At 45.4% G+C, this 69,278-nt stretch overlaps 7 protein-coding genes across 8 annotated transcripts; 3 read left to right on the plus strand and 4 right to left on the minus strand.

Moving 5' to 3' along the window:
* The first annotated feature begins 18,267 nt into the window (after positions 1-18,267).
* Positions 18,268-23,048, plus strand: LOC123407753 (protein FREE1-like). The gene is made up of 10 exons (XM_045100954.1): positions 18,268-19,108; positions 19,630-19,716; positions 19,807-19,938; positions 20,055-20,198; positions 20,988-21,053; positions 21,144-21,254; positions 22,182-22,271; positions 22,409-22,442; positions 22,543-22,619; positions 22,701-23,048. The coding sequence occupies exons 1-10, from the start codon at positions 18,389-18,391 to the stop codon at positions 22,776-22,778; spliced, it is 1,539 nt and encodes a 512-aa protein (XP_044956889.1). The 5' UTR covers positions 18,268-18,388; the 3' UTR covers positions 22,779-23,048.
* A 527-nt stretch (positions 23,049-23,575) lies between these two features.
* On the plus strand, positions 23,576-25,977 carry LOC123407752. The gene is made up of 3 exons (XM_045100953.1): positions 23,576-23,844; positions 24,670-25,125; positions 25,210-25,977. Exons 1-3 carry the CDS (start codon positions 23,731-23,733, stop codon positions 25,789-25,791), a joined length of 1,152 nt encoding a protein of 383 aa, XP_044956888.1. The 5' UTR covers positions 23,576-23,730; the 3' UTR covers positions 25,792-25,977.
* A 66-nt stretch (positions 25,978-26,043) lies between these two features.
* On the minus strand, positions 26,044-29,388 carry LOC123407754 (probable hexosyltransferase MUCI70). The gene is made up of 6 exons (XM_045100955.1): positions 29,070-29,388; positions 28,604-28,675; positions 28,327-28,514; positions 27,090-27,505; positions 26,820-27,004; positions 26,044-26,631 (listed from the first exon to the last, which is right to left on the minus strand). Exons 1-6 carry the CDS (start codon positions 29,230-29,232, stop codon positions 26,264-26,266), a joined length of 1,392 nt encoding a protein of 463 aa, XP_044956890.1. The 5' UTR covers positions 29,233-29,388; the 3' UTR covers positions 26,044-26,263.
* A 1,378-nt stretch (positions 29,389-30,766) lies between these two features.
* LOC123407755 lies at positions 30,767-33,080 on the minus strand. The gene is made up of 4 exons (XM_045100956.1): positions 32,810-33,080; positions 32,607-32,725; positions 31,990-32,238; positions 30,767-31,135 (listed from the first exon to the last, which is right to left on the minus strand). The coding sequence occupies exons 1-4, from the start codon at positions 33,039-33,041 to the stop codon at positions 30,971-30,973; spliced, it is 765 nt and encodes a 254-aa protein (XP_044956891.1). The 5' UTR covers positions 33,042-33,080; the 3' UTR covers positions 30,767-30,970.
* Positions 33,081-38,840: 5,760 nt separating this feature from the next.
* LOC123410580 (DDB1- and CUL4-associated factor 8-like) lies at positions 38,841-41,437 on the minus strand. Of its 2 annotated transcripts, none has more exons than XM_045103525.1 (5): positions 41,261-41,437; positions 40,784-41,035; positions 40,519-40,662; positions 39,719-40,429; positions 38,841-39,373 (listed from the first exon to the last, which is right to left on the minus strand). In XM_045103525.1, exons 1-5 carry the CDS (start codon positions 41,354-41,356, stop codon positions 39,089-39,091), a joined length of 1,488 nt encoding a protein of 495 aa, XP_044959460.1. In that variant the 5' UTR covers positions 41,357-41,437; the 3' UTR covers positions 38,841-39,088. The 2 variants fall into 2 exon arrangements, with proteins under 2 accessions (XP_044959460.1, XP_044959459.1); XM_045103524.1 differs by having other exon boundaries at positions 38,841-39,382; positions 41,261-41,432.
* Positions 41,438-47,882: 6,445 nt separating this feature from the next.
* Positions 47,883-50,891, minus strand: LOC123409579 (serine/arginine-rich SC35-like splicing factor SCL30). The gene is made up of 7 exons (XM_045102443.1): positions 50,668-50,891; positions 50,000-50,152; positions 49,804-49,881; positions 48,665-48,829; positions 48,551-48,591; positions 48,175-48,241; positions 47,883-48,057 (listed from the first exon to the last, which is right to left on the minus strand). The coding sequence occupies exons 1-7, from the start codon at positions 50,889-50,891 to the stop codon at positions 47,883-47,885; spliced, it is 903 nt and encodes a 300-aa protein (XP_044958378.1).
* A 404-nt stretch (positions 50,892-51,295) lies between these two features.
* LOC123407403 (serine/arginine-rich splicing factor SR45a-like) lies at positions 51,296-55,234 on the plus strand. Its single transcript, XM_045100524.1, has 7 exons — positions 51,296-51,459; positions 51,553-51,572; positions 52,671-52,820; positions 53,489-53,597; positions 53,678-53,827; positions 54,365-54,410; positions 54,581-55,234. Exons 1-7 carry the CDS (start codon positions 51,457-51,459, stop codon positions 54,940-54,942), a joined length of 840 nt encoding a protein of 279 aa, XP_044956459.1. The 5' UTR covers positions 51,296-51,456; the 3' UTR covers positions 54,943-55,234.
* Positions 55,235-69,278: the final 14,044 nt, after the last annotated feature.

Consider the following 69,278-nt stretch of genomic DNA (forward strand, 5'->3'; position numbering starts at 1 on the left):
GGAAGGAGAAGAAAGAAGAAGAAGAATAAGAAGGAAAAGGAAGGGAAGGAGAAGAAGAAGAAGAACAACAAGAAGAAAAAGAAGAAGGAAAAGGAAGGGAAGGAGAAGAAAGAAGAAGGAGAAGAAGAAGGACAAAGAATAAGAAGAAGAATGAGAAAGGAGAAGAAAAAAAATAAGAAGAAGAAGGAAAAGAAGAGAAGAAGGAGAAGGAGGAGGAGGAGAAGGCCAAGGACCTTCTAGTCCTTCTCCTCCTCCTCCTTCTCCTCCTTCTCCTCCTTCTTGATTTCTTCTTCTTCTCCTCCTCCTCCTCTTTCATATTATCCTTGCTTTAAATAACCCAACAATGACATAATTAGCCCATTTAGCTCCAAAATACCATAATAAGCTCAAAAAGGCATAAGAACCTTGGTTAGCTCATGAATATTATATACTTAGCTTGTTTTCCTCTAAAATGGGATAATTAGCCCATCTAGCTCCAAAAATACATAATTAGGTAATTTAGCTCCAAAAAGAGGAGAAGACGAGAAGAAATAGGCAAAATGAAAAGAAAGAAGAAGAAGAAGAGAAGAAGGAGAAGGAGGAGGAGGAGGAGGAGGAGGAGGAGGAGAAGGCCAAGGACCTTCTAGTCCTTCTCCTCCTCCTCCTTCTCCTCCTTCTTCTTGATTTCTTCTTCTCCTCCTCCTCCTCTTTCTTCTCCTCTTTCATATTATCCTTGCTTTAATTTCCCCAACAATGACATAATTAGCCCATTTAGCTCCAAAATACCATAATAAGCTCAAAATGGCATAAGAACCTTGGTTAGCTCATGAATATTATATACTTAGCTTGTTTTCCTCTAAAATGGGATAATTAACCCATTTAGCTCCAAAAAGACATAATTAGGTAATTTAGCTCCAACAAGAGGAGAAGAGGAGAAGAAATAGGCAAAATGAAAAGAAAGAAGAAGAAGAAGAAGAAGAAGAGAAGAAGGAGAAGGAGGAGGAGGAGGAGGAGAAGGCCAAGGACCTTCTAGTCCTTCTCCTCCTCCTCCTTCTCCTCCTTCTTCTTGATTTCTTCTTCTCCTCCTCCTACTCCTCCTCTTTCTTCTCCTCTTTCATATTATCCTTGCTTTAATTAACCCAACAATGACATAATTAGCCCATTTAGCTCCAAACTGCCATAATAAGCTCAAAATGGCATAAGAACCTTGGTTAGCTCATGAATATTATATACTTAGCTTGTTTTACTCTAAAATGGGATAATTAGCCCATATAGCTCCAAAAAAGACATAATTAGATAATTTAGCTCCAACAAGAGGAGAAGAGGAGAATAAATGGGAAAAATGAAAAGAAAGAAAATAGAAGAAGAAGAGAAGAAGAGAAGAAAATACCTTCTCCTCCTTCTACTTCTTCTCCTCCTCCTCCTTCTCCTCCTTCTCCTCCTTTTTGATTTCTTCTTCTTATCCTCCTCCTCCTCTTTCTTCTCCTCTTTCATATTATCCTTGCTTTAATTTCCCCAACAATGACATAATTAGCCCATTTAGATCCAAAATGCCATAATAACCTCAAAATGGCATAAGAACCTTGGTTAGCTCATGAATATTATATACTTAGCTTGTTTTCCTCTAAAATGACATAATTGGAATATTTTTGTTGATCGGGTGGATTTACATGTGATAGTTGTCTCGTCGCTGTGAGGTCTGCTGTGCGAAGACCTGTCCGTGCGTTGTACGAGCTCCGCCCCTGCATTCGTGGGTGAGTACAAATTTCATCTCCTCCCCGCCCCTTCATTTACTGTGGCTCGGTTTCCGGATGAAACTTTCTAGATTTAGGTAATTCAATTAATTTATCAGTATGCGTGACCAGTATGCGTCTCCCGTTCGAAAGGGCGACATCTACAAATATGCATGTCTTTGCATATTTATAACCGTCATCCTTTCGAATTGTCCAACATTATCCATGGAGAGGCCGATTATGTGTAGATTGGGTTCGTTTTCCCGTATGTTGTGCTCTGAATCTGATGCGGAATTTCGACAGTGCCTCCCTGTTGTTCTCGGATGCACATCCTCTCTGTTTATTGCGGAGATGTGTATTAGGAGAACAACGGGGAGGTGCTGCCGAAATTTTGCGTTGGATCCGGAGCAGAGCATGGGAAAACGAACCCAATCTACACATACTCGGGTGAGATTAGGACCTATCTTTACCTATTAGCGTGTAGGTTGACTGGACGTAATAAAAATGGCGAACCTGATTAACCGATGAATATAAATGCTAAATTATATATAAATCCTTCTGTTTTTAGTAGCTACGCAAGATGAGTGATCGTGCGTGGATGTATACCGGTCACCCTAGTCAGAAAGAGATGACGAAAGAATGGTTTGTAAAAACAAAGGAATTTGTGAAAGCCGCATTCGCAAATGGCCAGGAAAGAAACTATTGCCCCTGTCCTGGATGTGACAACTATAAAAAGACGACAGAGGCTGTAATGATTAAACACCTGCAGAGGAGGGGTTTTAAGCCTAATTATACGGTGTGGACATTTCATGGTGAGTCTATACAACGCACAAGAGCTGAGGTGGTCCGTCGTCGCACGGACGAGCATGGTACCGGGATCGAAGACATGGTGCAAGACTTTGATGATGCTCGGGATTCGGAAGATGAGATGGAGGAATCTGCAAAGGCCTTTTATGAAATGTTGGAGTCTTCAAAACGTCCTCTCCATGAGCACACTGAGCTCTGTCAGCTGGATGCAATTGCACAAGTAATGGCTCTGAAGGCTCAGTTCAACTTGGGAAGAGAATGCTACGACGCGATGATGACACTATTTGAACGTTTCCTACCCAAAGGCTATGTCATGCCTGCAAACCTGTACCAGTCGGACAAAATACTTCGTGTACTTAAGATGCCCTATGAGAAGATAGATGCATGTGAGAAAGGATGTGTCTTATTTAGGAAGGACTATGTACACTTGGACTATTGTCCCAATTGTGAGTCTTGCAGGTATCTTGTGGTAGACAATGGTATGGGTGAGAAGAGGCAGACCAAAATCACAGTTAGTGTTCTTCGGTATATGCCAATCGTATCAAGACTTCAACGTATTTTCATGGTCGAAGAGACAGCCAGACAGATGACATGGCACAGATTGGGCAAAAGAACCGAACTAGATGCGGATGGGAATAAGATGATGGTACACACATCGGATGGGGAAGCGTGGAAACATTTCGATGGATTGCATTAGGATAAAGCGGCAGATCCAAGGAATCCTTGAGTCTGCGCCACCACGGATGGTTTTAATCCATTCGGCATGACGGCAACCCAATACAGTTGTTGGCCTGTATTTGTCATTCCACTCAATCTCTCCCCCCCCGGGGGGGCAGATTATGCAAAGAAAGAACATATTTCTGATGTTGATAATTCCAGGGCCCAATTATCCGGGGAAGAATATGAATGTGTACCTGCAACCGCTTAAGGATGAATTGGAAGAAGCTTGGGAAAATGGGGTCAAGACATACGATGCCGCTAGAAAAGAAAACTTCAAAATGCATGTGTGGTACATGTACTCTATGCATGACTTGCCAGCGTATGCACTATTCTCTGGATGGTGTGTGCATGGAAGGTTCCGTGCCCCCAATGCAAGGCAGCTCTTCAGTTTCATTGGTTCCAGGAGGGTTGGAAGTATTCTTGTTTTGACTTGCATAGACAGTTCCTGGATCCTGACCATCAGTTCAGAAAAGACAAGAAGAACTTTACCAAAGGTAAAGTTGTCAAAAACTTGGCACCACCTGCATTCACAGGCCAACAGATCCTGGATCAGTTAAACGCCCTCGAGCCTGATCCAGAGCGTCCAGGGTATTTCAAGGGGTATAATTCAAAACACGCCTGGACTCACAAGCCATGCTTCTGGGATTTGCCTTACTTCAAAGACCTCCTTCTTCCACACAATATCGACATGATGCACACTGAAAAGAATATCGGAGAGGCTATTTTTGGTACATTGTTCGACATAGATGGGAATACAAAGGATAATATTAAGGCTAGAGTCGATCAAGAGACACTATGTCATAGACCGTTACAAACCATGCGAGAAGGCAAAGGAAAGCAGAAGTGGTCAAAGCCAAAGGCCTGGTTCAATCTTGGAAGGCCAGCTATGAGGGAAATTATCTTATGGGTCAAAATGCACTTGATGTTCCCCGATGGGTATGCAGCGAATCTAAAGAGGGGAGCGAGTCTTGAAAAATTAAAAATCTTTGGTCTCAAGAGTCATGATTGGCACATATGGCTAGAGCGGGTAATGTCGGTGATGTTACGTGGCTTTATTCCTCAGGATGAATGGCTAGTACTGGCGGAGCTGAGCTATTTCTTCCGTGTTCTTTGTGCGAAAGAATTGTCGCCTGGCGTGGTAGAAGACATGGAGGAGTTTGCACCGGAGTTGTTGTGCAAGTTAGAGAAGATCTTTCCATCGGGCTTCTTTAATCCAATGCAGCATTTGATTTTACATCTACTGACCGAGGCAAGATTGGGTGGACCCGTGCAAGATCGTTGGTGCTATGCAACTGAGAGGATGCAGAAGACCCTTCGAGCTAAATGTAAAAATAAGCGTAGAATTGAAGCATCGATGGCTGAGGCATTCATTACTGAGGAGGTGGCAAACTTCGTGACAGCACACTACGAAGCCAAAAATCATCATTTGCATAATCCGAAGCCTCGGCACAATGATGCAGACCCTAAAAAAGGTGGGTCCAACCTCAGCCTATTCAGAGGGAAGCTTGCACCAGCCGGTGCTTCGAAACCAATAACGTTGGATGTCGAAGAATGGCGGAACATTTTGTTGTATGTCTTCAACAACCTAACAGAAGTGCGGCCGTACATCGAGTGAGTTCTCGGCACATTTTCCCGTAACTTCTAATTCATTTGAACTGCTCTTATTCCCAGATATTTCAAACAGCCGTTACGTCGTCAAATTCTCGGATGGAGCGGTGATCAAAAATGATTCCGTCGAAGAGTATGAGCTTTTGTCAAAGACAGGAGGCGGCTATCCCGGTTTCATCTCTTGGTTCAAACAAACGGTAATTATCAATAATTAATGGACCATTTCATTCTTGGTCTAACTTGCGGCTAATGCAACAACCATTTCGTATTAAACTTGTAGGCTAATTCAGAGTCTATGGACGCCGAATTGAGACAAGTCGCTAATGGTTTTGACTATAAGGTCCGTTCATTTGAGAAATACAACATCAACGGGTATCTCTTTCGTACCTTTGGCAAAGAGCTATCTATGCCCGACCGGAAATCTACAAATTGTGGTGTCTCTGCTACCGGCGAAGGTGTTATCGAGTATTATGGAAGAGTTGAAGCAATTTATGAACTTCAATTCTATGGTGAAAACCCATCGAACGTCGTAGTCTTCAAATGTTATTGGTTCCAGCCGAAAAAGACTAGAAGGACTCATGAACATATAGGACTAGTCGAAATCAATCCAAACACCCATTTAGATGTTCCCGATGTCTATATTACGGCTCAACAGGCGACCCAAGTTTTCTATCTACCGTGGGCATGCCAAACGGATAAGAATCTGGAAGGTTGGTATGTTGTTTATGAAGTGCCGCCACATGTCAGACCACCTCTCCCAAATGAATAGGATTATGAACCTCGCATTAACCCAGACACATATGATGGAGAATTCTTCCAAGAAACACGTCTTTCCAAGAAACGTTTCAAGAACTGCCGTGCTTCACCCAAGAACATGGAAGTAGACAGCGACAATGAATCCAACTCCAGCCCTGAGCCGGAACCAGAAGACATGGAACTCGTAGAGGTTACTGATGCGGATGACCTGTCAATGCTTCAACGATTAAAGGAAGGCCTTTCACAACTTCACGCCGTTGAACCCGACGAGCACGTCATTCATGAAGACATGTGTGATAGTGATGATGATGATGCATTTATTGATGATGATTATTAGTTTGTAAGATTCACAACTTAAATTATATATATTTTGATATTTATTATTCATGTACATATTATTATTCATGTCAGTTATTCAATTTTTTTATGTTGTACTAATTTCTTTTAATCTTTATCATCGCAGGTCACCAGGTGTGGAAAGATGGTGGGCGCTGGTCCAGAGCGCTCGACGGGTTCTTCCCAGGCGCCCCGCAAGAGGGGTGGTACTTCCCTTCCACCCCTATCTCTCCGTAGAGCTTTGGCAGACAGTCTGTCGACACCACCCATGGGTTCTTCTTCGTCGGCGGCATTGCCCACTAGGAGAGGTGTTGGTCGGGTAGGGAAGAAGGGGAAGGGTACAGGGAGAGGTGGTGGCCGCGAAAGATCCAGGAGGACTGTTGATCCGTCCTCGCCACCACCACCAGCTCATTCACCCGAGCATAGGACTAGTATGGTCGACCCGTTTGCGAAGGAGGCTACGGGGACTCCGGTCCAGGAGCCTGGTGTTGACGGGCATTCATCCCATGAGACTCCAGTCCAGGAGCAGCCTCAGGTCGAGGTGCATTCGGCCCAGGAGCAGCCGGAGGAGACTACGGTTCCGGAGGCTTCACCCGACGTGGAGAGGCCCGGATGGGAGACCTGGCCGGATTGTACCGAGTTGTCGGATTGGACCGAGGGTCCGGGTGGCTCAGGGGGCGGGGATGGCGGGGATGAGCTTACGGATAGTGAGGGCGATGTGCAGGTGGACGGGGCCACCGTGTACAAGCGTGGTAGTGCACGTCTCCCGGTCGCCCCGGCTACCCGCGAGCAGAGGCCAGTGATTAAACCTGAAGGAGATAGGTAAGTACATTTACCCTTTTTTAGCTTTTGCCTTCAAGTTTGTTCAAATATCTAATGCGTTGACCTTATCATACTGCAGGGGATGGGTACACCCTCTTGGAGTCCGCAGGCCGAACTCCGTCCTTGGTGTGCTTTGCCGGACAAATTTCCCGGGGTTTGTCACGTTGCCTGGTGAGGGTCAGGTTCCTACACTAGGATTTACCTGGGAGCACTACCAGGCTGCACAGGCCCCGCCGGAGGAGATTATAGATGGTGTCTTGTGCCACACAAGGGCCGAGATGGTGATCAAGAGCTTTTGGGTAAATTATCCTTTTACAGAATCTAAAATTAACAATATAGCTAATTATTGTACTAATCGGTGTTTCCACGTTTGATTGCAGACCTTCTATAGGTGTGAGGATGGATATGAGGAGGAGGTGGCCAGGGTTCTCGAGGCCGAGTGTAGGCGGTTACTACAGAACTTGCGCCACGAGGCTCGGCCGCAGGCTATTCAAGATTACTACGCCACACGTGGTATTAAGAAGCAGAAGAAGGATTGCCGCGGAAAGTTTCTGAAGAAGGAGCAATACATGAAGGTAATTACCTATTCTTAAGTCCTTCTACGTAGTTTTCTTGATTTCATTCATAGGCGTGCGGATAAGATGGATTGTTGGGAGGCGTTGGTTGATGAGTGGTGCACAGGCAGCTGGCGAGCCGTCCACGAGAATGCGAAGGATCGGCGTAGCCAAATGGTTGGTGTGCCACACCATCAAGGCAGCGCCAACTTACTTCAGTTTGGACGAAACTGGGTATGTGATTTGCTTCATGATTCATGCAATTCATTCTTGATGTATTTTGTTCCTCTCTTTTAGGCGCATCACAATAAGACTGAGATGCCACACTTGTACGACCTTTATGGCATGGCCCATACTGCCTCGTACAAGAAGGCGAAGGCATTCTCTGAGTCTGACCTGGATGATCCCAATAACTTCACCAACATATCATCCCACCAGAAGCTTGTGGCATATAGGGACGCGGGGAAGGCTACGAAAGGGGATGACTTTAACCCTAGCCAGGAACCTTTGGATCCAGAGCTGATGATGATATCTGTTAGCGGGAGGCCCCATGGCTCGATAGCCATTGGAGATGGGATAATACGTTGTCCACTCACTCTTCCGGAGATCAAGGCGCGCCAGTCGAGCAGCTGTCTTGAGATAACGCGTCGTCCACGGCCAGTCGAACTTGCCATCGAGGTTAGTTGTACGGACTAAGAACACTTTCATCCATTTCATTATGTGTGTCACCATAGATCATTACTGTGGTACCGAGGAATGGTGTTTCGGGCTGATATTCAGAAAGAGAGAGCGGCAAACCAGGCTGCTCTTGAGAAAGAGAGATTGGCAAGCCTGGCTGCTCTTCAGGCTGCTCTTGATGAGAGGGACCAGACCACGGCACGATTGCTTGAGGAGGAGAGGGCCCGGAATGAGGCGGGTCAACGGGCCCTGTACGAGCTTTTTGTGGTATGTTTTTTTTTCACATTAGCCAAATCATGTGTGTAATGTCTGTTTCAATACTGACTAATATGACCCACTCTTCAGGGTCTGTGCGAGAAGAGCGGTCAAGTCCCTCCGCCGATGCCCGTCTTCTCTTCGATTGGCACGGTGAGTTTCATTATAAACTAGTATTAATAATTGAGTGTCATCATGCTAACTGAGACATTGCAAAATATCTTTTCTGCAGAATAACTCCCGAGCGGCATCGCACGACCCTTCTCCAGGGCAACCATCTCCAAAGGAAGCCGCCGCAAGCAACTGTGGTGTTTCTCCTCCTTGATGACCACTACGGTAAGTTTCTCCTCCAAACTTAGCTTGTTTTCCTCTAAAATGAGATAATTAGCCCATTTAGCTCCAAGAAGACATAATTAGGTAATTTAGCTCCAACAAGAGGAGAAGAAATAGGAAAAATGAAAAGAAAAAAGAAGAAGAAGAAGAGAAGAAGGAGAAGGAGGAGAAGGAGGAGGAGGAGGAGAACGAGGAGAAGGCCAAGGACCTTCTAGTCCTTCTCCTCCTCCTCCTCCTTCTCCTCCTTCTTGATTTCTTCTTCTTCTCCTCCTCCTCCTCTTTCTTCTCTTCTTTCATATTATCCTTGCTTTAATTTCCCCAACAATGACATAATTAGCCCGTTTAGCTCCAAAATACCATAATAAGCTCAAAATGGCATAAGAACCTTGGTTAGCTCATTAATATTATATACTTAGCTTGTTTTCCTCTAAAATGGGATAATTAACCCATTTAGCTCCAAAAAGACATAATTAGGTAATTTAGCTCCAACAAGAGGAGAAGAGGAGAAGAAATAGGCAAAATTAAAAGAAAGAAGTAGAAGAAGAAGAAGAGAAGAAGGAGAAGGAGGAGAAGGAGGAGTAGGAGGAGGAGGAGGAGGAGGAGGAGAAGGAGAAGGCCAAGGACCTTCTAGTCCTTCTCCTCCTTCTCCTCCTTCTTCTTGATTTATTATTCTTCTCCTCCTCCTCCTCTTTATTCTCCTCTTTCATATTATCCTTGCTTTAATTAACACAACAATGACATAATTAGCCCATTTAGCTCCAAAATACCATAATAAGCTCAAAATGGCATAAGAACCTTGGTTAGCTCATTAATTTTATATACTTAGCTTGTTTTCCTCTAAAATGGGATAATTAGCCCATTTAGCTCAAAAAAGACATAATTAGGTAATTTAGCTCCAACAAGAGGAGAAGAGGAGAAGAAATAGGCAAAATGAAAAGAAAGAAGAAGAAGAAGAAGAAGAAGAAGAAGAGAAGGAGGAGAAGGAGGAGGAGGAGGAAGAGAAGGCCAAGGACCTTCTTGGCCTTCTCCTCCTCCTCCTCCTTCTCCTCCTTCTCCTCCTTCTTCTTGATTTCTTCTTCTTCGCCTCCTCCTCCTCTTTCTTCTCCTCTTTCATATTATCCTTGCTTTAATTAACCCAACAATGACATAATTAGCCCATTTAGCTGCAAAATACCATAATAAGCTCAAAATGGCATAAGAACCTTGGTTAGCTCATTAATATTATATACTTAGCTTGTTTTCCTATAAAATGGGATAATTAGCCCATTTAGCTCGAAAAATACATAATTAGGTAATTTAGCTCCAACAAGAGAAGAAGAGGAGAAGAAATAGGAAAAATGAAAAGAAAGAAAAGAAGAAGAAGATAAGAAGGAGAAGGAGGAGAAGGAGGAGGAGAAGGCCAAGGACCTTCTAGTCCTTCTTCTCCCCCTCCTTCTCCTCCTTCTCCTCCTTCTTCTTGATTTCTTCTTCTTCTCCTCCTCCTCCTCTTTCTTCTCCTCTTTCATATTATCCTTGCTTTAATTTCCCCAACAATGACATAATTAGCCCATTTAGCTCCAAAATACCATAATAAGCTCAAAATGGCATAAGAACCTTGGTTAGCTCATGAATATTATATACTTAGCTTGTTTTCCTCTAAAATGGGATAATTAGCCCATTTAGCTCAAAAAAGACATAATTAGGTAATTTAGCTCCAACAAGAGGAGAAGAGGAGAAGAAATAGGAAAAATGAAAAGAAAGAAGAAGAAGAAGAAGAAGAAGAAGAAGAGAAGAAGGAGAAGGAGGAGGAGGAGGAGGAGGAGAAGGCCAAGGACCTTCCAGTCCTTCTCCTACTCCTCCTTCTCCTCCTTCTTCTTGATTTCTTCTTCTTCTCCTCCTCCTCCTCTTTCTTCTCCTCTTTCATATTATCCTTGCTTTAATTTCCCCAACAATGATATAATTAGCCCATTTAGCTCCAAAATACCATAATAAGCTCAAAATGACATAAGAACCTTAGTTAGCTCATGAATATTATATACTTAGCTTGTTTTCCTCTAAAACAGGATAATTAGCCCGTTTATCTTAAAAAGATATAATTAGGTAATTTAGCTCCAACAAGAGGATAAGAGGAGAAGAAATAGGCAAAATGAAAAGAAAGAAGAAGAAGAAGAAGAAGAGAAGGAGGAGCAGGAGGAAGAGGAGGAGAAGGCCGAGACCTTCTCCTCCTCCTCCTCCTCCTTCTCCTCCTTCTTCTTGATTTCTTCTTCTCCTCCTCCTCCTCTTTCTTCTCCTGTTTCATATTATCCTTGCTTTAATTAACCCAACAATGACATAATTAGCCCATTTAGCTCCAAAATACCATAATAAGCTCAAAATGGCATAAGAACCTTGGTTAGCTCATGAATATTATATACTTAGCTTGTTTTCCTCTAAAATGGGATAATTAGCCCATTTAGCTCAAAAAAGACATAATTAGGTAATTTAGCTCCAACAAGAGGAGAAGAGGAGAAGAAATAGGCAAAATGAAAAGAAAGAAGAAGAAGAAGAAGAAGAAGAGAAGAAGGAGAAGGAGGAGGAGGAGGAGGAGGAGGAGAAGGCCAAGGACCTTCTATTCCTTCTCCTCCTTCTTCTTGATTTCTTCTTCTTCTCCTCCTCCTCCTCTTTCATATTATCCTTGCTTTAATTAACCCAACAATGACATAATTAGCCCATTTAGCTCCAAAATACCATAATAAGCTCAAAATGGCATAAGAACCTTGGTTAGCTCATGAATATTATATACTTAGCCTGTTTTCCTCTAAAATGGGATAATTAGCCCATTTATCTCCAAAAAGACATAATTAGGTAATTTAGCTCCAACTAGAGGAGAAGATGAGAAGAAATAGGCAAAATGAAAAGAAAGAAGAAGAAGAAGAAGAAGAAGAAGAGAAGAAGGAGAAGGAGGAGGAGGAGGAGGAGAAGGAGAAGGCCAAGGACCTTGTAGTCCTTCTCCTCCTCCTCCTTCTCATCCTTCTTCTTGATTTCTTCTTCTTCTCCTCCTCCTCCTCTTTCTTCTCCTCTTTCATATTATCCTTGCTCTAATTTCCCCAAAATGACATAATTAGCCCATTTAGCTCCAAAATACCATAATAAGCTCAAAATGGCATAAGAACCTTGGTTAGCTCATGAATATTATATACTTAGCTTGTTTTCCTCTAAAATGGGATAATTAACCCATTTAGCTCCAAAAAAGACATAATTAGGTAATTTAGCTCCAACAAGAGGAGAAGAGGAGAAGAAATAGGCAAAATGAAAAGAAAGAAGAAGAAGAAGAAGAAGAAGAAGAAGAAGAGAGAAGGAGAAGGAGGAGGAGAAGGCCAATGACCTTCTAGTCCTTCTCCTCCTCCTCCTTCTCCTCCTTCTCCTCCTTCTTCTTGATTTCTTCTTCTTCTCCTCCTCCTCCTCTTTCTTCTCCTCTTTCATATTATCCTTGTTTTAATTATCCCATTTAGCTCCAAAATGCCATAATAAGCTAAAAATGGCATAAGAACCTTGGTTAGCTCATGGATATTATATTATTAGCTTGTTTTCCACTAAAAATGACATAATTAGCTGAAAACATCATATTTTGTTCTTCTTCTGACTTTCTTATTCACATTTTTGCACATTGGATATACTACATGCATGTAAGCTGGCATTCATGGAGTTGAACAATGTCGATGGATGAACTTTATATGTATATCATCTAGTTTTCATTTGAGTTGATGAACAATGTCGAACTATATGTATATGTATATATGGATAAACAGTGCAATACTTTGTATGTTGGTTCTTTGGATATATGGGGATGTACATTGATTTATATGTATATCATATATGTGTGGTGAATTATATATATTTGTTGGCAAGTATATGTGTGGTGAACTATATATCATATATGTGTGGTGAATTATATAAATGTGTTGTCAAATATATATGTGTGTGTGTGTGTGTGTGTGTGTGCTGTGAAATAATATAAAACAAAAAAACAGGTACTATATGGGCTCTTTGCCGTCTGCCAGCTGATGGCAAAGACCTGTGCCATCAGCTGGCAGATGGCAAAGGTGCCACATGGCACCAAGCTGTGCATCCTGGGGTGTCTATATAGTCTCTTTGCCGTCAGCCTCTAGGGTGGGCAGACGGCAAAGAAGAGGGCACAGAGGAGGGGGGAGGAGGAGGCAGACGACAAAGAGTGGAGGGGGGGAGAGGCAGACGGCAAAGAGTGGAGGGGGAGGGGAGGAGTAGGCAGACGGCAAAGATGGAGGGGGGAGGCAGACGACAAAGATGGAGGGGGGGAGGGGAGGAGTAGGCAGACGGCAAAGATGGAGGGGGAGGCAGACGGCAAAGATGGAGGGGGAGGCAGACGGCAAAGATGGAGGGGGAGGCAGACGGCAAAGCCTCCGTTAACCCCTAACGGAGGCAACGCCTGTCTGCTGCCGTCTCGAGCACTTTGCCGACTGCTCCTAAGGAAAGCTGACGGCAAAGAGTTCTGTCGTCCGCTTTGGGGGGCAGACGGCAAAGAAGGTCCTATGCCGTCGTAGGCTGATGCAGAAATTTTGGCGGTCGTGAGAATCTTTGCCGTCTGTGATTTTGTCTTTGCCGTCCGGGATTTTGTCTTTGCTGTTTGTGATGGCAGACGACAAAGAAGTTGATTCCTGTAGTGTACTCAACTATTAATGTTACTACTATTACCAAATTGCTATTGTCACTGTTACTCTTACTACCATCATTTATTGTGCTACTAAATCTTGCTGTAAGTATATATCACATGTGCGGTTGAATTGACAACTCAACTATCAAGGTCAATAAATTTTTTGGCCTACCCTTGTGTCGAATCAATAAATTAAGGTGAAATACTACCCTTGAAGACTGACGTGATCCCTATACTTGTGGGTTATCAGCCAACGACACCGAGTCGTGTGTGTAGTGGTGGGCCCTCCCGGGTAGTCGCTGTCATGAGAGGAGATGTTGAGACGACGAAAGTGCACTGGGCGCATGTGGGCGGCGATCGGACAGAAAAGCTCCTGCTTCGCGATCGCGCGTGCGGGGGTGATCAGACGACTCAAAGGGCATGCACTCGAACGTGCCAATCAGTATCCAAGCACTTTTTAGTATTTGGAAAAATAATATTGAACAGAGGTGTTGCCTTGATTACTTGGCTTTCAATCCGTGTACACCGAAAAACAAAATAGGACATGCATAACAAGGTTAAAAATATACAAATAAATATAGCTTTTGCACTCATAGTGCTAAGAATAGGACCGGATTACCGTTAGATTCACTATAAGTTGCTTGTGAGTGATAAATCGGCCCAACCAATAAACGGTGATGATATGGTAACATCTTATCGGTCACCCTATGAGCATGGATAAATCAGATGATAAGTCGTTGCATCGGGTGATTATTTAAATAGTGTTTGTCATGATGCTCCAGTTGTTTTTACAACTTTGATGCATTTGAAAATATTTATATGAAGTTGGCATTCGAAAACGGGGCATCATGATAGGTCTTCGTGTGCGTAGGAAATTTTTTATTTCCCATGTAACGTTCCCCAACACATCAGAACACCATATTCTTTTCCAATTATCACATCCTTCTAAGGCTGCACTAAATCTTTGTTTACCTTAAAAAGCCTTGTAGGTGATGCCCTATTTCTCTGACCCTATAAGCTAGAGATCGTGTTTCAATTAAACTATGTGTGGCACGCAACAACAAAACCATGCAACAAAAAAAAATAGAAAGCAATCATTCAAAATGTTTATGTACTGTAAAAAATGCTCCTATGAAGTGGATTGCATTTAACTTATAACTTTCAGCATCTACACATGTGTAACTACAAGATTCGCCAACATCTATGCATAACATTTGTCTCACATGTACAGATCACTTTCCTACATTTGCTACTGAACTTGCTTATGCATGATGCTTTTGAGGAATAAAATTATTGAGTTATCACGCATTCGGCACACATGATAAGCAGCATAGGGAAAACTCATGAACATCACGCTTAAACAAAACAAAATGGGAGGTAGAATATACTAAATGCGCACATAATTACCTCATTTCGGCTGTCTTTTGGCGCTTTCTACGATTTCACCTCTTGCATGATGTCATTGCCTTCTACATCATCGACTCGCGCACTAGCATTACTATCTTTGTCTAACAGGTGCTTCTCGTGACAGATGATCTCTTTAGTGTGCCTACGCTTGTAGCCAATCATTGGCGTGTTTGGTTTCTGTGATAGATGTACCTGCATTGGAAATAAATGATGTTGATTGGTTTAGTAAAAAAACTCGCATATATCGAACAAGACAACACCACCGCCGTGTGCCCCCCCCCCTCCCCTTCTTATGTCTATTTCAGGTATAGCATGTTGGCTTGGTTGTGCATCCTAACCATCATTTTTTTTTGCTTGACTCCGACATTGTTGATGCTGCAAAAACACAAAATGGTATGACGAAATTGATGAAAAATTACGAACATTAGCCACATACACAATTTATTTCTGATTGATGAAAAAACTTGTCTACTCACGCATTATATTTCACCTGTTTATTGCATCAGAAAGTTGACAGAGTATACTGCATGTTGTTGTCGCATCCTAGCTCAATTTGAAATCTAAAACTGACTTGATCAACAAATAAAAAAATGACAAAAACACATCAGGCACCCACACCCCTGGTACTCAACATTTAAGCAAATACCACCACCACCAGCCACCATCCTAGCTCAATTCACGTTAATTTTACCCCTGGACATGGCAACTGTGGGCTACAAGCCAGGCAACCCGTATACTGGCTCCGGGCGGATTGTTATACAACCTCAAATAAGCATGAATTAACATGAATTGACTTTGCAAAAAATCAACATCATATTGGCAACGTAAAAATAACATCGACGGGCAACTCATGTTTTAAAACTCACCAAACTTACCAACCTCTCTATATTCGACAAATCAATCAACATTAGTTAGGCCACCCCTGGCCACGTGATCGATCCTAACCTGAGTAAGACAACTCCTACCAACAAAAAATTTCTACATAATCTTGTAGCGACTCAACTAACCTGAGTCAGACAACTCCTATATAGATCTCAGGTAACTAACCTGAGTTAGACAACTCCTATACAAATCATGCAACTCCTAATCAAATCTCAGGCAACGCCTATGCAAATCTCAAGCAAACACGGGATCTGACAACCACTTGGCTCGGGAAAAACATCCCTAAATCCCCACATGAACCCATGATTCACACAGGAACTCATCCCCTCTATGTGCGCATGATGCCGCCCCCTCATCCCTACGCCCATGAATCCCACACGAATGCACAACAGATCAACGAACAAAGCTCCCCACACCCCCACCTACCCCGAACAGAAGTGGAACCGTAAAAATTGGCAGCAAGCCGCATGATTCTTACCTCAGTATTTCTGCAGCGAGTCCCTTCACCGAAACTCGCGCCACCGACGACCTCCGCCCGTACTCCTTGGATTGGAGAGAGAGCACAACACACGACCTTCACCCCGCCTCCGCCTTCTTGTGCAGTCCCCATCCGTACCACCACCGTGACCTCCACCCACGTTTCTGAAGCTCGCGCGCTCAACTACCACCCACGACCTTTGCAATAGCCAATGATACATCTCCAATGTATCTACTTTTACAAACACTTATGCTCCCATTTGACCTCTAATTTGCATTATTCGAATGAACTAACCCGACTCACGCTGTTTTCAGTATAACGACCTTGGTGTTATTTTTGTGCAGAAATAGAAGTTCTCGGAATTGGACGAAACTTTTGTGAATTATTTCTTGGATTTATGATGAATTATGGAGCAAAGACCTGTCGAAGAAAGGTTGCCAGGGGTGGTGGTTCCTCCGACCCTAGTTCCAGCCCTACAAAATTAAATCTTCGGAGAAAAAATTTAGAGAGAAGTTCTCCTCGCGTTTTACGAGACAGAGATGCCGCCACCTCCTGTTCTTCCTCTGGAGGGCTGATCTAGAGTCCGTTTGGGGCTCCGGACATGGGGATTCTTCATCGTCGTCATCATCAATCCTTCTCTATCAACACTGCCATGATGCTCATCACCGGGAGTGAGTAATTCCTTTGTAGACTTGCTGGACAGTGGTGCGATTGGATGAGATTGACCATGTAACTTAGTTAAGTTTGATAGGGCTTAATTCCTAGTATCCACTATGTTCTGAGATTGATGTTACTATGACTTTGCTATGCTTAATGCTTGTCACTAGGGGCCGAGTGCCATGATTTCAGATCTGAACCTATTATGTTTTCATGAATATAAGAGTGATTTGGATCCTATCTTGAAAGTTGTAGTTACCTCCTGTCTTGATCCGCATACCCCAATGTGACAATAATTGGGATTCTTTCCGGTGATTGTCGTAGTTTGAGGAGTTCATGTATTCATCATGTGTTAATGCTTTGTTCTGGTTCTCTATTTAAAGGAGGCCTTAATATCTCTTAGTTTACAATAAGACCTCGTTTCCACGAGAGGGTAGGATAAAAGATGTCATGCAAGTTCTTATCGCAAGCACGTATGGCCATATACGGAATAAGCTACATTATAGTAATGAATTGGAGCTAGTAGTGTGTCGACCTAGTGTGTAACTGTTACATGATCAATGTCGTCTAAATCATTATCCATCACCTATCCACGTGCCTACGCTTTGCATATACTAAATTTTGCTAAGTTACTATTGTTGTTGTTGCTGTCACACCTGCTACTCAACTATTAATGTTACTACTATTACCAAATTGCTATTGTCACTGTTACTCTTACTACCATCATTTATTGTGCTACTAAATCCTTGCTGTAAATAGATATCACAGGTGCGGTTGAATTGACAATGAACTATCAAGGTCGATAAATATTTTTTGGCTACCCTTGTGTCGAATCAATAAATTAGGGTGAAATACTACCTGTGAAGACTGACGTGTCACTGTCGTGAGAGGAGGTGTCGAGACGACGAATAAGTGTGGGGCGCATGTGGGTAGGGATCGGACAGAAAAACCCCTGCTTCGCGATCGCGCGTGCGGGGGTGATCAGATGACTCGAAGGGCGTGCATTCGAATGTGTCAACCAGTATTCAAGCACCTTTTAGTATTTAGGAAAATAATATTAAATAGAGGCGTTGCCTTGATTACTTACCTTTCAATCCGTCATGCATAACAAGGTTAAAAATATACAAATAAATATAGCTTTTGCACTCATAGTGCTAAGAATAGGACCGGATTATCGTTAGATTCACTATAAATTGCTTGTCAGTGATAAATCAACCCAACCGATAAACGGTGATGATATGGTAACATCTTATCGGTCATCCTGTGAGCATGGATAAATCGGATGATAAGTCATTGAATCGGGTGATTATTTAAATAGCGTTGGTGATGATGCCCCAGTTGTTTTTACAACTTTGATGCATTTGAAAATATTTATATGAAGTTGGCTTTTTTTTATATAAAGCAGAAAGAAAACATATTTCAAGAAAAGAGAAACCACCAACATGGAGAAAAGAAATCGTCGACGGAATCAGTTCCAAATCCACCCGATCGCACCAAGAATCTCTTGCATTTTGCACCTTGCTCTACACAGATATTCGCAAGTCAGTCAACTTTTCTTACAGCACAAGCCCTTATCCACAAATACCGCCACGCACCAAGGTCCTTATCGCAAACTTGCGCCACTCTCTCCCCAGTCGTCTCCTTCCTCTGTCCGTTCCCCCACCCACCGGCGACCTCCCCCGCCCCCTCCCTCCCTCCCCGATCCGCCGCCCGCCCGCCCGCCCGCTCGCCGGAGATGCATCCCTCCGGCGCCGGGGACTACTCGTCCCCCTCCTACTACCCGCCGTACCCCGCCCCCGCCTCCGCGCCGGCGCCGGCGCCCACCTACCACCCCTACGACTCCGCGTCGGCGCCCCCGTACTCGCCCTACCCCGCCGCCCAGGACTTTGCGTACCCCGTCTACCCCCCGCCGCCCGCCGACCACCACACCCCCCACCACTACCCGCCAGCACCCCCTTCCGCCGCGGCGCCCTCGCCACCGCAGCCGTACTACCCATACGAGCCCGCTCCGCTGCCGTCCCCGCCGCAGCCCCACGGCCCCGTCCCCTCGGCCTACCCCTCGCTGGATCGGGCGGGGAGCTACGGCGGGTACGGATCCGGCTCGTACGGGCAGCAGGACCAGCTCTACCCCCCGCCACCGCCGCCCTCCGGCGCGGCGCAGGGCGGGTGGTCCGACGACGGTGCCTATGCGTACCGCGGCGGCGACGCGCCGGAGCCCTACGGCGCCAGGGGCACCGCGCCGAGGCAGGGCTCCGGTAACGCGGCGCTGTTCGATGATTACGGGAGGTCGATTGGCCCCGGGAAGGCCGGCGGTGGGGGCGGCGCGGCGAGCCCCAAGGTGGTGAGGGCCGTGCCGAAGGCCGAGACGTCGGAGGACGTGAGGGGCGGGGTGCAGAAGTTCCGGGTGAAGCTGCTGCCCGAGGGGGCCGGTAGCCCCATGGATGTGCTCTGCCAGGTAGTAGTTTGTTCTGCATTGGCATGATGAACATAATTGATGTAGCCAAGGGCTCAAAGCAGAGCTCTTCTCACTTCTCAGTGGCTAGTTTGGACAAAAAATGATCCATGGAGTTCATATGCTTCCGCTAGGAATGCTCCTTTGCGTAGCATCATTTGAGTTAATGCTTTCATAGATAGAACATAGCTGAAAATTTGCAGCATAACGAGCAAGGAATAAACTGGCTAGCTAAGTAATTCAAGCATGAACATAGCTGAAAAAATGAAGTGGCATGTAAGTCTAGGTCAGGAGAAAGGCCAAGTAGAGTTGGTTAATTCATAGCTAATCAACTGCAAGGTAATATCAAGAATAATGGGATGGACATTTTGTTGATTAAGTAATCAGGCTTCATTTAGTTTCTTGAAAATTCTGACTTCCATTGCACACTGGAATAGAGTAGGGTTGTTATGCTGTTGTACTTGGTTGCACCATTGCCTAGAGTAATCAACCGAGAATCACTAATCATTTTGTACCTCATGCAGGTTGGTTTGGATGGGATTCGGATGCTTGATCCCAACACTAGTAGGACACTGAGGATATATCCCCTTGAAACTGTAACGAGATGGGATGTAAGTCACAAGTTCTTGTTGCAAAGCTTTTATTTCTTCTGTTCCTTTTTTGTGATTTTTTTTACTAAATATTATAGCATCTGTATCTAGGTATTAGATTCTTCTGTATTTGCCTTTTGGTCGAAGAGTTCAGTTGATCTTGAAGCAAGAAGAATAAGGCTGAAGTCAAGCAGCTATACAACAAACACCATTCTGGACACGGTGACAGCTGCCTCTGTTCAGGTTTGCATCTGAATTAATGATACTTTTCATTTCACCCTTCAGTTTGTTGTAATTTTGAGCTGTTAGCATCCATTGTTTATGGAGAAATGTTGACAGTTACATTTTTGTAACCACAGTTCAAGGAGATGGCAAGCAGCGTTTCGAGAAGTAAAGCAGCTGCTGATCCTGCCAGCCCTTCTGAACAGCAAAATGAAAAGAGGAGGAATTTCCTTGATTGGAGGAACTTAGTGAAGCCTGTGACTGAGGAGAAAGACCATTGGGTAAGTTATTTCTCCGTTTACGTTTAAAATCAGGCTTGCTTCCAAGTATGCATTGAATTATTACTTCTTATTATTTCCAGTTTGAAATTTTGTAGAGCCAACAATTATACCCTTCTCAAACTTAATCATTGCCTATTTCTCTCAAATATTTGTTGCTTATAGGCAGACTCACGCAAAATTGTTTATCTTTCATATCACTTCGCATGTACGCATGAAGCTCTTGCGGTCTGTTTGCCCTGGATTATGTCCTTTCTGTTGTTAACTCTTGATGAACTGTTTGAACTTTTACTCTGCTTCATTTTTAAACATCTTATTATGGCAGAAACAAATTCAGCAGATAAAATAATGCAGTGTGATCAGAAATGCACGGAAGGTATTTAGGAGAAAGTCGAGAGTTAATGTTCAATTTGTATTTACTTGGCTTACCCAATATTGTATGTCTTACCAATATCCTGTTTTCAGACGACTTATGGCTTCCCAATTGTGTTATATAGTTCATGGCTGCACATATGTTCCATTTGTGCATCTCACAGTAATGCTTCTGCTGTTGTTCAGTTGCTTTGTGGCTTGTTCTCTGCACTGTTGATTTGACTTACAGTACTTTCATGGGATATTGTACCTGGCTTGCTGTTTGCCTATATTTTTGTCTCTTCTGCCCCACCCCCACTAATGACAATGAATCTTTAGCTACTCTCTCAGTATATGGTTATGTGTTTCTGGGTGTACTTCCCTTCTTTTCCTGTTCTTATTCATTCATTTTATCATGTTTTTTCTGCATTTTACTGTCAGGTCCCAGATGAAGCGGTCAATAAATGCACGGCCTGTGCAGGAGATTTCAGTGCCTTCAACCGCAGGGTAAGAACAGCAGCTTGCTAATTTGCTACTGGCATGTTGATGATGCATACTTGAGATCCATCTGTTAATGTTGTGAACGTGTACATTCAGCATCATTGTCGGAACTGCGGCGATATTTTCTGCGATAAGTGCACCCAGGGAAGGACTCCTCTAACTTCAGATGCAGATTCTCAACCAGTCCGAGTTTGTGACAGATGCATGGTAGTGTTCTTTTGCTTCAGCCTCTTATATTGCAGTCATGTTTGTGATTTATGTTATGTACACCTTTTGCTGTTCCGTGCGGTTTAGTGAGCATGGACAATAAAAGAACCTCTTGGTATAGTCTTTACTTAAACCTCGGAAGTTTTGAGGCTAAGATTTTGAATATTAAATACTCCCTCCGTCTGAAAATACTTGTCATAGGAATGGATGTATCTAGATGTATTTCAGTTCTAGATACATCCATTTTTATCAATTTGTGCGACAAGTAATTCCGGACGGAGGGAGTAGCTATTAGCTGTTTGACTTGGGGCTTCATCGCTCATTGAAAGCACAAGAGACATGGACGAATATCATACTTAAATAAATTGTAATTGTATCTTAGTTATGCTTCCTTATTGCTGCATGTTGGGCGTGCCTTTTCTTGTCTTCAAAGGTGGAGGGTATGACCTTCTTAGCCGATATGACCCACATTATTTTCAGAGTATCATGTTTAAGGACAAAAGCAGCTATCAACGTTTAATGTGAGCACTGACGTTCAGTGTTAATCCCTTCTTTTTCCTGTGAACTAGCTTCCGTTGCAATGTAGTCCCTCCGTTCCTAAATACTATAAGTCTTTAGAGGTTCCACTAGGGGACTACATACGGATGTATATAGACATACTATAGAGTGTAGATTCACTCATTTTGCTCCGTATGTGGTCCCCTAGTGAAATCTCTAAAAAGACTTATACTCCCTCTGTTCCTAAATATTTGTTGTTGGGGAGAACTAGTCTAGTTCTCCCCAACAACAAATATTGTGGTACAGAGGGAGTATTTAGGAAAGGATGGAGTACATCCTTTATTGCTTTGCTACTGGTGGGAGGTTATATCATTTCTGAGTTCTCAATGAATGATATCAGTGTCCTTCTATTTTTTGTTATTCTGATAGGCTGAAGTTTCTCGAAGACTGAGCAGTGCAAAGGAAGCGGCAAATCGACCTGTTGTTCAGAGCCATGAGGATCTCGCCAAAAAACTTCAGGTGTGCCTTTTGGCTTCTTTTTTTGTTTCTTTATCCAGCAAGTATAGCTTACATACAATATTCACTCAACACACTGTATCACTTTACTAGATTTGAAATAAATATGCTGACATAACACAATCTCTGGTCTGATACAGGAAGCAATGGATATAAACAAAAAATCATCTTCAGGTTTGTGCCTTCATATACCTGTTCCATTCCACATGTGTCCTCTTCATTGCTCACTATTCTGCTTAAAAATAATTGTGTTGGCTGTTTCCTCCCTCGGCAGGCTCAAGATCTTCTGACGGATCTTCTGGCAAGCGAATGCGGGAGGTCGCATGCCCCATCTGCACAGTACACCTCCAGGTTCGACTGTTAACTTGTGTTCGCTCGGCATTGACATCGAAACATGGCATCTAACACAAGCTAACTAACACTTTATTACAGGTACAGGTCCCAGCATCTGGCTCAGAGACGATAGAATGCGGCGTGTGCCAGCACCCTTTCCTCGTCAGCTCTCGCTGAACAACCGTCATGCAGAGCTCTTCCACTTTGATCTCTGTCAAGATCCTCGTGCTCATCGATGCTGTTGCTCCAGCCAGCCATCATCTTAGTGGCGACCTTTGGTCCGTGTCTGTATACGAGCTAATTTCAGTACAGTTATTATGTTGAGAAGCAAGGATGAGAGAGATGAATAAGAGATGTCGTTTACCCTGTAACTTTCACCTGCTATTTTCTTCTTCCCTTTCCCTTCTGTTACTATCAAATATATATGTGTAGCTTCAGGTTTCCTGAGATGTGATGTGATCATGTGATGTAATGTAATGTGACCCGTCGCGGTTTGATTTCTCGCAGTCGATCCGTTTTCCTTTCGTTCTCAGGCAGCCTTTTAAGCGAGATGCCATAGAAATATACTCCCTCCATAAAGTATCATAAGAGTGTTTAGATCGCCGCTTTAGTGGTCTAAACGCTCTTGCATTTCCATACAGAGAGAGTATATGTTTTTTCTTTTTTTTTTGCGAGGATGCTTCAGAAATCATCGACTTGTAAATGAATGCAAAGAAGTACTCCGTATTTGGTTGTGTGGTTTGTTAAACTTCCACTGAAATCATGTCAAATTCCTAAATCTGTTTTTTTCAGAGAATTCAAAATATGTTCTTGCCTTTTTTTGTTTGAGGATCCTCAGATATGTTCTTGCTGCCATGGATATATTATAAAAAAAAGCTTGATGCTGAAGCCCAGACCAGCCCGCTCGTATCTCGGCCCGGCCCGCCCTGCTCGCGTGACCCAAAAGCGGCGAAAGCAGCGGAAAAAGGAAAAGCAGCGAAGCCTCGAGACGCCTCCGTCCAGAGTCCTGTCCTGTCTCCCCCCTCAGCCCCGGCGGCTCCCGCCCGACGGCCGCCGGCGAGCGCCGCTCAGGGAGGCAAGTGCAGGATACATAGACGGCGGCGCACGCGCAACCGGCCGCGGGGAGCGGATGGACGCGGCGTGGGCGTGCGCGGTGGACCGGGCCGCCGGCGTCGCCGACTCCACCAGGCGCTTCTTCCTCTCTTTCCGCCGCCCTCCGCCCCCGCAGCCAGGCCCCAACCCGGTGAGCGCGCGACACCTCCCTCGCCGCCCACTCACCACCGGCCCGGCGCCTCTAGTAGGAAATTTCGAGGGTTTGTGATGTGGGGACAGAGCAGCAATGCCGGCCGCGGCCGGCCGGCCATGCGCCCGGCCCGTCTGAGCGCTCTGTGCATCGCCGGCCGGTGGGTTTGCCGTCTGGGTTAGGAATGATCATGCCCTGTGCTGCTTACTGCTTACAGCTGCCGAGGGAGCTGAGTTGCCGTGGCACTGAAACAGCTCCTTCTTCAGATGTGTAAATCTGTTCATAGTATAGTGGATAGTGGTGCCACAGACCAGGGTAGATAACGTTCAAAGGAGGCATTTTTTTTATGGCAGTGACCACTAACTGACCAGTCATGAAGATCTGACCAGATTATAGTCTTATAGATAGCTCTTACTCGCACACACACACACACACACACACTTGTTTGATCTTTGCTGACCACTGACCTGAATATCTGCGAAGATTATACTCCCTTTGTTCCAAATTATTTGCACACGCTTGTTTGATGATCTTTGCTGATCTGCAAAAATTGAATGGATAGAAAAGCTTGTTTTCTGCTAATTTCTTAGCCGCTGAGGGGGGAATTTATTTTTTCTCCCCTGGGCTCGAGATACCCACTGTATTTTCTACTAGGATACATCTGTCAGCATTGCAGCGGGGTGCGAGAATAGCCCCCTCCCCTCCCCAATTTCGTCTCAATATAGCAATGTTTTGTATCCTCTGATTACATGTACATTTGGAAGGTGACAAGAAAACTAACTTGTGCTGACATCTCTGCCTTTACTCTCTTGTTGCATACTCCAGATAGACATCTTGAAGCGTCTGCAGCGACAAGCGTTCTACGACATAATGCAGCTGAGGGATAGACAAGAGAAGGTCGAGAAGGTGCTCACGCTGTTCAAAATGAGCAAAATCGGTCCGTTCGCGGAAGAGAGCACCCGGGTCAAGGGCCTCGTCAATTTTGCCGGAGCTCTAGCACTAAACAGCAAACAGGGCACCGAACAAGACAGCTCAGAAGCAAATTCCGGCATCAGCTCACAGTTTGCGTTCCGGACCAGTGTCCGGAAGAAGGATTCTCTCCTGGCGGAGCTTGCCACGGACTCCAGATACTTATCTCCTCAAGAAAATGATCTCATTGGGAGCCCTCTTGTGCTGTCGAAGGTGATGTACCTGGCAAACGTCAGCGACGACATGTCTGTTGCTGTGGTACCGGTAGGGGCAAGGTGTGATGATTTTTCAACCGATCCAAGCATCCAAGAGGTAACTGATTTCTTCATCCATGCACCTGTAGTCATACACCATCATTTTGCCTGCTGATATATCAGATGATAGTTTTCTTGACAGGGGCAATGGGTTCCCAGCTTCAATTCCTCGCTGAGGCCACCTTTGCTGCTCAAGTGTCACAGGCGCGCTGCTGGCCTGATACTAAGGTCACAGAATTTCGCAGCCTCTCTCGCCGAGTTGATCTCAACAGCTGCAAAAAGCTCAGGCGACGCCAGCAGTGTCTTCACCGGATTCGGGCAGATTTCATGCAAGATGTGTGATGATATAAAGCTGACCATGACCGCGGCCTGGCATGGACCGTCTGTGATTCCTCGAAAGAGCAAACCAACTGCTGGAGGGTGTGTCGACTTTGAGCTGAAGTTCGACGAGGACTCGAGATTTGGGGCATGGGTTGAGGTGAGGAGGTCGAACCCGAGGCAGCTGAAATGGGCTGTCACGCTGTCGGATACGCCGGAGAACGACCTAGGCTGGGGCGTGAGCCTGCGGAGAGGCTCCGAGGGGGCGCCGGAGCGGATTCAGCTGGAAGGGTTTCTGAACTTGCATCTAGGCCAGAATGCCACCTTGCAGCCTGGTGTCATGTTCAACCTGGATGGGAGGCGATGCGCGCCGGCCGTCGTGTTCCGGTCGAGTTGGTTCTTGTGAGGCATGAGTGAGTGATTTTGGTGTGAGCCTTCTGAGGATGTAGAGAAGCCATGGTAGATCAGAGAAAGTAGAAATAATCATTTGTGAAATCTGAAAGAATGACGGTCATTATCATTGTGTAATGCTATGGTTGGTTGTGTAGTTGCTGTGGTTGCATATTTCTATCCAATCATACTATTCTTCTGTTGTCCTGTGATGCACATTCAGAAACAAAATATTTCTACCATTTCTGTATTTATGCCAACCCGAATCTGAAATACAAAAAACATGATCCTGACGAATTCCATATGTGATGTTTTACATACAGTTACAAATTTGTCGTAGAGATTTGGACCTATATAGTGCATCCCTATGTCATCTGCAGCAGAATCTACTGGAAATTACAGATTTTTCCCCTGATTACATCACACCAAGAAAAGGAGTGTTCTAATTTGCACAACCAAAGAATCATGATTGAATGTTTCGGTCCAGCCTAGCCTGCCTGTGAAGTTCTTTTTACAGCAGGGAGCTTGACGGAGCTCAGGTCCGCAGGGTACGGAGTCCACAACCCTAACCCTCCCCTGCTCTCCTTCAGTCCGTTCTTCACTATCTCGGGGATTGTCTTGGCCCACTCCACCTTCGACGAGTGCTCCCTCGTGTGTCTGTGCAAGATGAACAAGGAATTGTACTCGCAGTTGGGGAACATGAAGAACTTGAGGGCGTCTCCGAGCCGATGGACCACGTAGCCGAAGCTCAGCTGGTCACGAGGAGTGAAGAGGTTGACTTCGTTGAACCAGAGGCAGCTGAACAGATCCACTATCGTCGTGTGCTCCCTGATCAGGACCGCTCCTTCTGGTATGTCTGCAAGTTGCAGCTTGTTTAATTAGCACTGGGAATTGAGGACATATGGAAGCACAACAGAAATACACAAGAGGTGGAACAATATTCATCAGTTATGTCATGATATACGATAAGCTTTGTATCCTAGGCTTTGCTTGACAGCTTCAGGCAAACGTCCAACTTAATGGGGAAAATGTAAATTGGCTCACCACTAGGCGTCCTTTTCTTTGCGTCCCAAGGCTCCATCCCCTCATGGTAGTATATCTTCATCTGAAGATCAACCAAGGGCCGAGCATATCGCTTCCTCCGTTTGATTGCATCACCCTCCTCGTATATGCTTCTATGATGCTTATGGACAGCGACTGCAAACGTGTACTTGCCCCGCCAGAGATATCTGCAAGGAATTCGCCCTGTTCAATCTGTTTCAGGCATCAACAAAACAAGCAGAATCTATTTGAAGTTGGAGATAAACAACCAACCTTTCAAGTATAAGCAGTGGATCAACCATAAGCTCCATTTTCCCATCAATCCAAATGCTATACCAGGCTTGAGGAAATAGCCTATGCGTCAATATCTTTGGTACTTTTCCATTCCTTCTAGGTTCATCAAATGGAGGGCGGTGCAGTGTTACAAGTCGCCATATACCAACCCATTTCCCTCCTTCACTGTCAACTTTGACAGTGACATTCTGTTCAATGAAGTCAATGGACACCTCATCGACCACCATCAAGAAGCAGAACAACTTTTGAGAGCGGAGGCTAATATTTGATGGCTGGTGGGGAATGTCATAACCATCAAAAATACCAGAGGCAACCACAAATTTGCATTTCTGTATGTACTCGGCATCAACAGCATCCATGTCTGCACCGCTGTTTTTCATAAATCCACAGTGCACCTGAGCATATACCAGAAGCCACATCATTCACCCAAAGGAAAGTCCCGTGAATTAAAAAATATCCCATTATAACTGAAGATCCAGTACATGAAGAAGGTAAGAGGTGGTAATAAGCTATTCGTCTTGAAGACCAATGTGCAGTTTGCTCTAGACACAATGAACAGATTGCACGTGATATTTCATATTGTGAGCAGGCACTTGAAAGTTAACACTAGTGTTCGAACTTCAGTGGTTTCTAGTAAGTAGTAACTCTCTTGTTCTACTATTTACTTGCTGTAAGAATAAAATAGGCAGGTCAGCAAATAATAATGTGCGAACAACAAGCTTAATATCTGCATACTTTTCCCGAAATTAATTGTATCATTTGTAGCAACCAAACTCTGTAAGATCGAAACAGGGTTTCATGTAAATTGTGAACTGAAGGATGTTTCCAAATCCCAACCCAGTATGAAAACCATGTGCTCCTCGTCTGTCAAGATTACAAGATGCACTTATATGGAACACCAAATGCATGGTGGAACCTCAAACTCGAAATATATTCAGAATGTAGTTTTCCAGTAAAAAATTAAGAGCATCAACAGGAACATTCCTGTGTTAGAGTGATGAATGTGCTTTAATACCAGACCACTGGTTTAAATGGTACTCCCTCCGTCCCAAAATAAGTGTCGCAGATTTAGTACTAAATTAGTACAAATACTGTACTAGATCAACGGCACTTAATTTGGGACAGAGGGAGTATAATAATCGATTAAACGGAAACATAGTAGCTTTTTCCAACATTTATCACTCTCTCTGGCAATTAACAGAAACGAACCAATTACCTTCATGGTAGCATTCACTTTAAAGCTTTCCTCTCTCTGCTTCCAGGTCTGACGTCCTCCAAACAGCGGCGGAGAATCTTTGTCCCGCTTGTCAACCGTTATGTATGACAGCTTCTTCACGATCTCATTGGGAGTCCTCTTTGGAATGACGACAGCGTCTGGATCGTCCGCGACAGGTATCGAGCAGCCTGTGGAACACAGTCGCCGATGTTCACTGTTCAGACCATGAGAGATGGAAATCTAGTGTCAAAAATCGCAAGGTATAAATAGATCTTACGGTGGAGCGGTTTAGACGGGGGTTCCATCAGGTCCGACGCGCGGACAACTTCACCGCCTTTTCTACAGAGAGCTGCACGGATGCAAAGGCATGGAAAGCCATGTAATTTAACCTTGGGAATGTGGTGTGAAATGAACACACGGGCGGAAGCTCGAGCATGGCATCGTAATTGAATGAAGAAGGTAATAATAATGCACAACATGGCATGTGCAAGGAGATGGATGCATCGGTTAGTAATTAATCGGCTGCAAGTTCAGTCACGGGACTGAATCCCCTGCAAGTTCCAATGGATGGGAACCCATGCCAAGCCACCAACGCGCATACATGGGAAGGGGGAATGATCGGTCGACAAGAACTCCATCCCTGTTTTGGACTTTGGTGACGCGAGACAGGAGATGCGGAGGCCATTGCATCATGGATCGACTAGCAGCAAACTGGAAGCACGGCGGGCAGGAGAGGGGCTGACCTGAGAGGAAGTAGGCGGATGGGGAGGCGCAGGACCAGAGGTGGAAGGCGAGGAGGAGCAGCGCCCAGGCCACGGCGGAGACGACCAGGAGCCGCGGCCGCGCCGCCCCCCTGCGCCACGCCGCGTCCCCGACCCCGACCCCGCCTTTGCCTCGCCTCGCCATTGGCCTTCCCTCCCTCCCGCGGGAGCCGGAGCAGGGCGGGGCGGGGTTAGGGTTCGGGACGGCGGCGGCAGATCGGAGGGAGGGAGAAAGGAAGGAAGAAAGAATCCCCCTTTTCTCCTCAGCACAGCAGCCAAGTGACCGACCGACCCACAAGCCTCCCTCCCTCGCTTACACCATGCCATTGCCAATGCCAATGCCAATGCCATGGGAAGAGTATCCATTCCAAGCACAACAAACCAGATATACTTTTTCTGTTAGAAAAACTTTCAATCTATTCATCTTCAATCATGGTAATACAATGAAAACTAGAAATAATAAAAATTACATCTAGGTTCGAAGACCGCCTAGCGACGACTAGAAGCACTGAAGCGAACCGAAGGCGCGCCGCTATCATCGTCTCTCCCTCGTTAGAGCCGGGCAAACGTTGTTGTAGTGGACAGTCGGAAAGTCGTCGTGCTAAGGCCCCATAGGACCAACACACCAGAACAACAACCGTCGCAGATGAGTAGTGTAAATCCAAAATATCCAACCTAAAAACACACGAACAAAAACGAATGACGAACAAATCCATCAAAGATAGATCCACCAGAGACACACCTCCACACGTCCACCAACGATGCTAAACACATCACCGGAACGGGGGCTGGGCGGGGAGACATTTATTCCTTCTTTAAAGAGCCGTCACCATCACGCCTTCCTGAGCAGAATACAACCCCTAACAAAATGTAAAGAAAGATCTAACAATGAAGCCCTTCCATCGGCAAGGACTGAGATCCACTCCACCTCCATGGCCATAAGGCCACTAGAGACGGGGCGGACCAACGACGGCGCCGGCGGTGGAGCCCTAGCTTTTTTGGGACGGCGGCTAGGGTTAGCTAGGCGGGTGATCAACTCACACGTGTATAGACTATAACAAACCTGATATACTGATACAGAATCTGGATGAAATTCATGTGCCATGTCCAAATTTTTCTTGAATTTTTTTCAATGTTTGTCTTTTTTCTTTCATCCAGATTTACAAACCATGATCGTGCCCTGTCCAAATCAACTTTCCCCTTTCTATCGCTTTTTCCAAGCGACATTCTTACATGATAAATTCAGCAAAGCGCAGCACAGGGCAGCGGCGGCAAACCAATCTTCGACCCGGTCATGGTGATTTTGAAAGACAGGATCAAACCAATCTTCGGCCCGGTCACCGTGTTTTCGAAAGACAGGATCAATGTCGCGCCGCTGGGTCACACGAAGATCAGCCATGCAGCAGTTTCCTTCCACAGGAAAATATGAAGCTACTCCTTGTCCTTGGAATGCAAAACACACGTCAGTTTCCTTCCACAGGAAAATATTAAGCTACTCCTTGTCCATGGAAGTTGGAATGCAACACCCACCTCTTCTTCTTCATGTAATGTACTGAATTTTCCCGTCACAAAATTCACAGGTCACAGACAGCCCCGGCATCCCTTCCATGGGCAATGCAGTACCCACCACCCACCACACAGTGATCACGCATGTAAAGAATGTCACTCAGGGAAGCCCAGAAGGTGTGAAGTTCCTATCTTGTTATTATTATTACCATCCACTGGCTTGTGCTATTTATATACATCTGCATACACATATTTACGGGCACCCATCGACATTAAACAACATACATTCTGTTTATTAACATATAGCAAACCGGGCGAGCGCGGATTAGAGCACCATCCATCATGCGCCGGGACGGCAAGGACATTGCCTCGCCTCCCTATACAAGCGGAAAGATGTTGCCGCTGCCATCATCGTCGCCGCTGTCGAGGTAGTTGAACGGGGCGTCCCCCTCGTAGCGGAAGTCGGGGCCGACGTAGCACTTCATCTCGTGGAACAGGTTCAGGTTGTCCACCAGCTTGTGGAAGATGTTGCACCCGCAGCACTGATGATGCAATCAAGCGTATAGGCTTAGGACATGGTGTGCTTTGATAAGTGCACGAGGTAAGAAAAGGAGATACTATTGATACGGATGTAATATACCCAAAAACGAAGAAACCAAACCAAATCCGAAAAACGAATACTCTAGATTCCGTAGATAACGGAATTATCATCTAGCGCATAAACTAAAATAAAAATAAGATTCACAACTTAACGATGACCAAACAAGGTGTAATTACTAGTAGATCACTGCATAAGCAAGTTTGATTTCGTTAGGCAAAAGAAGCACTATGGTATTACTGGGAAAGTACATTTGGTTAGAGGATTTAAGGTTTGGGAAGCTAGTAACTGGCTATTGGCTGACTGAACTCAAACTGCACACTTGCTTAAACCTTTTGATAGTTTTCAGAAAAAGGTTTTAATTTAACATCTACCTAAATTTGCACAGATTGAAAGAATGGAATCATATACTGAAACAATAACCTGAATTTGTATCACACCAAAACAGCACAACCTACTATTTTTTATCTATGTAGCATCTTCTTAAGGAAGCATATAGCAGTATCATGATTCATGCCATTCTGGTACAAGATGGACGAAACCTTATTCGTGTTCGGTTTTACAGGTGTCAACAGAAATTTCTGTGCAAGAGCATAACTGTATGTCATATGGTAATAACCTCCATTCGCTAACAAGTAATAATAATAGGGCTTCCTATGTTTAAACATTCATCAACTCTTGTCATCGTATGGAATTTAGGCCAACCATGTAAAAGTCATCTCACTCCAATTGTGTAAGACAAAGCTAGCACCACCTCAACCTGGATACTTATCATCCAACAATTGACAGTGGCAATACCTGAACGAACACGGTGCCGTCGGTGTAGGCGTGCGGGTTGATGGCGCGCGTGGTGCGCTGCCCGCAGACGTTGCAGGTGAAGGCCACCCGCATCCGCCGCCGCGGGGACTTTGTGAAGAGCGACCAGGGCAGCGTCGACACCTCCGGCCGGTTCGCGGCACCGCCGGCCGTCGGCGGGCCCTCCATCCCCGACCCCGTCGTCCAGCCACTCCCCGTCGCGGCGCTCATCACCAGCCCCATCGCCGCGTCCTGCAGATGCCACAGCGACCCCATCAGCCGAAATGACAAAATATTAGCACAACACAACGGTGATCCACAGAAGTGACAAAATGAAAATATTAGGCCACATCAGTCCAAGCTGATGGCCTTATGGAAGGAACAAATCAAACGGCGAGCTGTGGCACGAATCGAGGCCGGAAACCGTCGGGATCGCGGACAAATCCGCCTCGAATCGACCACCACACGAGACAGAGGGCATGGAGTTTGATCTAACAGTGACTTGCACGCTAAATCGCACGAGTAAACGGGGGGGAAATCAGAGCAAGGCGCGTCGAATCGCGTGGTCAGAGGATGAGATCAGGGGCCGGAGACTGCCGACGCCGTCTGTCCGTCCGCACCTTTGAGAAGGGCGAGAAGGAGATGCCGTACGGCGCGAGGCCTGTTGGCTCGCCCCCCGAAGACGAGGACGGCCGCCTGGAACCGGCTCCGGCGTCCTCCCCCTCGCCGCCGTCTCTCCCTGCAGGACACACGGGGGCGCATCAGCACCGGTGCATCAGCAGCAGCAGCAGAAGAAGAAGGGGGAAGGGATAGGGGTGCGCACGCTTGGAGGCGGCTGCGACCGGGACGAAGGAGGCGGCGCGGCGCCGGAGCCGGTGAGCCGCGGAGGGGAAGGGCGGCGGCAGGGCGCGGGTGGTGGTGGTGGTGGCGATCGCGACGGACTCCATCGACGGCGGCGGCGGCGAGCAGATTCCCTTTCTTTTCCGGCCCGGTGTCGACTGGTGAGAGAGAAGGCAAGGAGAAACGCATTTGACGTGAGAGGAGAGGATCAGCATTCAGAGCGCGCGCCGGGCCCACCGCCCCACGCGGGTTGTCAGCCTCAGAGCTGAGTCACAGGAGCGCTCTCTGAACCTGTAGATTTTTTTCTCAAAAAATGTTTTCAGTTTATCAAGGAAGGCAAGTTTTAAGATGCTCCCTCTGCACAGACGACCTAAGAAGGTAAGAGTTGATCAAACAACTAATTAATGATATCAACGGTTCAGATCTATTGTATACTCTTACCTCTCATGTGAAAAGAGGGATAAGAGGGAGCATGTTAAAACTGCTCACCAACCAAACCGGCAGAAATTCAAACGAATCAAACGAGGGCGGGCAGGGGTGCCTTCGAAAAACATGCGAAATCGCTCGATTTCTTCTTTTAGCCTCCCCCTATATATTTTTCGTCTGGAGTATCTTCCCGACTTGCGAAGGAATCATAGTCTCCATCATCCTTTCCTCACTCTTACAGTGATCATCACACTTCTATTTACTTACAACTCATGAAAGCTCGATATGACTCAATATGAATGTCTATGACAGTGTATCAGGACGTGCAATGATCTAGTATAACATGTATTCAGCAATATTATGAATGGTGGCTTTGCCACAAAATGCTATGTCAGCCCTATATGATCATGCAAACCAATATGATGATGTAACGCATACCTGGCCAAACGGGTCGTGCTTTTTTGGATCGGTCAAGAAGCCCGGCAGCCCAGCATGCTCTAATTTGGTCGTGCCAGGCACGCAGCCCGCCTCGGGTCGTGTCCGGGCCTGAAGGCTAGGCACGCTGGCCGGCACTGTTGGAAATATGTCCTAGAGACAATAATAAATTAACTATTATTATATTTCCTTGTTCATCATAATCGTTTACTATCCATGTTAGAATTGTATTGAATGGAAACTAAGATACATGTGTGGATACATAGACAACACACTGTCCCTAGTAAGCCTCTAGTTGACTAGCTCGTTGATCAAAGATGGTCAACGTTTCCTGGTCATAGACATGAGATGTCGTTTGATAACGAGATCACGTCATTAGGAGAATGATGTGATGGACAAGACCAAAACTATAAACGTAGCATATGATCGTGTCAGTTTATTGCTACTGTTTTCTGCATGTCAATGTATCTATTCCTATGGCCATGAGATCATGCAACTCCCGGACACCGGAGGAATACATTGTGTGTATCAAACGTTGCAACATAACTAGGTGACTATAAAGGTACTCTACAGGTATCTCCGAAGGTGTCTGTTGGGTTGGCATGAATCAAGACTAGGATTTGTCACTCCTTATGACGGAGAGGTATCTCAGGGCTCACTCGGTAATACAACATCACAACAAGCCTTGCAAGCAATGTGACTAAGAAGTTAATCAAGGGATCTTATATTACGGAACAAGTAAAGAGACTTGCCGATAACGAGATTGAACTAGGTATGGAGATACCGACGATCAAATCTCGGGCAAGTAACATACCGAAGGACAAAAGGAACATCGTACGTGATTAACCGAATCCTTGACACATAGGTTCAACCAATAAAGATCTTCGTGGAATATGTAGGAGCCAATATGGGCATCTAGATCCCGCTATTGGTTATTGACGATATAATGTCTCAGGTCAGGGCCTAGGGCCGTGGGCCCGGCCTCTTCCTTAAAATCTCTATATGTCAAGCCCAAGCCCAGCCCGGCCTGTTGACGGGTTCAAAACTCAGACCCAAGCCTGACCCATGGGCAAGCTCGTCGGGCCTAGGCCCTGGATTTTCGGGACGGGCATGGGCGGGCCGGCGGGGCCAGGTCGGAGATGGCCAGGTATATCTATGTATATGAAGCAGCTGGAGGTTAAATGTTTCGACATTGGAAGCCACATCGGGGGCTACTGAGGGAGTCCGGAACAAAGGGGTCCCCGGGCCGCTTATCTATTCTCATGGGTCGGACTCTTCGGTCGTTCGATCATCATTGGTGGTATTAGAATTGAGATTGACTCTTCCGAATACTTGGCGTACAATCCAAGACGATGCAGTAATCGGCATATTCCTTTCGTGATGTAACCAACATTGTGTAACCCGAGCATCCCTGATGTCTATATACACCAGGGGTCGTAGTTCATAGGATACATTAAACTCATTACGATCAGGGTTTTACACCACAACAGTCAATCTCGAGGTAGATCAACGTTGTACTTTGCACTACTTCATCAATACAACAAGAGCAGGACATAGGGTTTTACCTCTATAAAGAGGGTCCGAACTTAGGTAACATCGTCTCCTTCGTCCCTTGTTACCTATCGACCCAAGACCCGCAGTTCGGACCCTCTACTCGAGATCAACCGGTTTGACACACCGACAACGGGCACCACCATTGGCTTATCCCAAGCTTGAGGGAGGTGTCCCGGTATCGTATCACCATCACTTTCATAATCACTATCTATCTTAGTTCGATCCTTAGTTGTTTCATGATTTAAAGAAATATATTTAAGATTTGCTTTGCTTAGATTTTTTTTATTTTAAGTTCCATCTATCCTTGTAATCGAGTACGTGATTTATATAATAAACATTAGTTGAGTTTTTTAAAAACACAAACTTTTTTGAAAATCCTGGACAACAAGACAATAAAACACAACGATTTGTAAGAAAATAAAGAAAAGAAAAAAATAAAATTGAAATTGAAATGAAAGGAAAGAAAATAAAATAAAAATAAAATGGAAAGAAAAAAAGAAAAGGAGAAAAATAAGAGAAAAATGAAAAAAAACGAAAAAGCAGAACAAAGAGAAAAAAACGGTGTGCAAACGGACCAGCGGACGAACGCCACGAACGGCCAACCCACACAGGTTGCAATTCTGAAGAAACATTTGAAATCGTAAACAATGTTTTAAAAGACTAAAAAACCCTAAAACAAACCTTTTTTTACAAGCGTGAACATCTTTTTGCAAACATGAAGCGAATGACTTTGGGAAACATGAATTGTTTTGAGCCGAACATTTTATGTTCATGTTTATTAAAAAACACAATTGTTTTCGAAAAAAATAATGTTTAACGAAACAAGTACACTTTTCAAAACTTTGTGAACAAATTTTTAATGAACTCAAACAGTTAGAAAAATATAAGCATATTTTTTAATATATTAATAATTTTAAATGTGGAACATTTTTTAACTGTTAACAAAATTTAAAAAGCGTGAATTGTTTTTGGAAACATGCACATATTTTTTCAAACTCCCCCAAATAAGATTGAAAAGACGAACATATTTTGAAATTTGCGAAAACAATTTGGAAACACGGACATTTTTTTACCTGCAAAAGGGAAACATGAACATTTCCAAGAGATTTGAACAAGTTCTGAAAGCATTTGTGAAAAGATGAACATTTTTCGAAGAGTATAAACGTTTTTGAAAATCATGAACAACAAAACAATAAAACACAACGATTTAAAAAAAAGAAAGGAAAGGGAAGAAAGAAAATAAAAATCTAACGGAAAGGAAAGGAAATATAAACGAAATGGAGATAAAAAAGAAAAGGGGGGAAATGGTAGGGAAAAAAGAAAAAAAAAACAGAAGAAAGAAGAAAAAACGGTGCAGGAAATTTCTAATGGGGCCAGCGGACGGACGCCACGGTCCGCGTCTGCCTGTGAACAAAAACAAAAACAGACGCAGGCAGCCGCGTGGAATGTGTTTAGCACCACATCGCTCGGTCAGCGACGTCCCACGCTGGCGTTTCCATCGCCGTGGACGCAGAGCTGACTGATCATCAGCCCTGCCGAGGCTAAAGCGTTCGCTACGCGCTTCTGGCCGGGCCCGACCTGGCGGCCTGTGACCCTAGGTCTCTCCTCGGGAGGTGCGGGTGTGTGTGTGTGTGTGTGTGTGTGTGTGTGTGTGTGTGTGTGTGTGTGTGTGTTAGAATCACGGTGTGATGTTAGTCTTTTTTATTTTTTATTTATCTTTTATATTTCCTTTTATTCTTTATTTATCTTTTATTATTTATTTTTAACTTTTTATTTATCTTTTATTATTTATTTTTATTTTTATTATTTCTCATTTCTTTTTATTTACTTTTTATTATTTATCTTTTACTAATTTTTTATTTATCTTTTTTTGTTTCTTTTTATTTTTTATTTTTATTTCTCTTTTATTATTTATTATTTACTTACTATTTATCTTTTATTATTAGTTTATTAATGATCTATTTTCCTAAATATTTTTTATTTATTTTATGTTACTTTTAGGTATTATTTTCCTTCTATTTTCCTACTTTTTATTTGTTATTTATTTTTTATTATTTCTCTTTATTCTTTATTTATATTTTATTATTTATTATTTATTATTTATTTTTGTTTTTATTTATTATTTATTTACCTTTTACTATTTATTATTTATCTTTTTCTATTTGTTTATTATTTATTTATCTTTTTTGTTTCTTTTTTATTTTACTATTTCTTTTTATTTTTATCTATCTTTTATCTTTTATTATTTATTTATCTGTTATTATTTATTTATCTGTTATTATTTATTATTTATTTATCTGTTATTATTAGTTTTTTAATGATCTGTTTTCCTAAATATTTTTTATTTATTTTATGTTGCTTTTAGGTATTCTTTTCCTAATATTTTTTGACTTTTGTTTTATTAGTATTTTTAATTATTTCTGTTTCTCTCAATTTTATTTTTCTTTTATGTATTGTTCTTTGCAGGCCGTGCGACAGGTGCGCATGTAAAGTCTGAAATAAATAAAAAATCAAAGTAACTAAGTTTTTTTTCCTTTTCCTGATATTTTTTCTTTTTGTTTGCTACACTTTACTATTAGCTTTGTTCTCATTGTATTTTTTAAATTTTTTTAATGCTCCACGGTTCGTATTATATGTCACCTTATTTTTCCTAAATGTTTTTTATTGATTTTATGTTACTTTTAGGTATTATTTTCCTAATATTTTTTGACTTTTGAGTCTTTTTAATTATTTCTGTTTTCTTATTTTTTTTCCTTTTATGTATTGTTCTTTGCAGGCCGTGCGACAGGTGCGCATGTAAAGTCTGAAATAAATAAAAAATCAAAGTAACTAAGTTTTTTTTTCCTTTTCCTGATATTTTTTCTTTTTGTTTGCTACACTTTACTATTAGCTTTGTTCGCATTGTATTTTTCAAATTTTTTTAATGCTCCAAGGTTCGTATTGTATGTCACCTTATTTTTCCTAAATGTTTTTTATTGATTTTATGTTACTTTTAGGTATTATTTTCCTAATATTTTTTGACTTTTGAGTCTTTTTAATTATTTCTGTTTTCTTATTTTTTTTCCTTTTATGTATTGTTCTTTGCAGGCCGTGCGACAGGTGCGCACGTAAAGTCTGAAATAAATAAAAAATCAAAGTAACTAAGTTTTTTTTTCCTTTTCCTGATATTTTTTCTTTTTGTTTGCTACACTTTACTATTAGCTTTGTTCGCATTGTATTTTTCAAATTTTTTTAATGCTCCAAGGTTCGTATTGTATGTCACCTTATTTTTCCTAAATGTTTTTTATTGATTTTATGTTACTTTTAGGTATTATTTTCCTAATATTTTTTGACTTTTGAGTCTTTTTAATTATTTCTGTTTTCTTATTTTTTTTCCTTTTATGTATTGTTCTTTGCAGGCCGTGCGACAGGTGCGCACGTAAAGTCCAAAATAATTAAAAAATCAAACTAACTAAGTTTTTTCTCCTTTTCCTGATATTTTTTCTTTTCGTTTGCTACACTTTACTCTTAGCTTTGTTCGCATTGTATTTTTCAAAAAAAATTACTGCTCCAAGGTTCGTATTGTATGTCACCTTCTTTTTTCTGGCCAAAAGCAGGAATAAACCACAGTATCAGCGGGCTCTGTTTTCAGATGCTGTGTGCAGCCACCGCCAGGTGAAATAATTTTACCCCCAGCAAACATTTACACACCAACAATACAAGCACTCAACTATCCTGGACCGGAGAGTGCGTATGTACAAGAAATCTATTGCCGTGGGCTCAAAACTCAAAAGGGAACCCTAGCATACCCCCTGCACCGCGGCGCGAACACTACAAGGAATCATCAATCAATCGTTAGCTCCTCTAATCAATCGTCGATCATGTCTTCGGTGCCACCCCCCTCGTCGCCGTCTTCGCCGCCGGAATCTCCGTCCGTCGTCACGCCTTCCTCATCCTCCTCTTCATCGCCCTCATCCTCATCATCATCATCGTCGTCCTCGTCATCGTCATCGTCTGTGTCCTCGTCATCATCGTCGTCGTCTTCTTCATCATTATCGGAGGAACCGGAACCCGAGGGGCCAATGATAAAATCATCCATCAAGTCGGATATGTCGGAATCATCGCTGCTCATGCTGCTGAATAGGAACGTATCCTGTTCATCCTTCATTCAAAAGGTAAAAATCCGCATGTCAGTATTGTGTCACCAGTCGGTATGTTCGTATCATTGTATAACAGTAATAAAACACAGAATGCCAACATATGGCTCCATGCTCGTTAGAATCATTGCAACAGAAATATTTGAGTCGCATCTAATATATGAAAGTGTGAGTGGACTAAACGTTTTCACTACTCAAAAATGAAAACAAATTCTTTATACAAGTGCTGTGCATAAATGCGGAATCAACACATTAGGCCATATATCTACCAAGTTATATGCGTGGAAGAATGTAATGAACAGCAAGGAACACAACTTTTTTGAGTTAAACAGAGAACAAACCTCATCAAAGTCAACCGTCGAGGGGTTCTCACAATCACCAGGTGCCCAAATCTTAATGTCTGTAGCAAAGCCGCTGCTTGCGACAACAATTTCAGAAGGGTGCTGTTCAACACAGTTGACAATCCGTTTATCTCCTTTCATCGCTCGCATGAGCACCCCATCCTTCTTTCTCCAAATAAATACATGGCCACAGTCCGATCCGGAGGCAACATAGTCACAATTGGGACCAAGGAAGTTGACACCCTTAATGCTTTGCTTGTTACGGTGTCCCATGAAAACCTTAGGTTCAGGCAAGATGTCCTTATAAAGGGGTAAGCCAGCACCCACCCCGTCACCAAGCAGGGGCATCTCACCAACCTTAAAACCGTTGAAGTGCAACCCATGCTCTCTCTCAAAAAGGTATATATTGTCCCAACTATATGATGCTAATATCTCGCCAGTCTGTGAGAAGGCCAGACCGGTTATTCCATCTTTGTTTTGAGTAATCAAACCCGGAGGGCAGAAGTAATCAACTGGGCAACCAAAATCCCCGTGCAGATACTTACGGGTATCATATAACCTCACAAACTCGTCAGATCCAGAGACTGCCACATGATATGGATTTCTTGGGTCTACAGCGATGGCATAAAGTTCGGGGGCATCATTCTCGCCATCATCGTAAACCACCCCAACTTTAAAGAGTTCTCTGGCGTGTTTCCCCCTTAGGTCAAACTGGAAGGAAAACAAAAGTTAGCAACAAAGGGACCCAACAGTGATATAAAGAAATTACAAATGGAGGTACCAGCAAGTTAACAACGTACGCGCCACACGTATCCATCTTGCCCGCTGCTATAGAAGGTGTTGGGATTCCCTTGCTCGACGGCCAACCTGTGCACCTCATACGCCATCTCGACAACCTGATCGACATACACACGGCCCGCTTCATCTATCTGCGCATACCTCACCTGTTCCATTCCGCGGCAAGAACAAACGCCAAACAATGAAAGTTTGAGCAACGCAATCGCGCAAGATGAACATGGATAGAACCGTCGACTAAGGGTGTAACTCCAGTGCAGGTGTACACACCTCCCCATCGCCGCCGCAGGTGACGATGCTCCGGTCGTCGGAGAGGGGCATGAACTGCGCGTGGAGCACGTTGTTCTCGTGGCCGGTGTGGAACTGCACGGCCGGCTTGGCTCGCACCCAGTCCCACAGCACGACGGTGCGGTCGTCCGATCCGGACAGCAGCAGGCTCCCGTTGCTGTTGAAGCTTATGGTGTTGACGCCGCCCCGGTGCTCCCGCAGCCGCTTCTGTATGCCAAGAGAATTCACAAAGTCCTGCACATCGCCAGCCAAGAAGGCACCATCGTTACGGGAAGCAACGGCTAAATTACTGTACAAAATAGTACTACCGGAAGGCGATGGCCCGCCATGGAGCTAGCAATCAGGGAGCTGCGGGGGTGCTCTGAGCCTAGGTTAACCGCGGTGAGCCTCGCTAGGTCGGGCTAATCCAGCTCAATTTCCAGGGTGGAGGAATGGGGAGAGGGGGGAAGGGGGGTGGACCTGGGAGGCCTTGACGGAGTCGGCGAAGCGCTTGGGCCGGAGGCGGCCGACCTCCCGCCCCCACAGCTCCGCCATCCGCGTCCCCTTTGCCGGCATCGCCGCCGCCGCCGCCGTCGGCGCGAGGGTTTCTCGGCTTCTTCGCCCTGCTCTGTTCGTTCACGGGGAGGACTGGGAGCCGGGGGAAGACCGGAGAAGAGGCCCATGGCGGTGACCGAGGGGCAGATCTGGCTGGCCGACTGGCCGTCCATCTCCGAACAATAGGGCCGAAACCCGCGGAAGGGTGGTTCTTTTGTTGGGCCTTGGAACAACGAGGACTTTTGGTTGGGCCTGGTCCGCTGCTAACCAGATGACTTACTTCCCTTATCTCGAAAAAAAAAACTTACTTCCGTGGGTGTCTCAAACAAACAAACAAAAAAGATGACTTCCCTGAGGCAATGCCTGCTAGTTACCGTGGTAAATCCTACTCCATTTTGACACTACAATAGTGCAAAAAAAAAAAAAAAATGCACAACGCTCGTGTCGTCTCCCCCGCGGGCGACACAGGTGAAACCCTAGCTGCCCCTCCTACTCCCCTCCCCTCGCCGTCGCCGGCAAGCGCCGTCGGGCAAAGCCCGCGCGACGTCAGTGGCGGCGGGGCCTTCCCTTTCTCTCGCGAGGCAGGACAGCGCAGGGCTGGTCGGCTGAGGAGAGGTGGCGGTGTGACGGCTGCGGCGATCGCGGATGCCGCGGCGGGCGGGCGTGGCGAGGGGGGCTGGCGAGGCGCGGCAACTGGGCGCGCTGAGCGGCATCGTGGGCAGCTGCGATTGGCGGGAGCGGAGAGCGGCGTCGGACCCCTTGACGATGATGCCATCGTTGTGGGCGGTTGCACGAGGACGCGGGTGCACGGGATTCCCGCGGGGGGTGGTCCGTTGGCTTGGTGTAGCCGGATGTGGCAGGCCGTTGATGGCCGGATCTGGCGCCATGGTGGCTGGGGGCCGGAGGTGGTTCGGCCAGCGGTTTTTGCTTTCAGCGGGTGCGAGGGGGCTCCACATCGGGTTTGCGGTCCGCGGTGGCGTGGACTTGGCACGACGCCACCGCTGGTGCTCTGGCGAGTTCTATGAGGTGCAGCAGGTGGCATCTGCTCCTCCGGTCTGGTGGTAGTGTGTCGGAGATGCTGTCCCCGACATACGTGTTTGGTTCCTCGACGAAAGTCATGCTCAACTTCGGTCTGAGCGGATGGCGAATGATGCCCTTGGGTATGACTTTTCCTTGTTGGAGGCGTCATTGAGGGGGTCCGACATCTCTCCTGGCTCCATGTTCTTGTCTCCTGGTGAAAACCGTATGCAATGATGGCGCCCATGGTGTCATTACTTCATTGGAAGCATTGTTTGGGAGCAAAACCTGGTGATGGAGCACTTGGTTGGTGGTGGTGCGGTGGTTTTTGGAGCACGCAACGTTTTGGAGTGCGTGGAGTCTTTGGTGGTGCTTTTCGTTTGGAGCAGGTTGCTTTGGTCGACGAGGAGAGCAACAGGAGCATCCTTCACTTGCAATTAGTGTCGGGCGAGCTATGTCGGCTTGGCTCATGAGATTGGTGGGCCATATGTTTTCGCTCTTTTGGACCTATTGTTCCTCTTCGATGTCCTCGAGGTCCGCGGATATGCTCGTGGCTGCCCGGTATAATGCGGCGGTTGTCGGTGTGCACTCTCGTAGTAGTGAAGGCGCTTGAGTGCCCGACCGGGTGTGTTGTTGGGTTTTGCCTTCCGGCGTCTTGTATGTTCCGTGGTGCTCTAGGTCTAGTCTAGCGGCGTTGCTATGGTTTTTGCCGGTTTTCCGCAATTAACTGAGCAGTCTGTTTTCTTCTTCTTTTTTAGCACATGCCTTTATGCGGCGCAATTCCTTTTTTGAAGATGTTTTTGTAATGCCTTCTTCAAATCAATGAATTTGACAGCTCTCCTGCCGAGATTTTAGAAAAATACAATAATGCAAAAAACATTTTTATGTTATGAGATGGAGCAAGTAACTTTTATTTTCTTTGAGAAATGTGGCGACCATAGACATGTTTATACCGTAGAAAAAGTTGACCCAAACAAATAGGCCAAATGTGCCGACGCATAGGGGGTTGAAAAAGAAGTTAACTTGGACCGTGTTTTAGTTCAAAAAATAGGCCAGATGAAAGGTTGAAAAAGCCGTGTTTTAGTTCAAAAAATAGGCCAGATGAAAGGTTGAAAAAGGGTCCGAATTGAACCCCAAAAACGAAATTGCACGTTCAGTCTCAACTAGTTGAGCGCCCGTGCGTTGTCACGGGACAACAAACTTATGTTGCTTACTGTTATTTCTAGCCGTCGAGTCCGACCCAACCTTATCAGTTGTCTCGCCGCCATCGTAATAAATCCTTGTCCCTCGTCGTCGTCAACCAATGGAACATGGGTTCTATCATCCTAGCAACCCCTCCATTACAATCCCTCCACTGAAAGCGTCCATCACATAAAATATCATCATATACTTTCATGTCCTATACAGTGTATCACTAAAACAAAATATATGCGACTCGTACATAAATTTCAGTTGAACATAAACAAGTCAATAATAATTTATACCGATACGTTCTTGATCAAAACTCATACTAAGTTAAAGTATATTGGCCCCCAAATAAATGCTCAACATTGTTGTGTAACTATAAATTTAGACAGAGATGCACGTGCAACTCTATGAAACATCACAAAAAGCGTGTGTCATCTTCTTTACTCTTTATTCCTATCGTATTCATGGGTATTGCTGATTGCTCTATTTTCTGAAGGCGCAGAACAGAAGGTTGGCTCTGTCTTCTGAACCTGAGTGTGCAGCAGAGGTTTCTATGTAGGACAATGTTAGTGAGTGCAGTGAACCAACATGTGCACAGATAATTCTTTTAAAAAATACTTGCACATAGAATAATCTGAAACTGAACTGTCGCTAGCTCATCACATGAATATTATTGTAAGATACCTTCTTGAAGCTTTTTTTGGCTTGTAACTATATATAATCTGTAGATTGTAAAACTTATTTAGGTTCAGCACTGAAGGTCAATAACAGGAGGGGAAACTAAGTTTATGCGGTAAGAAACAATGTTGTATATGCTTCAACATATGTGCTTGTTACAATGTTGTTTAATGTTGTTGGACTGAAATTTCTAGTTTAGTCTACTGGCCTTTCTCTGTATGTTTAGGTGAACGACTAATCATCTTTTATTACTCATTCTCAACATTTTTGATGTGATCTTTCCCTGTGTGGCTGTGTAAATTAATTTGATGGATGATATCATAGAGTTCATTGCATTCAATGACGTAACCTTGCACTTCTCTCTTTAAAATATCTGCCAGTGACCATCGGCTATGAATATAGGTGGCCACATAATTATTTGTACTTTGAGATGTGAGTGCAATCATTTTAAAACAATAATAATTACTATGTAGCCAAGTTGTCTTTTAATCATTTGAAATATCTGCCAGTGACCATCTTGTCATCTTGTAAACACTTTGTTCTGATGATCCTACATGGCTAAACACAGAATTCAACTCCATCGGAAGAGAGCCTACATGGCTAAAAACAGAATTCAACACTTTGTGGGACTCGCCTTGCACCTTTCAGGGGCTTCTTACAGGTTCATTTTGTCTTTTCCTTCTTGTTTCTCCCACAGTATTCTTCAAGCTTTTCACTCTTTAGCGTGCTAGTATGTATATCGAATCCATTTGCCATTGGCAGGAAAGATTAGCTCTAAAAGAGACTGGTGTGGAACTGGACCGTGCCATCCAGTTCTTCGGGTGCAGAAACTGCCAGATGGTATGAATGAGCACATCCCAAGTTTTGCATGCTGTAAAGGGTGATCATTAAGACTTTAAGTCAAGTTCAGAATAAGAAAAGTGACATTTAGAGGCATGTTAACTAACATCTTAGGGAGCATTTTGAAGCAGAGGAAATATCATGGCAACTCAATTGACATGGTTCTTGATAATTCTACAGTCTTCATGGTTGACCACCTATATGAAATATTTTATACATGATAGCAAGTTAACATATATAAAATAACAACAAGAACAATAAAAATAATATAACTTGGAAAAAGAAAATTAATCAAACTTCAATAGCATGACTCTATGCGTGGACTACAGCTCCAATTTTAGTGAACCTCTTTGAAAAGTGAAAAGTGCTCTTTCTAAGACAACATGAAAACTCAAGAATCCAAATGAAAGTAATGTCGCATCATATGAGCAGATGGGTACTTCGGACAACAACATAGTTCTTGAAAAACCAATGGTGAGTACCTTGTTATATGAAATAAAATAATAAGTCGCGAATGTTTGAAATCAAGGCCTAAAAGTTGCAAGGAGAAGAAACATTTGTAAAATTGTATCGTCATATATGCACACAATACTCAGATTTATTTTCTTTTTCTTAAATGACTTACTAAACAGAGACACCAATCGTCTTAAACGTGACAGATCTTAGTATGAAGCTTGACACTACTAATGCAGATAGGATTTCTATGCTTACCCTCGCAAGGATTGGAACGGAGCAGTGACGCGCTCATGTTGTTGGATAGGTCGTGGACGACCTGTGACTCCTGGGCATCGGGGCCACCTAGCCCAGCCGCCACCGCCTCGTTGTGCGACGGGTAAGGAATGGTTCCATCGGTCGCTCTGGTGCACTACTGAAATTCTTAGGCCTTGTACAATGCCTAGTGCTTGTATGAATATTCTTGAGCTTGCTACGTACGGTGTTCTTGTAGAACTCAGAGGAAGTAAGGTTTTCAAAAAACCACATTACTCAAGTGAGAAATGAACACATAAATATTCTTGAGCTTGCTACGTACAGTGTTCAGCACTTAGCTTCTTCGGTTCAGTCAATCAAGTTTTAAGAAATGCCAGTGTAATTCTTTTTTGGGAAAACGCCAAGGTAATTAGATAATCAAACCAAAAAAATTATACAATGATCAATTATATATCCTTTGAATTTATAACCTTATTTATATACTACAGGTTGATTTATGTGGCAACAAACTATTTTGAAGTGATGGGGTTACATTATCATATAGGTTCAACACAGTTGCATGCTATTAATTATAGATATGTCATTACTAAATCGAATGTCTTGGTATTTTTAATAGCCGATACCATGTTTTTGTAAAGACATGATTTAACTGAAATGTATTGCTATAAACAATAATATACAGAACATGTACTTTTAGTACATTGTCTCATAGTCACTGTGAATTCTAAATGTCTAGCTACTATGATGTTTCTTCGTGCAGTAATCGAGATACCTTCGGATGCCAGCCTTGTTGATACTGTTGAGACATTATCCAAAAATAAAATTTTGAGTGCACCCATAAGAAACGTCGATGCTGCAGAGGATGCCACTTGATAGACAAACACCTCAAGAACACTGCAGTGAATATTTAAGGGCATGAACACTGGTGGCGAAAAAAGACAGGTGCCCCATCAAACACATAGGATTGGAAGGATTGAGGCTATTGTTCAGTCCAATGGTGGCTATGTGGTGCTGCCTCACAGCCGTCATCCACTGTCCTCATATGTTCATCTTTTTCATTCTTTCTCCCTTTCTTTTTCTCTCCTTCCTTACTTTTTCCTACTTTTTCCATTGAAGAACCAGCCTCCTCTGCAAGCTTCACCTGGCGCATGCAAGCAGCGGTCCTCCTGCCAGAGTGGCATCCGAGCCTAGTTGGCCTATGAAGCATCACCTTTGGGGCTACCCATTGGGCATGCTCTAAGTGCAGTACTGTACGGAGCCAAAGTTGCTTCCGTGCCTCTTTGTAAGCACTTGTGCTAAGCAGTCTGATGAAAAAAAAACCAGATTATTTTTTTATTGAAGCACCCCTTATGTGAATGAGGCAGTGCAGAAGCACAATCTACTGGGAGAATATAGGAAGATAAGGTTACCTAGGCCATGGTCGGTTGCTGTTGCCGCTGCACCGCCATGCTCATTACCCTCCCCGCATTGAGCACCTCCTGGACTGGGTGAACAATAAATGAGATGGCAAGCGACTCTGATCTAGATCGAGGTTGTCGTATGTGAGGAAGGTCGCTCCAGGTCTCGGTAGACGGGGAAGGTCGATTGGATGACGACGACGGCTGGGTGAAATTGTCGAGGAGGAGATGCCGTTGATGGCTCCGTTGAGAAGGCAAGTGGATTTGGGACATGTCCCTCTCGATGTAGAATGGAACCGGGGCAGGTGTTGACGACCAGAAAGGTAGAGCCCATGGGTGAGAGGAGAGAAGGGGGCGTTAGTATTTCGCCTTGCCGAGTCGGCGGCGAAGGAAGAGGTCGGCTGCGGCGATTCCTTTGGAGGAGACGCGGGATCGGGAGCAAGGGTTGGGGGAGACGAGGGATTCGGGGATGAGGGTGGGACGTGGGTACGTGGGTTTTCTTCTCGTTCTTTTTTCCTGTCGTCCGTGGAGGTGTGGATAGGAATTTATTTTTCTTCCGTGAGAAACTTGACGAGCGGGGAGGGGAAGTGCTAGCGGTACTAAGGGTTTTTTATTGAACTAATCGGCTGGTTTATCGTCTGGTTTATGGAGGGATTGAAAAAAAATCGATGGAATGGTGGAAAGGCTAGCGGTAGTGCTTTTCACAGTAAAAATAGAACTTACTTTCCATTAGTATCAGCATCACGCTCGCCGCCACCTCTACCAGCAGGAAAATAGGATCTCCGCTCGTCTTCTTCATGTCCCTTTGGCAGACGCCTAGGAGACTGTGTGTGATGTGATCTTGGTGGGGAAGCAGAGTAATCATCTCGCCGTCTTGGAGCAGGAGAGTATGACCTTTTAAATAATATAATCAAATATTTAGAAGAGAGTTGATGGATTCATGAACGATATGGGAGTAGCTTTAGGAATGTCATATGACAAGTGAAACTACATGACCTACTGTTGCCCTACCTTGACCTTGACCGAGGACGGCCACGATAGCGAGGAGAGTAGGAGCGTGAACGGGATCGGGACCTCCCTGAAATTTGTGAGGCCGTAAATAATTTGGTAACTTATACTGCAGCAAAAATAATTCGATACATAATTTGAAATACTCAAAACACAGTAAACTGCAGAATAAAGCTTTCAGAATTCAAGATTTGTGAGGCCGCAAAAGGTCAAAAAATTCTATCCCAAAGCAAAGTCTAAAATGGGATAAACAGTCTAATAGAAAGCATGAATGAAGCTTTCAGAATTCAAGATTAGCATTTCAGAGTACGCAGGACTGCAAATCATACAACATTAATGATTCCACTTCCAAAAAAATTACAATGACATAAGAAAGTACCATAACGAGAATTACGCCTTTCAGGTTCACCAGAATACCCCCTGCAAAGCAACCAGTGCAAATGAGCACATAACATGAGATAAGGAAGAACTTCACAATAATGGAATAGCATACCTGACTCCCGCTCTATTACGCATATCATCTGGCCTTTTCCGTGACTCGGCAGCAACAACAACAGTTATCTCTCGGTCAAAAAATAATGTGCGGTTCAAGTGATATTGTGCATCAAATGCATCATAAGGGTCAACAAACTCCACAAATGCAAACCCTTGGGGCTCCCTGCATATAATGATTCATTAGAAAAGGTAGGATAATATGGAAATTAATGGGATAAAAGACAAAAAAGAGGGCATGAAGTATTCATAAAGAATGTGTGTGCCTCTCATGTTACCATCATCACAGTTCAAATACAGTGTGCCCTCTATGATTCTTGACGAAGCACAGTCAACAACTTACACACATTTTCCATCAAACGTGAAGCAAGTGTTGCAAAACACAGCTATGTCCAGGTCCTAGTATCCAAGTTTCTTGTACAAATTTCTTGTATAATGACTAAGTACGGTGATCCTCATAAAGAGTATCTTCGTAAAATCATTCGCTTCAAGTCCTCAATGTTTGAAAAGTCTCAAAAGTACTTGAAATGAACTTCGCTTCATTTAATCTTCTCATGGACTACCCAATACAACTCTCTTATCTTCTCTTCACGAAACTAATTTTCTCAAAACAAATCTTTGTCTTCATAAAAGAACTTCTTCATTGGGACAAGGCTCTATCTTGCCAAGCAAATTAATTGTTAGGAATATAACAAAAATATTCTTCAACAAATCAAGGGACTTTACTTACATCAAACCGATACAATCCTGGCAACAATTTCAGAAAATAAACTATCATAGGACATGGGTGAATACGTAAGACAAGGTAGCATAAGCATTTCCAGATTAGTTAATCACACATTTTAATGACAAGAATTAATCAGTGAAGCACATGAGCAGACTACAATGACTGGAGCATTTTCATTGAGCCTAAACGCTAATGCACAAACATGGTTGCAAACCGACATCACACCAATCTGAAAGACATGCTCACAACATCTCTTCATCATAAAAATGGCTGGGAATTATACCAAGCTTATGCAACAACCATGTAGATAAGCGTACAAAGTCCTCTTTTTTATATTTCATATTATCATTGGAAAACAAGGCCAAAAGTTGTTTGCCAATTGTAAATAAATTATGCGAATACATAAAACCTACCTGGTGTAATAATCCTTTGGCAGGTACACATCCCGAACAGGACCAAACCTTTCAAAAGGAACTCTAAGATCCTCCGGCCTGCCATAGTTAAGAAAACAAAACCAAGGTCAATACCCTTGCAAAGTGAAATATTCTTCTTTCTTGAAAAAGCAGGTCATCAAGAAAGCCGTATGTATTCATGCCACAGTTTTTCTACCTGCAGCTTAATGGGATGTTGCGGACCAAGAGGCTTCCTGAACCCTGCTCCCTCCGTCCTCCATATCCCCTCCTTGGGGGACTTCTACCTCCTCCACCATATCCCCTCCTTGGGGGGCTCCGGTACTGGGGGTTGTACCTCCTAATTGCTTTGCTGTAATTACATACAGTTAAAAGATGTTAGGTGTTGGATGCTATGGCATGAAGAGTCGTAGATTGCAAACACCGAAGAAGGTAATGATGTAATATTATAGTTTGTTTGGTCGCACCACAAAAAGCACATGGATTTTCTTGATTAAGACAAAGCAAAATCTGCAAGAGGTTGAAAGTTTCCCGTGGACTTGCAGGCAAGCTAGCGCATAGGAAACTTTTCTATGATTTCCAATCCCAAGAATCAAACTTCCAGACAATGCAGCATCCACCAACCAACCCGTTGCCACGTCTAGCATGGCTGATTCCTCAGCGTGATGACTCGTGAACAGCGTGGCGAGCCTCTCGCTAATGCAAGATTCGGTGAGACCTTGAGGAGCCAAAACTGAGGACCGCGGCGGACGTTAAGGGCTTGCCACGGGAGGAACCCGCCGGATACGCCGGGGATCTAGGCCCGCACCGCAGACCTAGGGTTTCTGGCGAAGGCCCGCGCAAGCTCGCGTACACGTAGGAACGAACGCTCTCGCGAGCACGTGGATGCAGGAGGGGAGGCAGGAGAGCACGGTACCTGCCGGGGTGAGTCCAGTGATCGCCGCGAGGTTCCGCCGCAGCCGCCGATGCTGCGATTGTGTCAGGGGAAGGAAGGAGAGGGGAGACGTGGGAGGTGGATCGTACGATGTTTTTCTTTCTTTCTTGCGAGGTGGGACCGAGAGGTGGGATCGATCGATGGGAGGTCGAACCATCGCGGAGGTTGAACCATCACGACGGCACATCCTGCTTTAATAGTAGAGATTCCTAATTTTAACCAAGAAAACATTTTCCTTCAAGAAAATCCAGAAAACGGGAGCGTCTGTTACTGCCCAAAATGTAGTAATATGCAGTAGTCACTCACTAGGTAATTGCTGCCAAGAAAACACTTTAGTCCTCCGCGGCTGCCACTGCTGCTTCCTTCTCCCCTTTTCCCCCGAGAGCAGCTCTGTTTATTTTCCCGACAGCATGTTTTTTTTCCCAGAGAGCAGGTCTGTTGCCTGATGGTGCTGGGCCCAGCACCTGTTGGGCCGTTGGGCCTCGGGGGCTCCTCCCACCCCGGCCCGACACCCCACCACACAACAAGATGATACGAAACCCATTCCGGCTCGAGCACGGTCAAGCCAACCCAACCACATCGCGCACCCAGGCCAGGAGCGAGCGAGACGAGCCGCCGCCGAACCCTAGCTAGCCCCTCCCCTCCCCTCCGCCGCGGCCGCCGGAAGCCCCGCCGTCGCCGACGACTCCGTCGCAGCCGTCGTCACCGCCCCGACCCGCGCCATGGTGAGCCCCTCCCCTCCTCCCCGCCGCTGTCGTTCCCGAGGCCCCCGTTGCGGTCGATCTCCGTGCTGACGGCTGCTCCTCTTTCCTTCGCAGGCCGACTCCCCGCGCCGGAGGTAAATGGCGGCGCATGCCTCCTCGGACGCGCTTTCGCTCTCTTCGACGCCCTTCCTCCCCCTCCCCCTCTCTCTGATTCGGTGCCTGGTTTGAATACGTTCCCGTTCGTCGGTCTCCCGCCCGCCCGCTCTGATCCGGGCCAGGTTGTGATGCCGCCATGACCTAGCTTCGGTTTAGCAGGGGGTTACTTGATTTCTGGATGCTGGTAGGCGCAGGGCGACACGGGGAATCAGAGGATGCGGATCCCGTTGTCCGCCTCTTCTTTTCGGGCTCGATTCTACTACTTACTAGTTTGTGAGATTGGCTGCCTGACTGACTAGATGCGTGTTGCGTAGTATGAGATAGCCGCGGATCTAGCTATCTGCCTCTCACCCTCAGCTGGGTTGCAGGCTCTACTTGGTGAGAGTAGGCTTGCTGCCGTCTCTGCGTCTTAGTTGGTTTACGGAGCTCGTGCGGTTTTACTCTTTGTTAGAGCCCCTGATTTGCTTGTACATGTGGATGCACTGTTTCGCCCACCTGACATCTGGTATAGCTCCAGATAGTGCAAGTTTGTGATAACACCATGGTATTAGCCTACTATAGGTTTTCCGATAGGGAGCTTCAGAGTTTAAGTGGCTGCTAATAAACCTGGGTATAACGGTGTGTGAGTGTCTGATTGAGGGTCCAGATCTGAAGCCAGCTCAGCTGGGGAGGTGGGGATGTACACACACACCCATGCTCCTGTGCTAGTTTGTTTCAAATCTAGGTTGACTAGATCTGTCCTATAGAGGCTACAAGAACTAAGAGGATTTACGTGATGCTGATGCTGATGGATGAACAGGTTATCTTTATTTTGTTCGCTCAGTGTTTCATTAGGCAAGCGAGTTCATTGGACACTGAAAATAATGTTTGATTCCCGAGGACCATTTTATAAGCAGTTCATATTGTTATCTTTAATAAACTTGTAAAGTTACACCAAGGTTATGGCTGTGCTCTGCTATCTATCCTGTGTGCTATGTTCTCTTTGGCCAATCATCATGCACATTCTATAAGCAAATGTCAGGGAAGAAAATATCTTCATTATAATTAGTTAACAGTCTAGTGATAATTTCTTCCAGGTACACGAGGCCCTCAAGGTCCCCGTCACCTTATAAGGGACGCCAAAAGCAAATGTCAAGGTCAAGATCACCTGTAGCCCAATCCCAGTCTAGATCTCCATCACCTGATCCTAGATCTCAGGCAAGGTCAAGATCTCGAAGCCCTGCGAGGTGTGGACTCTTTGTTCCACGTTTTTTTTTTTGCTAATACTGCATCTACTCCATATGCTCTTCGTATTCTGTTTCTTACATCTAAAACTAAATGAAAGATTAACATGTATTCTTGCAATATCATGTACAACATGTTTGTGCTGTTGAGAGTTGTGTTCATAATAGCTAAATTTATGTTAATAGCTTGTACACTCGTGCCATAAATTCCATATAATGTTTTGTAGGATGAAAGTATGTATAAAATGGTTATAAAATTTGGTCATCCTATTATAATAGCTTATATTGTGTGTTTAGTTGAATCACTTGCTATTAGTTGTACACAATAGTTGTCATAGTTAGGCGTCATATACTCATATTATAATATCTGTGTAAGAAATGCAATCTAAGATTGTAATTGCTCCTTTGATGGGAAAGTGGAATTCTGTCCATGGAAAACGAAGTAGTTTATGGTGTGGTAATGTATAAACTTTCTGAAACGCTTAAGATAAAGGGAACACAAGATATTTTTACAGATTTTCTTGAATGGGGCATATGCTTCAAAATACTGAGTTGAACGACCAACACTTTAACATTTCACTTGAAACATCAGAAGCAGTAATTCATCATATGTTATTTGTACATGCTCATCATATGTTATTTGTACATGCTTAATCTTTTTCATTCTCCAGGGAACGGGAGCCTGAAGCTGTTAATCATGGAAATACTCTGTACATCACTGGACTTTCTTCTAGGGTGACTGATAAAGAACTTAGAGAGTACTTCAATAAGGAAGGAAAGGTTAGTTACTTGGCTTCGTGTATGTTTGCAGATTTGTTGTTCCTTTGATGTACAAAGTTGTGACATCCCCTCTTTGTCAGGTGGTTTCTTGTCATGTTGTTCTTGAACCCCATACACGTGTTTCTCGTGGATTTGCTTTCATCACCATGGACACTGTTGAAGATGCTGAACGCTGCATCAAGTACCTTAACCAGTCAGAACTGCTAGGCAGAAACATCACAGTTGAAAAGGTAATTGTTTGCGCATCCACATGGGTTGTCGTCTTGTTGGTTCAGATGTATCGATCCTTGTTATTCATGTGTGTTGACCTGGAGGTTTTTTGGTGGTTATTCAGAAGACATTGTGCATTGTGCAAGCTATGTGCCAGCAATCAAGATGCTGAGTTCATCAATTTCAACTTTAGCTCATACAGCTTGATCAATGGACAGCCCAAAGGGTTACTATGGAACACGAGATTCACAACAACTAAACGTAGCAAATTTTCAACTAAACCTGAGCATTCACCTTCAACTCCCCATCAACTAATCAACGGGCATTTCCAACACTTTAGTCAAGATGTCTGGTGACATATGCATAGCAATGTTGGATGTCTGCTAGTTGGAGTTTGTGCTCTTCATTAAGTATTTCCTCCTTGGTCCCTTAATGCAGGGTGTATATCCGCCGTAAGGGAAACTCATAATTTCCTACACAATCCAGCATGATACTTCTATTTTCCTATCTTAGCTTTCAACCTGATATTGTACTGATTGTTGTTTCAATTATTTCAGTCACGCAGAGGCCGCCCTAGGACACCAACTCCTGGAAGCTACCTAGGTATTAAAAGCAGCTGAAGCTTGTGGTCTAGCTCTTTAATCTTTGCTAATTGTTTGTATCGTATCTCAGTGCTCTTTTCTATTTCTGCATGTTCTTACTGTATGTACATATGATGTGCATATGCTTGGTTAATTACAGCTTATGGTTTACTTGCAATTTTCCTTGGTCAGGCCACCGCTATGAGCGTAGAGAGATGCAGCGTGGTGGTAGATTCCGCCGAGGAGGCTATGGTGGTCGTGACGATTATTACGGCAACAGCTATCGCAGGTCTCCGCCTCCCATGTACCGAGACTACAGGGACACCCGGGACTACCCTCCCTACAGGGACACCCGCGACTACTCCCCACCCCATAGGGATGCCCGAGACTACTATGATGGCAGGGGTGGCCGGGGCTACTCCCCCCACAGGTCTCCCCCTCCTTATGGTGGCAGAGCAAGGAGGGAGCGGTCTAGGTCGTTGCCGTATTCCCCATACCGGATGCCTGAAAGGGGCTATGGCCGCCGTGCCGGTGGTGGTGGCTATGACAGGTAAAGGGTGGTTGTTTCTTTGCGTCAGCAGAGGCCCTGTGTCAAGTTGGATAACATGCTGCGCGTGACGGGCCTCCCCTTATGTTAGATTATGTGTAAGCTGTACTGTCATGGCCTCCCATTATATGCTAGATTATGTATAAGGTGTACTGTACTGTCTTGGAACGATATATTCGTGGATTATGCGAATGTTGTACTTCCACCTAGTTTTTAACTTGACCATGAGACATGTTCGTTCTATTTGGATTCATCCTTTTAACTATTCAAAATCATGTTGCTCTGCTTCATGGCCTGAATATCCATCGTGAATTCCCGGCAGCATGGTGCTAAGTTTGATGAATGTGTGAATTCCCGGCAGCATGGTGCTAAGTTTGATGAATGTCTGGTGCTGGTAGCGTGTGAGAATGCGTTGTAGGTGAATACTCACAACATATGACAAACATATGTCATAGGTAGGCTAAAGTCGGTGAGAACCGAATGGACAAAGGAGGACGCTGGGAACGACAAAGGAGGATGCTCGGAACGAGGTTGGTACAAGTATGGAACGCACGATGTATCCAGATTCAAGGCTCTCCGTAGAGATAAGACCCATAGTTTTGCCGGAGTGTTTGATGTGTATGAATGGATTACAGGTTTGCTACTGGAGCTATGTTGGGAGGAGAAAGAGGGGAGCAGCCGGCTCGTCTCTGCCTCTCTCTATGTGGTTAGTGGGTGTGAAGTGTTGTTCGACCGACCCTCTGCATGGAGGGTGACCGAAGGGTTTTATAGACGAACCCACCGGCCTACAATATGGATAAAGGGTACAAGAGTGGGGCCCGGCTGGCAGTCTCGCCGGCTGACCAGGGGCCCATGAGAGCCTTGTCTTGTCGCTTGAGGGGCCCGTCGGCTGCATGGTCTCGATTGGCAGTGGGACCCGCCGGCTGACCAATGAAGCTCTCGCGTAAGGTTGACGCCGAGCACGCGCTGTACGTCAAGCGTCGTCCAACGAGATTCGTCATGGGCAGGTAGTACGACCGCCTCCACTGTTCCCCACTCCGAGTGCAGTAATGGAGTGGGAGTGCGACGGTCCGACACTATGCTAGGTGATGGATCAGAGCCGGGGTAGGTCAGCGGCGTGGCCGCCGACGCTCGTACCTGCCGGACGCCCCGATCCAGTACCTTTGCAGACGCGTAGCTACCTTTAATCGTAAGGTCTCATCCTGACCTACGATCTGATGTGACTTGTGATCCCCGACCGGTTAGCGTGCTTGGGCAGCCGGCCTGGGCACGGCCGCCTCGTTCCTAGCCGGCTGGCTGGACCAGGCCGGCTCGGAAGAGGTAACCGCCTCGACTCTATCCGGCAGGGGTTGCCTGGCCGGCCAGAGAGACGCCCGCCTCGTCCTCCAGCCGATAGGCGTAGCCTTGCCGGCCAGAAGACTTGGGCCTTAGGAAACTGTATTTGTTCATGTCCTTTGAGCCAGAAATGAAGGAGCAAGCTTGATGAGCCTACCCCGGGGTTATCCCCCCGACAGTAGTCCCCGAAGCTGGAGAGGCCTGCCGCCTGCGGGCGGGCGGCCTCACCGGTTTGATGGTTTGTCTTGGTATTTTTGCCATCATTCGTGACAAGGAGCGCCGGCTCCGAAACCGGCTGGCTTCGAAGCGACGCCTCGGCTTCGTCGTAGGTCGCCCAGAGAGCGCCACGTGCCAGGCCCCGCCTGACGTAATGATGGTGATTACTGGTGACGGGACCGGGCCTGGGCCTTGGGTCCCGCCACAACGCCCCCTCGACCTCCGCGTGAGAGATCCGCTGTGGATTTACTCCGCGACGGTTGGGCTTAGGGAAGCGTTACCGCCCGTAATACACGGGGTTAGTGGGGGTCCCGCGCGCACCGGATCCCCTCCCCACGATGCTTCCTGGGGGTTTAAATGGGATGCCGGGGTTCCGAGGAGGCCATTCGCCCCCCTTCTCGCCTCGCATCCACGCTCTCTTCCTCCCTGAGCCTAGAGAGAAATAGCTCGCCTTCTTCGTCTTCCTCGCCTTCGTCGCCATAAAGCCACCAACCCCTTCGAGTTTCAGCCGCCCGCAGCCATGGCCGACGGCTCTTCCTCGAAAAGGTCCTCGTCGCAGAAGGCTTCGTCGCAGGGAGCCTGGCTGGGTAGCGAGGTCGGCGAAGAGCACATCGAGGCACTCCGCCATCACCGGCTGCTGCCCCCAGCCTCCCAGGTGCTGGTGCGACTCCCCGGCGCCGAGACCGCTCCCACACCCGCCGTGGGAGAGGTCGTGGTCTTTGAAAGTGCATGATATGCCCTTAATCGTCTTTTCGTGTTAATGACAACACATACATAGGAAACTAATCATATTTGTTGAGTGTATCTCACGACGACAAGTACTTTAAGTAGACTGAGATTTATGTGCCAAAGGTTGTGTGAAAATATTGGTGATTTATATTTCGAGAAGGCTCGGGATTAAGAAGAGATGATGTAGAGTAGTCTTTTGAGTTTACTGTTATTGAGTATAGGGATCCCGCACTATTAAGAGGGGATCACAGGCTTTGCGATAAACTTGCTCATACCACATCTCTACTATCATACCAAACACCACATACCATCCACTCCTTCAAATCAATACATGTCCAATTTCCTCAGACATCCGGCTCCCTCCGGACGTCCGAGGGCCGGACGTCCGGCTGGCTTCGGAAATCCGCAGCCAGGCACCAGAAGTTTGTGAGGCTTATAACTCGGAAATCCGGCTCCCTCCGGACGTCCGAGGGCCGGACGTCCGGCCAAGCTGCGGAAATCCGGAAGTCTACACCAGTAGAATGTGTGCTCTATATCTCGGAAATCCGGCTCCCTCCGGACGTTCGAGCGCCGGACGTCCGACCCCCATCGGAAATCCGGAAGCCACCGCCAGTAGAAATTGTGCTGTATAATACGGATTTCCGGCCCACTCCGAATGTCCGTACGCTGATGAATTCAAATATGTTCAGGCGCATCTACAGGCCTCGGATGACCGACCCCTGTCGGACGTCCGGTCGCTGATGAATTCAGAAGAGTTCCAGTCGTGCCTACAGGTCTCGGACGACCGACCCCTGTCGGACGTCCGGCCCCTCACGGACGCCCGGACTTCCGGCAAGTGTCGGACGTACGGACCCTGTGTGACTTATTGCACCTCCAACGACTGGATTTCATTCCACACTATAAATACTCTTCTCCCATCTCGTGAAAGGGTGTTCAACACAGCTAAGATACACCCAAGAACACCTTTCCTCTCACTCACTCTTGTCTACACCAAATCCTAGATCCCAAGAGCATTTGTGAGTCCTTTTGAGTGTTGTTCCAATCAAAAGATAGATCCTATCCCTCTCCTCCTTCCCACCAAAGTGATTTGTGATTTGAGCAAGTTTTGAGCAATCCCCGTGATCTTGTTACTCTTGGAGGTTGGAGACTCCTAGGCGGTAGGAGTCTTCGGAGAGGAATCAAACCACTGTGATATCCCCCGGAAAGTTTGTGAAGGTTTGGAAGCCACCTCAAGGCTTACCACTAGTGGTTGAGAAACGCCTTCGTGGAGTTATCTCAAAGGGAGAATAGGGTGAGCCTTCGTGGCGTTGGTGTGCCTTCGTGGTAACATCCGCCCCTCTAACGGTGACGTAGCTTCCCTCCAAGGAAGTGAACATCGGGATACATCCTTGTCTCTCTCGGAGTTTCGGTTATTCCTAACCCTAACTCTCTACTTGTGTTAATCCTTATTACATACTTGTATTTGATTATTGTTTACCGCTTGCCTTGCTTCACCCCTAATAGCTTACTCTTTGTCATAGCAATTATTAGGCTTACTCTCATATTCCGCACTTTAGCCTAAAATTGCTAAGTAATTATTAAAATTTGGATTTGTACCTATTCACCCCCCTCTAGGTCCATCTCGATCCTTTTCAATTGGTATCAGAGCCTCGTGCTCTATTTGTGTGGCTTAACCGCCCTAGAGCGAGATGGACGTGGATCCAGCTACGGTAGCTCCAGTGCAGAGGGACGGGACTTCCGCGGAAGTCAAGTCTTTCACCTCTGAGGACCTGGAACGGGCCCTTGCCAAGCAAAAAGAGGAGCATGATGCTTCTCTTGAGGGCATAATTCAAATGAGACTAGCATCACTAACCACGGGGACAACCACGTCCCCGAGGGCCTCAGGGCCCCACGTGCACGGTACCTCATTTGGCCAACCTCCTCCGGAGAGGAACCAAACCAGTGTTCCATGGCTCTATGCTAGATCTCAAATTGAGAAACCTAAGTACAATCCTGGAGGAAAACCTCCCTTGCTTGATGACAATTCCGATTTTGCTTTGTGGAGAGTTGGTATGCAGGATCATCTTAGGTACGTCAATGATGAGATGCTGGACATCCTCGAGCATGGGTACAATCCTGTTGATCCAAGATGCCTCACGCCCAAAGAAACTTATGACAGGCATCTCAATGACACTGCGATCATGTGCATAAGAAAAGGAATGAATGACAAGCAACGAAGACCTCACATTCACATCACAAGTGCCAAGGAATTGTGGGACAGCATCATAAGGACCAAGACCGGTACCTCCACTCTTCGGCTTGCTCAATATGAAATTGCCAAGGGGCAATTACAGAATTTCTGTATGGAAAAGGGTGAATCTCCCAAGCAGCTAATAGAACGACTCATGACTCTCGCCGCAGACATTGAGTCATGTGACTGTGACAAGACGCAAGATGGTTCCAATCTGACCAAGAGATTTCTTGTGGACAAGTTACTTCACGCTCTTGCTCCGTATCACCATCAAATGGTATGGGACATGAGGCAGCATCATGCTTTCAAAGAAATGACTCTGGATGACATCATATCCACCTTCCAATTATTTGAAGAGTCAAAGGCAAATGCAACAAAGCACCTAGCCATGCATGGCACTTCAACATCAAAGATCAATCTTGCTTTGAAAGCCAAGCATGAGTGTGACGAAGAAGAAAGTGAAGAAGAAGAGGGTGATGATGACTGCCAAGATGGTGATGACGTTGACTCTGATGAAAGCCCATCTTTTGAGGACATTGCTCTCTTTGTGAAGAAGTTAAGTGCAGGGAAGTTCAAGGGAAGATTCCCAAAGAAGAAGGTAAGGAAATGCTATAACTGTGAGGAAACCAACCACTTCTCCAATGACTGCCCTTATGAGAAGAGAGAAGACAAACCAAGGTTTCCAAAGACCTTTGTAAAGAAGAAGTTGCCAAACCCTATGAACTCCAAGTCCAAGAGGACAGATGGAAGAGCAATGGTTGCACAAGAAGAATCAGATCCAGAAGATGTTGGTGGAGTTGCCGGAGTAGCTCAAGATACACAGAGTACCTTGAGACTAGTCAACAAAAGTGGTGATGTTGTTCACTACAACTATATGAAGGACTACAAGGGCAACGCTCACAAGTGCTTGATGGCAAAGACTGCCATGGGAGATGGGGAAGACCAAAGCTCCCATGATAAGGTTAAGGTAACCCCACGGTTAAACTCTTTCAGTCTAGTTTCTACCCCTTCTGATGAGTATCTTGGTGCGGAAGATCACTATGAGGATAATGATTTAGATCATCCCATGTTTCCTAAAATGAACAAATTTATGTGCTCTCTTAAAGGAAAGAAGCTCACTATGTTTCGCATACTTATGCAAATGGTGAGTAAGCACACCAATACCATCAAGGAACTCGAAACCCTCGTCACTGAGGAGAAGGAGAGAAATGAACTCCTTGAGCAGAAAGTCCTGTATGAGGAAGCACAAAATGATGCATTATGTTCAAAAGTAGGTGAAAACCTTGATAAACATGCTAATGATCTTGCTTCCTTGAAAAAGGCTGAAAATGTGTGCAGAGAATTACTAAATGATAAAGACCGACTTGTGAACTCTCATGCTTCTCTTTCTAAGGACCGTGAGCGTCTATCCTTGTCTCTCAAAGACAAGGAAGAGAAACTCACTGTTCTTACAAAGAGCTTTGAGGCACTTAAGGTCACTTATCTTGACACTCTAGCTAAGGCCTACTCCTCACCTATTATCAATGTTGATACCTGCACTACTAATCCTAGTAGTTAACTAACATCCATCCTTGAGGAAAACTGTTCGTTAAAGGCACAACTAGACAGAGGTCTCATGACATGTGCACAAGGACAAAAGACTCTCAATGAGATCTTAAGTCGACACAATGGAGGTTTCACCAAGGAAGGGCTTGGGTTCAACCCAAGCACTGCCAAGAAAAGTGCATCTCCTCTCAAGTGTACCACTCCTCTTAAGGAAATATTTGTACCAGAGGGACACACGGAGAAAGGTAAGGTTGTGAGTGGATCGTCCACTAGGGGTTCGTCTACTCACAACAAGACAACCGAATTCATGCCGCCATCCTATGTACTACGCAAATCAAAGGAAGGAGAGGTCTATGCTAAATTCGTTGGTCCCCGTAATGCATTTCGATTCTATGCTATTTGGGTCCCTAAGACTCTTGTAACTAATGTGAAAGGCCCCATGACAAAATGGGTACCTCAAACCAAGTCTTAATTCGTTACAGGCTGTTTTCTCCGGTGGAGCCAAATGGGTGATCGATAGTGGATGCACCAATCATATGACCGGAGATAGTAACTTGCTCTATGACTTCATGCAAGCCATTCGACCATATATGAGCATTGTATTTGGTGGAGGATCGAAAGGGCAGGTAATTGGGTTGGGCAAGGTGGCAATCACTAATGACATGTCTATTGCAAATGTCATGCTTGTCCAATCTCTTCAATATCATTTACTTTCAGTTCGCCAATTGGCTTTCGTCGGTTATGACACACTATTTGGACTAACGGATGTGAAAGTCTTTAAGAGAGACACTCTTGAAGTGGCTTTTGTTGGAGAGTTTGATGGCAACCTTTACACGGTTGATTTCTCGAAAGAGAGCACTTTCCATACAACTTGTCTAATGGCCAAGGCCGACATGGGATGGCTGTGGCATCGCCGGCTCGCCCATGTTGGCATGAAAAATCTTCAAAATCTCTTAAACGGCAATCACATTCTTGGACTAACAAATGTATCTTTTAAGAAAGACCGTGTGTGCAGTGCATGCATAGCTGGGAAACAACATCAATTAAGACATCCACCCAAGAACATTGTATCCACTTCGAGGCCGTTAGAGCTCCTTCATGTGGATCTGTTTGGGCCTCCTTCATGGGCAAGTCTTGGAGGGAAAAAGTATGGCCTAGTCATTGTTGATGATTACTCAAGATATACATGGGTGTTCTTTCTCAAGTCCAAGGACGAGACGAAGGTCACGTTCATTGAGTTTGCCAAACAAGCCCAGCGGAAGTTTGACAAGGACATCAAGGCAGTAAGAAGTGATAATGGCTCTGAGTTCAAGAACTACACCCTAGAAGAATTTCTTAGTGATGAGGGGATTGAACATCAGTACTCCGCACCTTACACCCCTCAACAAAATGGTGTGGCAGAGAGGAAGAACCGGACACTTGTGGAAATGGCAAGGTCCATGTTAGATGAATACAAGTCACCACATAGTTTTTGGGCTGAGGCCGTCAACACAGCATGTCATGCATCAAACCGGCTCTTCCTCCGATCAATACTGGAGAAAACTCCATATGAGCTCCTAACTGGGAACAAGCCCAATGTTAAGTACTTTCGTGTGTTTGGATGCAAATGCTTCATCATCAACAAACGGGAACGGTTAGGGAAATTTCAATCCAAAACAACCGAAGGGATTTTTGTTGGATATGGGTCAAACTCTCACGCCTACAGAGTCTACAAAAAATCCACTGGATGTGTTATAGAAACCTGTGACGTGACGTTTGATGAATTTAACCGCTCCCATGGGGAGCAAGTTGATCTAAATGATGCAGGTGAAGAAGACTCCCCACAAGATATCTTAAACATGGGTGTAGGTGCACTTCTGCCTATGGAACAAAGACCCCATGATGATGATGAATATGATGAGAATATCTCGCATCCTCAAGACAGTTCACTGCCCGTACCTCCACAAGATATTAGCACACACATCATGCCAGTTGTTGAGGATCAAGTGGGAGAACATGTCTCTCACCCTGATGACACTCAAGAACAAGTTGATCTTCAAGAGGTAGACCAAAGTATGGGTATGCTTGATGATGAACCTCAACAGGTGCAACGCGAAGAGGAATATCTTCCTCCGCATATAAATGATCCATATGTTGAGGACGTTGATGATGGAAACGAAGTGGAACCTCGTGAAACCTTGACCTCCATCATGCCACGTGTGGCCGGTCGTGTTGATATTGATCAAATCCTCACAGGCGTGTCGGAAGGTAGAGTGACTCGTAAACAATTAACAAACTTTTGTGCTCACTTTTCGTTTGTCTCTAGTACCGTGCCACACAGGGTTCAGGATGCATTATGTGACAATGACTGGCTACTTGCTATGCAAGAGGAGCTAAATAGTTTTACACGCAACGAAGTATGGTCATTGGTAGAACGACCAACTGAGGAACATAATGTCATTGGAACTAAATGGATTTTCAAGAACAAGGAAGATGAGAACGGGACTGTCCTACGCAACAAGGCAAGGTTAGTAGCACAGGGGTACTCCCAAGTTGAAGGTTTGGACTTTGGTGAAACTTTCGCCCCTGTTGCTCGTCTTGAGTCCATTCGCATTTTATTGGCCTATGCTGATTTCAATGGTTTTACTTTGCATCAAATGGATGTGAAAAGTGCTTTTTCTTAACGGTCCTCTACAAGAAGAGGTATATGTATCACAACCACCTGGGTTTGTTGACCCTCATCACAAAGACCATGTATATAAACTTCACAAGGCACTTTATGGTCTTAAACAAGCACCCCGTGCTTGGTATGATCATCTTAAGAAGTTCCTACTCGATGATGGCTTTGTGGTGGGGGTGATCGATCCCACTCTTTTTACTAAGAGGGAAAATGGTGATTTGATCTTATGCCAAATCTATGTAGATGACATCATTTTTGGTTCTCCTAACATCCATTTTTGCAAGAAGTTTGCGGCCGCCATGACCAATACCTTTGAGATGTCACTCAACACGGACTTGAAGTTCTTTCTTGGTTTTCAAACACAACAATTTCAAGAAGGGATTTTCTTGTCTCAAACTAAGTACCTCAAGGACATTCTTGAGAAATTTGATATGACAAATGCTAAACCAATGAAGACACCCATGGCCACCGATGTAGTTCTAAATGAAGACTCAAACGGTATTCCTTTTGACCCATCTACTTACCGCTCCATGATTGGTTCGTTGCTTTATCTCTGCGCATCTAGACCGGACATCATGTTAAGTGTAGGAATATGTGCTATATTTCAAGCTTCCCCTATGGAAAGCCATCACACGGCGGTTAAGCATATTCTTAGATACCTTGTTCACACCCCAAAGTTAGGCTTATGGTACCCTAAGGATGCAAAGTTTGATCTTATTGGGTATTCTGATGCGGATTGGGCCGGTGATAAAGTGGGACGGAAATCCACTTCCGGTGCATGTCAGTTTCTTGGACGCTCGTTGGTAAGTTGGTCCTCGAAGAAACAGAACTGTGTTTCTCTCTCCACGGCCGAGGCAGAATATATTGCAGCCGCAAGCTGTACTACTCAATTGCTATGGATGAGGCAAACACTAAAGGATTATTGTATCACGTATCGACACGTTCCTCTTCTCTGTGATAATGAAAGTGCCATAAAGATCTCCGTGAACCCCAGTGATCACCCTCGCACAAAACATATTGATATTAGGTATCATTTCTTGAGAGACCATGTATTCGTATATTGCTTGCGATACCATGCAAGTCATCATCATCAAAACAAAAAAAATACCAGAACTGGCCTCTCCCTTCTCCTCTTTTCTCGGACGTCCGGCTAATATCGGACGTTCGGCGGCAAAACCTCCTCCGGTCGTCCGACCAGTGTCGGTGTCCGACGCCAGAACAACCTACGGACGTCCGACGCCTCTCGGACGTCCGACGCCTCGGGGCCCCTATATAAAGCTGGGCGCGGGGCTGGGCTTTTGCCCTAACCCCCAGCGCCCCTTTTTTCCCCAGCCACCGCCGCCAGCTCGAGGAGCTGCTCGAGGTGCTCCTGCCCAGCGCCATCATCCTCGAGATTGGGCCGATCTCCTCCACGGATCCCCCACTTCTTCCTCCGTATTCTTTGCGGGATCCATTCTCAGGTCGCTCCTCCGTCTCCTTTCGCGATTGGATTTGATTCTCTCTCCCATCTATCTCCATGTTCGTTCCTCATTTGGGGATTTTTCATCCGCGTAGGTGTTGAGCTTCATGGGCAAGACCAAGCACACTGCTCGGAAGACCGTGGCCGGCTCATCCTCTCGCACCCCTATGCACACGGGGTCGGACTCGGATGAGCCAATCCGTCCCTTCAAACGGACTGCCCGACGTTCTCCGCCCCGGCATTCGCCGTCTCCCTCGTCGTCTGATGGTGCTGACCCCGACTTCGAAGAGGAGCTTGCCGCCGAGGGACTTCCTGAGCACGTCGCTCGACGGTCCAAGTCCAAGCCCGGGACTCGCAGGGCGTCCTACATGCCGCCACCGCCTCCTGCCCAGCCTGCAGGTGAAGCTCGCCGCATCTCACTAGAGCCTCCTGCCATGTTAGGTCGTGATATCACAAATTTCACCACACTTGGCGCAGCTTCCTATCTCACTTTCCGCCGCGACATAGATCAATACGAGGTCGTTCGTGATTCTACGGATTCACGTTTCCGCACAAACGTCCAGGCGGACATCTTTACCACAGTCATAGTTCCTAAGGGGTTATCTAATCATCTTTTTATTGATGTTGAGCATATTCGCATGCACCGGCGAAATATCCGGGTGCCATTGAGCTTATTGAGGCATCGGGGCTTGCCGCCCAGTTTGTTTTTCATTGCGACTATAGTGCTGCTGCCATTCACCAGTTCTATGCCACATGTTATTTTGGCTCCGACAACACTGTCAGCTGGATCACCTCTGACGTTCGCTTCAAAGCCTCTTATGCTACTTTTGTTGCCGCAATGGGTTTCCCCAATTCCGGCTACAAAATACATAAGGATGATCCTAACCATGCGCCTAAGACTATTGATGTGTGTGGACATCTTCTCAAGCCACTCCGTGAGCTTGATGCGGATGAGCGCCTGAAGGACCTTAACCAGGTATCCATCTGGCGCTCCCCTTACTTCATTATTTTTCAGTGTCTCATCCGCACCATCTATCCCAAGATGGGTGATAAGGGCTCTTGCAGTGGCTATTGTATCGACATCATGTATCACTTGTTTGAGAACCCCAAGAGCAAAATCAATGTGCCCCATTTCCTATGGCATGAGATTCGGCTTGCTAGCTTTCAGTACAAGCGAGCCTTTCCTCACGCTCCTTTCATCCAGGCACTTATTAACCACGTTGCTGATTTCTCTGTGGCTGCCACTCACACCCATCGCAAGTGGGTCATTCCCGCTCACACGGCGGATGACTTTGCTCCCAAGAAAGCCCCATCTTCCTCCACATCCACTCGCCGCACTGCTGCACGGGCCGCCATCCCCTCATCTAGCTCCGCTCCTCTCGATCGCATTGCCAAGTTCCTTGGCAAAGCTCATTCTGCTTTGATGAAGGCTGTCTCCTTTCAGTGTGGTCAAACCCATGACGTGGTTTCCCGCCTAGTTTCCTCCAAGAATGCCCTCAAGGATCGTCTGAGAGCCTCGGGCGCTCTTGATGTGAGTGATGATGAGGCCCCTCCTGCTGCTCCTCCTACTGATTTTGGCTTCCCGTCTGGTCCTGAGTGGTCTGAGTTCTTTGACGAGGCTGGGGGCAGTGGCTTGGCTGATGATGCTGATGATGATGGTGATGAGCTTTGAGTTTGATTGGTGCCGTTGACGGCTCCCTTTTTGGTACTTGGTGTCAAAGGGGGAGTAATGTATCGTAGTTAAATTTTTATTATCGTCATTTTTAGTCTTTGGAGATTTAATGTAATGGATAAAACTCATGTATGGCTACTTATGAATGGTTGTGACTCGCTATGATATCATCATAGACTATTATGTCTTGCTTCCTTATTTCTATGATGATTTATTATCCTTCCATGTTGATCCATTGGAGCTTCAATTTCTTTATCATGCATATCTTAAGGGGGAGCTCCGTACTAAATATCTCCTAGACTATAATGTATGTTTAATCCTTTTGAGACCTATGTATATGTTGTCATCAACTACCAAAAAGGAGGAGACTGAAAGTGCATGATATGCCCTTAATCGTCTTTCGGTGTTAATGACAACACATACATAGGAAACTAATCATATTTGCTGAGTGTATCTCAGGACGGCAAGTACTTTAAGTAGACTGAGATTTATGTGCCAAAGGTTGTCTGAAAAGATTGGTGATTTATATTTCGAGAAGGCTCGGGATTAAGAAGAGATGATGTAGAGTAGTCTTTTGAGTTTACTGATATTGAGTATAGGGATCCCGCACTATTAAGAGGGGATCACAGGCTTTGCGATAAACTTGCTCATACCACATCTCTACTATCATACCAAACACCACATACCATCCACTCCTTCAAATCAATACATGTCCAATTTCCTCGGACATCCGGCTCCCTCCGGACGTCCGAGGGCCGGACGTCCGGCTGGCTTCGGAAATCCGCAGCCAGGCACCAGAAGTTTGTGAGGCTTATAACTCGGAAATCCGGCTCCCTCTGGACGTCCGAGGGCCGGACGTCCGGCCAAGCTCTGGAAATCCGGAAGTCTACACCAGTAGAATGTGTGCTCTATATCTCGGAAATCCGGCTCCCTCCGGACGTTCGAGCGCCGGACGTCCGACCCCCATCGGAAATCCGGAAGCCACCGCCAGTAGAAATTGTGCTGTATAATACGGATTTCCGGCCCACTCCGAACGTCCATACGCTCATGAATTCAAATATGTTCAGGCGCATCTACAGGCCTCGGACGACCGACCCCTGTCGGACGTCCGGTCGCTGATGAATTCAGAAGAGTTCCAGTCGTGCCTACATGTCTCGGACGACCGACCCCTATCGAACGCCCGGCCCCTCACGGACGCCCGGACTTCCGGCAAGTGTCGGACGTCCGGACCCTGTGTGACTTATTGCACCTCCAACGGCTGGATTTCATTCCACACTATAAATACTCTTCTCCCACCTCGTGAAAGGGTGTTCAACACAGCTAAGATACACCCAAGAACACCTTTCCTCTCACTCACTCTTGTCTACACCAAATCCTAGATCCCAAGAGCATTTGTGAGTCCTTTTGAGTGTTGTTCCAATCAAAAGATAGATCGTCTCCCTCTCCTCCTTCCCACCAAAGTGATTTGTGATTTGAGAAAGTTTTGAGCAATCCCCGTGATCTTGTTACTCTTGGAGGTTGGAGACTCCTAGGCGGTAGGAGTCTTCGGAGAGGAATCAAACCACTGTGATATCCCCCGGAAAGTTTGTGAAGGTTTGGAAGCCACCTCAAGGCTTACCACTAGTGGTTGAGAAACGCCTTCGTGGAGTTATCTCAAAGGGAGAATAGGGTGAGCCTTCGTGGCGTTGGTGTGCCTTCGTGGTAACATCCGCCTCTAACGGTGACGTAGGTTCCCTCCAAGGAAGTGAACATCGGGATACATCCGTGTCTCTCTCGGAGTTTCGGTTATTCCTAACCCTAACTCTCTACTTGTGTTAATCCTTATTACATACTTGTATTTGATTATTGTTTACCACTTGCCTTGCTTCACCCCTAATAGCTTACTCTTTGTCATAGCAATTATTAGGCTTACTCTCATATTCCGCACTTTAGCCTAACATTGCTAAGTAATTATTAAAATTTGGATTTGTACCTATTCACCCCCCTCTAGGTCCATCTCGATCCTTTTCAGTCTTCACCGAGCATTTCTACCGGGGCTTCGGGCTTTCGGCCGGCGCCTTCTTCTCCGAGTGACTTCGCTTCTTTGGCCTGCAGCCGCATCACCTGGTGCCGAACGCCATACTGCAGCTGTCGGCCTTCGTGATCCTGTGCGAGGGCTTTGTGGGGATCGATGTTGGGGAACGTCGCATGGGAAACAAAATTTTCCTACGCGCACGAAGACCTATCATGGTGATGTCCATCTACGAGAGGGGATGAGTGATCTACGTACCCTTGTAGATCGTACAGCAGAAGCGTTAGAGAACGCGGTTGATGTAGTGGAACGTCCTCACGTCCCTCGATCCGCCCCGCGAACAATCCCGCGATCAGTCCCACGATCTAGTACCGAACGGACGGCACCTCCGCGTTCAGCACACGTACAGCTCGACGATGATCTCGGCCTTCTTGATCCAGCAAGAGAGACGGAGAGGTAGAAGAGTTCTCCGGCAGCGTGACGGCGC

This window comes from Hordeum vulgare, chromosome 7H (assembly GCF_904849725.1).
Source record: "Hordeum vulgare subsp. vulgare chromosome 7H, MorexV3_pseudomolecules_assembly, whole genome shotgun sequence".
NCBI lineage: Eukaryota > Viridiplantae > Streptophyta > Magnoliopsida > Poales > Poaceae > Hordeum > Hordeum vulgare.

Coding starts and splice junctions, on each gene's coding strand:
- LOC123407753 (XM_045100954.1), top strand. CDS start 18,389: ATGCATCCCTCCGGCGCCGGGGACTACTCGTCCCCCTCCTACTACCCG. Junction 19,717..19,806: donor AAACTGTAACGAGATGGGAT/GTAAGTCACAAG, acceptor ATCTGTATCTAG/GTATTAGATTCTTCTGTATT. Junction 19,939..20,054: donor TGACAGCTGCCTCTGTTCAG/GTTTGCATCTGA, acceptor TTGTAACCACAG/TTCAAGGAGATGGCAAGCAG.
- LOC123407752 (XM_045100953.1), top strand. CDS start 23,731: ATGGACGCGGCGTGGGCGTGCGCGGTGGACCGGGCCGCCGGCGTCGCC. Junction 23,845..24,669: donor CGCAGCCAGGCCCCAACCCG/GTGAGCGCGCGA, acceptor TGCATACTCCAG/ATAGACATCTTGAAGCGTCT. Junction 25,126..25,209: donor CCGATCCAAGCATCCAAGAG/GTAACTGATTTC, acceptor TTTTCTTGACAG/GGGCAATGGGTTCCCAGCTT.
- LOC123407754 (XM_045100955.1), bottom strand. CDS start 29,232: ATGGCGAGGCGAGGCAAAGGCGGGGTCGGGGTCGGGGACGCGGCGTGG. Junction 28,515..28,603: donor CCCGTCTAAACCGCTCCACC/GTAAGATCTATT, acceptor TGTGTTCCACAG/GCTGCTCGATACCTGTCGCG. Junction 26,632..26,819: donor AAAGAAAAGGACGCCTAGTG/GTGAGCCAATTT, acceptor TGCAACTTGCAG/ACATACCAGAAGGAGCGGTC.
- LOC123407755 (XM_045100956.1), bottom strand. CDS start 33,041: ATGCTGATCCTCTCCTCTCACGTCAAATGCGTTTCTCCTTGCCTTCTC. Junction 32,726..32,809: donor GGTCGCAGCCGCCTCCAAGC/GTGCGCACCCCT, acceptor TGTGTCCTGCAG/GGAGAGACGGCGGCGAGGGG. Junction 32,239..32,606: donor CCTTCTCGCCCTTCTCAAAG/GTGCGGACGGAC, acceptor TGGCATCTGCAG/GACGCGGCGATGGGGCTGGT.
- LOC123410580 (XM_045103524.1), bottom strand. CDS start 41,356: ATGCCGGCAAAGGGGACGCGGATGGCGGAGCTGTGGGGGCGGGAGGTC. Junction 41,036..41,260: donor ACTCCGTCAAGGCCTCCCAG/GTCCACCCCCCT, acceptor GGCGATGTGCAG/GACTTTGTGAATTCTCTTGG. Junction 40,663..40,783: donor CCTGCGGCGGCGATGGGGAG/GTGTGTACACCT, acceptor GGAATGGAACAG/GTGAGGTATGCGCAGATAGA.
- LOC123409579 (XM_045102443.1), bottom strand. CDS start 50,891: ATGGTTCGACCTCCCATCGATCGATCCCACCTCTCGGTCCCACCTCGC. Junction 50,153..50,667: donor ATCCACGTGCTCGCGAGAGC/GTTCGTTCCTAC, acceptor ATGTAATTACAG/CAAAGCAATTAGGAGGTACA. Junction 48,592..48,664: donor CGTAATAGAGCGGGAGTCAG/GTATGCTATTCC, acceptor GTTGCTTTGCAG/GGGGTATTCTGGTGAACCTG.
- LOC123407403 (XM_045100524.1), top strand. Junction 53,828..54,364: donor GAAACATCACAGTTGAAAAG/GTAATTGTTTGC, acceptor CAATTATTTCAG/TCACGCAGAGGCCGCCCTAG. Junction 54,411..54,580: donor AACTCCTGGAAGCTACCTAG/GTATTAAAAGCA, acceptor TTCCTTGGTCAG/GCCACCGCTATGAGCGTAGA.